Source organism: Lepus europaeus, chromosome 23, assembly GCF_033115175.1.
Source record: "Lepus europaeus isolate LE1 chromosome 23, mLepTim1.pri, whole genome shotgun sequence".
NCBI classification, from domain to species: Eukaryota; Metazoa; Chordata; class Mammalia; order Lagomorpha; family Leporidae; genus Lepus; species Lepus europaeus.
In genome coordinates, this window is record NC_084849.1 from 29,508,313 (window position 1) to 29,574,744 (window position 66,432).

General features: G+C 50.4%; 1 protein-coding gene across 1 annotated transcript; it reads right to left on the minus strand.

Moving 5' to 3' along the window:
• Positions 1-6,801: 6,801 nt before the first annotated feature.
• On the minus strand, positions 6,802-22,070 carry LOC133752066 (lupus La protein homolog). Its single transcript, XM_062182338.1, is given in 10 exon segments — positions 6,802-6,988; positions 7,110-7,273; positions 9,635-9,724; positions 11,049-11,151; positions 12,933-13,015; positions 14,090-14,173; positions 20,473-21,011; positions 21,350-21,431; positions 21,433-21,680; positions 21,683-22,070. Coding segments are annotated over 10 exon segments (1,905 nt in total). The 5' UTR covers positions 22,008-22,070.
• Between the last annotated feature and the right edge of the window lie 44,362 nt (positions 22,071-66,432).

Genomic DNA, 66,432 nt, shown 5'->3' on the forward strand with positions numbered 1-66,432 from the left:
CCTCCTTACTCTCAGATTCACTTTATTCTTGGCTCATAGGAAGGGACACTTCTTATTATTTGTATTTTGCTTATTTATTTTACAGATTATTTATTTGAAAGGCAGAGTGACAGACAGAGACAGAGAGAGAGAGAGCTCTTCCAGGGGCTGGATCAGAAGCAGAGCAGCTGAGACTCGAATTGGCACTCTGACACAGGATGCCAGTGTCGAAGGTGGTGGCTTAGCCCCCTGTGCCTCAGCACCGGCCCTCTAAGGGACATTTCTTAAAAAGTCTGATCCAGCTTCCTGCTGATGCTCCTGGGAGAGGAGCACAAAGATGACTCAAGTACTTGGGCCCCTGCAACCCGTGTGGGAGACCCGGATGGAGTCCCTGCCTCCTGCCTGCAGCCTGACCCAGCCCCTGGAAATCTCTCCCTCCCCCCTCCCTATCAATCTGCCTTTCAAATTAATAGATAAATCTTTTTCTTTTTAAAGGTAATCTCTTGCTTAATAACTACGTCATAGCTACAGAGAGTGCAGCAATAGCCATGTGAGAATACTTTATCTCTTTGGGGATAGGAAAGTTCTGGAACATGGTAATCACCGTATCTAATAAACAGGAGACATAGGTCCGGAGCACTGTGAGTGTGGGTTCAGTAATATCGCAATGATTTGAAATTGTGCCCCCAATAAGGATTCAGAATTGCCATCTGTGGACATCTAAATGCTTGTGGTTTGTTAAGTTGGATTCATTTCTTGGGAGAGTCTCCCCAAATTGTAGCATGCACCAGTACGTGGGTGCTCTGGAGAGCCACCTCCTGGTTGGGGGAGTCCCTTTAGGGGCTTTCTCTTCTTTAGATTCCAGGGAAACGGTTTCTCCAGCCAGCCTTGGAAACACTGTTTCTGATAAGAACGACTCCATTCGATCCCAGTGAAAGCTCATGATGTAAGGAAGCTCAGAGAAGTGACGCACGGTAGCAGCCCGACAAGGTTCCCAGCTGCCGTGAATTTTCATTAACAAGCTCCATTTCTAAGTTGTGAATCTCCACTCTTTCCATTTTAGTCCAGAGTAAAAGCAAATGGGTTTCTGCGCCGAGGCCCCTCCCCCAAGTGAGTTGATTACATTTCAGGATCTTATAGAGAAGAAAAGGAATTTGTCCCATCTCAGGAGAACGACCATGTTAGCTGTGGCAGCATCTCACTGCGAGAAAAGGAAACCTGGGGAGGGGAGAGGGGCGCCTTGCGAGGTGGGGGGGGTGTCCCTGTCAGGTACAAGGCTGCAGGCCCCCAGCAGGTTAACAGGAGGAAAACTTGGGAGCCAGCTTTTATGCTTTCTGGCACCCTTTCCAGCACAGCATACGGCTTTGTCATAGCCTATTTGTAGAGCAGTTTTAGGTTCACTTTGTTTTTTAAGCGAAGAAAAACCACACGTAATTCATTGGCAGGAAAGAGCCCCAGGAAGAAAGCAAAGCAGGAAGATCACTGAGAATCAAGCAAACGTCCAGAGCAGAGTTCACTGACCCAACTTCCTTCCCTCTCCCAGGGGTGGTGCCATGGCCGGAACACTCCTTCCCAGATACACTGTCCTCAAATCTCGCCCTCTCCCCAGGTCCTGATGTCACCGCCCGCGAAGCGTGTGGCAGGGAGGGGTGTGGATGTCTGAGTGCGTGGAATGCTGTCGTGATTGATAGCGCTCTGCAGCCACCATGACACAGGGCATTGTTTGTTCTTTTCAGTCAACAGTTTTCAATCTAGAGGATGCAGGGGTGGCTTAGAAGGAGGTCACCGCAGGGCATGTGGCCGCGCTATGGTCCTGGGCCTGAGGGTTACAACACCAGAGGACGGGCAGAATCAGGCCACGGGAATGAAATGAAGGTTTTCCAAAATGAAGAATCCCAGGGTCGCCTGGTGGGAAGGCTCCCGGTCTTGCAGCGCCCAGAACACCTGTGAGCTACCCGTTTGGGGAGACTGCTGTCCACCCACGTGCCACTTCCATTACATAACTCAGTTCTCGCTTTTTGTGAATCAGAACTCTGAATGATGGTAGAGACTGTCTCTCCAGGGCTCCTGTGGCCTAGCCCCAGGCACACTGTGAGGCAGATGGTATTGTCCTTGTTTCACAGATGAGGGCACCATGTGTCACAGAGATCGAGTTGCTCCCTCGAAGCCCGTTGGCTGGGAAGTGGGCGAGTGCAGGGCTGACCCCGGCTCCGCCTGCTGTCAAAGCCGGGTGATTCATCACCATTCTATCCCAGGCAGCACTTCTGCTATGCAGGAGATGGCCCTCGGAGTAACCACACGGCCTGAGGCAAAGAAAGGAGGCACCTTCAATCCGTGGGTACATGCAACCTGCAGAGCTGTGACAGCATTCCCTGTGGAATACTGGAAATTGTTCCCAGCCCTCCTGTCATCCCCACTAAGCACCCCTAGGAGTCTTGGGTTTGGGGGATGTGGAACCACCCGGCTAGGTCCCATCCCCTCACTTAAGAGATGAGGACACAGAGCACAGGGCTCCCAGATGCCCTTGGGAAAGGAGAAAGAGCAGGTGGGCACAGGCAAGACCTCACCCTCATTTTCCTTCCTTTTCTCCTTTGCAAAGTTACTTTCTCTGGAACGCTATAGCAAAAGTTTCAGCCTTGACTAACACACATCAGAGTGTTTGTTGTTTTTCTTTTGAATTCCTTCAGTTATATGATGTTGTTAGCATGAGATCTCAGTACTTGGACCTAAGTACTTGGGCCATCTGCTGCTTTCCCAGGTGCGCCAGCTGGGAGCAGGATGGCAAGTGGAACAGCCGGGAGAGACTCCAACTGGCGCTCCTATTGGATTGCCAGCATCACAGGCAGTGGCTTAACCCACTGTGCCTAACAACGGCCCCTGGAAACACTGGATCTATGACTCCGAAGCCCAGACTCCCAGCTGTGGCACAGGGAGGAGACTTGCTAGGCGCTGGGCTGGGGTCTGTGCAGCGGGAGGAGCCCCTCTCCATCCAGGAGGGTCTTGCCTTTGCAGCCTTCTGAGGCCTGCCGCTCCCACCTCCACTGTGGCCTCTGTGCGTGGTTGTGCTTCCTCTCACCTCCGTGACTGTCACAGGTGGAGTCAGGAGCCTGCTGAGATGTGATGAGAGGGCCCACAAGGGCAATAGGCAGCCACAAAAGGGAGTAAGTGTGAGCACCTGGCTTTAAAACAGGTTGTGGCTGATCTCAATACTTGTAATTAAGAGGCAAAAGTATGGCCGGCGCCGTGGCTTAACAGGCTAATCCTCCGCCTTGCAGTGCCGGCACACTGGGTTCTAGTCCCATTGGGGTGCCAGATTCTGTCCCGGTTGCCCCTCTTCCAGGCCATCTCTCTGCTATGGCCCGGGAAGGCAGTGGAGGATGGCCCAAGTGCTTGGGCCCTGCACCCGCATGGGAGACCAGGAGAAGCACCTGGCTCCTGGCTTCGGATCAGCGTGATGCGCCAGCCGCAGCGGCCATTGGAGGGTGAACCAATGGCAAAAAGGAAGACCCTTCTCTCTGTCTCTCTCTCTCACTATCCACTCTGCCTGTCAAAAAAAAAAAAAAAAGAAAAAGAGGCAAAAGTAAAGCAGAAATAACTTGTGCTCTAAAGTTCGAAAGACATGATCTCGGACGTGAGATCGGACATGAGGAAGACAGAGCTGCGGTGCAGCCGGTAAAGCTGCTGTCTGCAGCACCGCATCCCATATGGGTGCCGGTTTGATTCCAGGCCGCTCTACTTCCAGTCCAGCTCCCTGGTGATGCACCTGGGGAAGCAGTGGAGGATGGCCCAAGTGTTAGGGCCCCTGCGCCCACCTGGGGGACCTGGAGGAGGCTCCTGACTCCTGGCTTCCATTGCCCCCATTTGGGGGGGGGTGAACCAGCAAATGGGAGATATCTGTCTCTCTCTCTCTCACTCTGATTTTCAAATAAATAAATAAATCTTAAAAAAGAAACCCAGGTTGTGGGAATCATAGCATGGTTCACCCGGGCCTCTGCATGGCATTGAACCTGCTGCCTTGGACCTGGAGTTCTTCCCATCCACTGCCTGAAGACAGTCCTCACAAGTGACTGGAAACTCCTACAAGCATTGCAGTAAAACCTGTGTTTTAATCAAAGAGTTAGGAATATTTCCATAGCCTGAAACAAAGAATAATACGCACACTCAATTCTACTATCTTAACACATCAGAAACCAGTAACACGGGAAGCTGGCATTCGTTTCAAGACTGACCTTAGAACAAAAAGTTTGTGCTGTCCACATCCTTGGGGAGTGCCCCGGGCCCGCAGAGCCACCTTCAGCAAAGCTTCCACCGGCACCCTGGAAAGGACACGGCTGCACCAAAGAGGCTGATGGGCGTGGAGGCTGATGAGACAGCGGCGGCCAACCTCACCCCGCCATCTCCCCGTTTTGGTCAAAACAGCTTCGTAATAAATGTTACAAATTAGAACGCATGAAATAAAGCTATGCCAACTCAGTATCATTCGGATTTATTTTGTATATTGAGTTCCACGTTAGACTCCACTTTCAAACGGTGATGGTGGTGGCAAGGGGCTGGGACGTGCAGCTGCCTTACCAACGCCCCACTCCTGACGCCACCCCAGTGGTGACTGGACTGTGAGGGGACACACATGCCCCTTCCCACCCTGCCTCTCCTTGTGGGGACAGTGAGCCCCAGAGGAGCGACTCCCCCAAGGTCACACCGTGTGCTCTGGGGCCGCCCCTGCAGTCCAGACGAAGAGCTCACCTTCCTTTGAAAGACGTTAGTTAGCTGTGATTTATATTCAAATGTGCCTAATGGGAGAAATAAAATGATAATGAGAAGGCAACACCTGCTGCTCACCAGAGTGCACGGGAAGCCTGATTTGGTCAGAGCCATTAGAGAATTCAGCTGAACATTCCGGGGCTGTTGCTTGGCGTTTGGGTGATGCATGTGCCAGGGTCAGCTGCTGGGGAGAAACCACCAGCACAGGCAGGTCCGGCGAGACAAAGCTGTGTCAATGACAGCAATGAGAGGCTTGGAAATGCCACGCGTACATCAAATAGTGCTGAAACGAAGCAGCTGTTTCTAATTATTATTTTTTTTTATGACGCAGGCAGTTTTACCTCTGTGGGCCAGCTTTGTGAGCCAAAAGGTGTTGGAGGAGGATGGGCTTTATCTGTTAATTTTGCTGTTGGGTTTTGTGAAAGTGCGTGGTACCCATGAGCACGGGAGAGCTTTCGTCTGGAAGATGCCGCAGAGGCTGCCTGTTCCAACGCCTTCATTTGTCACAGGAGGCAGCGATGGTGAGAGACAGGAAGTGACTGTCCCTGGGTCACACAACAAGCAGCACGAAACCTCTTCCAGGCTCGGGTCAAGGCTGGACTTGATGGACAGCCAGCTGGGATCCCCGGGCTGGGGGCTGCAGTCACCAGACCACAGTCCTGAAAACCATGGAGGAGCACAATGCACTTCTTTCATAAATTCCCTGTTAATGATTGGATTGATCCACTCAGATGTGTATAAATAACTCACAGGTAGGGGTGGCACCGGGTGCAGCATGGGAGCTGTCACTCAGAGCGTCTGCATCCTGACACAGGACGCCTGGTGTGAGTCCTGGCTCCTAGGCCTCCCACCCAGCTCCCTGCTCATGCGCACCTGGGAGGCTGCAGGTGACGGCTCAAGGACTTGGGTCCCCGATGCCCAAGTGGGAGGCCCTCATGGAGTTCCAGGCTCCTAGCTTCCACCTGGCTCAGCCTCATCTGTTGCAGGAGTTTGAGGAGTTAACCAGTGCATGGAAGATCTCTCTCTCTCTGCCTTTCAAATAAAAAAGGAAAATATCCATAAACTTTTGGAAAAAGCTGAAAGCAAGACATTTTCAAGATAGGAAGAAAGAAAGAACCATATGAGCATAGGTATGAAGCTTGCACTTCATATGTATGTGTGCAAGAGAAGGAGTGACCAAAGAACTCACAACTTGGGTTAAATCAACACCCCAAGAAAGGTTAAAACTAATTTAGATCTGAGTTCCCTAGGAAGAAAGTTTTTCTTTTTAAATAAAGATCTATGTGTTTCAAAGGCAGAGTGACAGAGAGTGGGACAGACAGAGAGGGGGAGAGGTCTTCCGTCCCCTGGTTCACTCCCCAAATGCTGGCAACAGGCTGTCTGGGAGCCCAGCGCTCTATCCCAGACTCCCACGTAGGCAAGAGGGGCCCTTGTCTCCTGCCTTCCCCAGCAGTCCTGCCAAGCAGCAGCTTAGCCTGCAGCACCATAATGCTTGCCCCTCCTGGCAATAAAATTTTCACTTGCTTATTTCTTTCCACAAACGCCCTTCAGTTGAGATGCAGCTACACTCTTCTTCCTAACCTCTGACGCCACCACATTCCCCATACACCAGCCTGAGGACCTCGGAGCCAAATCGCAGCAGCCTGGACCTGGGAGTCTTTGCAGACAGCACCATATCCCACCTGCCGGTTGGCAGGGAGCCACAGGGGCCCCCGAGAGGGAAGTCATTTCCACAGCACGGTGGAGTCCAAGACAAGGTGAGGGGCAGTGCTGCGAGGACACCGGGACACCTCATGTCTGCTTCAGGGATGTCAGCGTTGCACAATCACCAAGGTTTGTTTCTACAAATATCCCCAGTTGCATAGCAACTGAAAGCACCCCTGGACCCCATTAACCACCTTCCCATAGAACCTCAAGGCTGATGATCATGGAATAGTTGGCTTCCTCAGTGCCTGAACAAAGTCCTGTCATATGCGCGTGTCCCACGGAGACACAGGTTGTCCCTATGAAGCAGGAGAGCAGAGGAGATTGGAGCTCGGAGGGTCAGGGACTCGGCCAAGGTCACCCCGCCAGGCAGCACTGGTGGTGGCTGCTCAGGCTGCCAGCCATGCCCACTCTCCGTGCCTCCCCGGAAGCAGGACAGTGACAGGATGAGTCAAGGCAGCGCACTGTCTGGAAGGAGGTTTGTGGCAGCTGGTAAGGATTCAGCAAGTCGGCCCGCGTGACATCACTTAGCCACACTGAGCATCTAGTTCAAGGGGATTTCGGAGAGGTGGCTGTGTTAAAGCCACATGGTTTTTTGTTTGTTTTTTAAAGGGGAAAGGATTCAAGGGCTTCACGCTGAGGCTCTGCAGAGCCTCCCTGGGTACCTGAACAGGTGACCTGCCACATTGGTGTACCCAGGGGCTTCCGGGCAAGAGACTAACACCACTTGTGATTCCAGGGAATGGAAGGCAACTTCAAAGTGGGAGTCACTGGGTCTGGAGGAGATGAGAACCGCAGGAAAGATCGTACTCGCAGTCCGCTCCCCTCCCTGGGCCCAAGGCATCACGTTGGAAAAAACCATAATAGCAACCTGGCATCGAGTCGATCTCCTTGAAAAACCAGCGTCTACAGGCAGCTGCCCAGTGTGCCAGGTGCTCTTCCCAACAGGCATCAGGGAGATGCAGAGAGAACCCAGCTGGGGCGCAGTCCCAGCCCGCCTCCCACCCCATTTGGGTTTGCGATGCCAGTGGTTAGACAACGTGTCTCCAAGTTGTAAACACAGCAAGTTTGATCTGGAAGTCACTGAGCAAACAAACACCGAGCCTCGTGTGGTCATGTTTCCACTGCTGCAGCCCTGGGGAAAGATGAGCCCGCTGCACAAGGACTGGCTTTTTTCGAAGGCGCTCTTCTCTTAAATAAAGATTCCCAGAAGTAAGAATCCTGAGGAAGACTAGAATCCCCACGGAGAGCCCGCAAGTGTGTGAACAAGTGTTGCCTGAGCAGGTGACAGCCATAAGGACGCATTCGTTCAGTCTGGCTTCTACAATGACAGAAGCTCTGCTTTTGCAAAGTCAGTTGTTTCTCAGGTGGAAATTCACAGGACTGGGACAGCTTCCGAAACTACGATCTTTGCTAAGAATAGGATTTCAAGATTACGTCACATTTCCCAAATCCCTTCTAGATTCGCAGTAACACGGGCCAGGCATTTGGTCCTGGTCCCTTCACTAAAATGAACTGGCGGCCCAGCTGGGAGAAGACTTACTGAAGGTCACAGAACTTGTTAGTGTCAGAGGCAAAAATGGCACAGTGATTTCCTGATTTCTACAGGGTTCTTTCAGGACAGGTCTCTCCCAAGTGTTGCCATTTCCCTAACACTGTCACCTGACGCTATTCATTCAATATTGTGTTGTTTATGGAGTAGCGATCTCATCTGCTATTTCACTCTCCAAATGGCTGCAATGGCTGGGGCCTGGCTGATCTGAAGCCAGGAGCCTGGGATGCCATCCCACACCAACGCAGGAGCCTGAGTACTTGCATCAACTTCTGCTGCTTTCCCAAGCGCATTAGCAGGGAGCTGCATCAGAAGTGGAGCAGCCGGGACTCAAACCTTCACCCTGATGAGATGCTGGCATCGCAGGTGGCGGCTTATCCCGCTGCGCCACAATGCCAGCGATTTTTCTTCCACAAATTTGGCATGAAATAAATGCCACACAATTTTCTAAAACAAACTGATTCTGACCAGGAGTCTTCAGTTCCCAGCGAAGGCAGAGAGTCCCCAATGCCATTGCGAGTGAAGAGGGCTCACCCTGGAAGCAGCATACCCCTCCCCCGGCCGAGCCAGTGCAGGGACCAAGGGGAGGAAATGGGCGGCAGTCAGGGAGGCGTCTGCTGTTCGGACAGCACAGTGGACATCCTTGCTGGCTGGTGGCGCCTCTGTTCCAGGGCTGTGGCCTTGGCACAGATGATGGCCCCTCCCGAGGCTCTGGCTACACCTGTGGCCCTGTGTGTTAGGGAGCCCACACCACTCTCAGTCCGGGAGCACCTCCCCAGTCCACTCTCCCCTTCCTACCCCAATCCCCTGTTGCACCTGCTCTCCAGCCTCCCCAGCTGCCTTATTCCTTCCCCTGACAGCACCATCTTCCCTGAAGCAAAGCCAGAAGGGAGAGACAATGACCTTAAAGGATGCCTGCTTTCCATCCCAGGATCCAGAGAGTCATGAGAAAAGGACCCCACAGGCTGAACCATCTTCCCAGAACGAGAGGGGAAAATATGGTAAGAAAAAAATCCCAGGTTGCTATCTGAAGAAATGCTCCTGCCATTGATGTACGCCACCTTTACTGTGCAGGAATCGCATCCTGTTGTCACCAAAACAGAATGCATTTGCCCAACAGCTGCCGGTCCACGGGGCACTCTGAGACTCACCAAGCACTGCAAAGCTGGTCTTCGTCCTGCCCCTCCCTTACAGAGGCCAAGCAGGAGTGAAGGAGGGGGATGTTTGTAGTTGCTGTTTCCGGTCCTGAGAAGAGCTGGCAAGCCGCGTGTGTCACATGTCCTCCCAAGAAACCAACACTGACCAATCCTACCCCCTGACACCTCACTTCTTTCTCTTCCACACAGCTGCTGAATGGAGGCAGAGCAGCCGAACGCAGCTTCCAACATTTTCCAACATTATTCCAGGTTGAACCTCATTCCTGCGCATTCCGAGGTTAAGGTTTACAAAAAAAAAAAAAAAAAAAAGATCGTAAACAATCTCCCTCCTAGACCTCTTCCTAGACCTCTGAAAGTCTGGGAGAGAAATGCAGTGAAGGGGAGAAAGAATTGCTGAAGTTCCCCGGGGCTATCTGGCTGTGGTCCTTGTGCCCGGGTGCCAGCATTCCTGACCATGTCCTCTAGCTGTGAGCTTCCTCACCTGTTTTCTGCCCTGATCTGCATCTCCAGCGGAGCTGGGGTATTCGAGGCTGTCAACTTCCTTGTCTCCCTGGAGGAACAGGCTGCAGACCTCCAAGCGCAAGCACGGCTCAGTCACGCAGCGACAAAGTGTCAGGTGTGGTTCTGGGTGTGTGATGATGGTGTCACAAAGTCCCGCCCCTTCGTGGGTGGACTCACCTTGTGGTGCCTGCCGTGGGAGTGAGAGATGGGCACCAGAAATAACCCACGATGTTGCTGATGATGGGAGGGTGGAGTGAAGAGGGCGCGACAAGGCAAGGAGAGGTTTCACTTCAGATGGACAGCATCTGCACGGGTGCCTGGGACACGACCCACAAGGGCTCCAACACTCTTCCAATGCTATCTCATCTCCCTTTCCTGATTTTGGGAGCAAGCAGGATGTGTGAAATAAACAGCACAGAGGAATGGCCGAGGCTGTGGCTATAGAGAAAAGCCCTGGGGCATGGAGGTGTGGGGGAAACAGCCCTGAGCTCAGTGTCCCCATGTGCCTCCTGCTGCCATCGGGGACTTCCCATGTCACTTGGCCTCTGTTGATCCAAGCGTTTTCATTTGAAAATGGGTCCAGCAGGTGCAGAGGTTCCTCTTCCCACCCGCCGTTTCTTCCTAGCACAGCTTCACCTTAGACTTAGATATCTCATGCAGTCACCTGACTGTGTTTTTTTTTAATTAATTAATTAACTTACTTTACCCAGCTGAATAACAGAGATGGAAAGAGAGATCTTGGGCCAGCATTGTGGCTCAGCAACTGCCTGTAATGCCAGATCCTACATCAGAGCACCGGGTTGAGTCCCGGCTACTCCACTTCCCATCTAGCTCCCTGCTAATATGCCTGGGAAAGCAGCCGAAGACAGCCCAAGTGTCTGGGCCCCTGCACCCATGTGGGAGACCTGAATGAAGTTCCTGGCTTCTGCCTTCAGCCTAGCCCCAACTCAACTGTTGCGGCCATTTGGGGAGTAAACCAATAGATGAAGAATTTCTTTCTCTCTGTCTCAGCCTCTCTCTGTCACTCTGCCTTTATAATAAATATAATTTATCTTAAAAAAGAAAAGAGAGAAAAAGACATAATTCATCCACTGATTCTTTCCCCAAATGTCTGTAATGGCCAGGGCTAAGACAGTCTCAGGCTAGGAGCTGGGAACTCCAACTCAGATCTCCCATGCAAGTGGCAGGCACCCATGTACTGGAGGTGTCATCTTCTGCCTCCAGGGTGTGCATTAGTAGGGAGCTGGAATTGGAGTTAGAACTGAGACTCAAACCCAGGCCCTCTGATACGGGACATCCCAAGTGGCATCCTTACCACTATGCTAGAGCCTGCCCCTTTATTTGTGGTTTTAACAAGTTAGTTCACAGAACATCCCGAAGGATGGCCAGCAGACCTGGTCACAGATCAGCTTCCAGAAGGGGTGGCGCCTTCTTTCCCAGCAGAGCAGGAAATCAGCCATCCGGAAATCCGAGCCCAGCCTCTTGCACACGCTTGATCTGGAAGAGAAAAAGAAAACAATATAGCCATGAGAGTTTTGAAAAAAGAACAGTACAGAGACGTGGTGTCTCACCCAACATCACGATATCGGTGCAGGAAGAGGCAAATAGGTGAGCACACATGGGCATTTTCATGGCAGCTGGTAAACAGCTACAGACCCGCACCTGCTCACCCAGACACCCTGGCCTCTCCCTGGGGCCCCAACTCCTCACTTTCCAGCTATTCAAAGGTAACACCTGGCCCAGCAGAGGCCCTCCAGGACCCTGCTTGTGCGCAGGCTGGGGCTCACATCTGCTCTCTCAGGCATGTGCACTGTTCCGTACATCGACTGGTTCTCCCATGACGGCTCCTAAACTCTACCAGGGCAGTTTTTCCTTTTTCAGGGGATAATTTGGCATTTTCCATTCAAATAAATGTACATGTAGCCTTCAGCCGAGCAATTCCATGTTCTGTCATTTTTTTCTGCAAACTATTTTACATATGCCAAAAAAAGAGAAAAGCCAGCTACACAGAGATGTTGATTACAGCATTGTTTATAACAGGAGGCAGCAAGGGAGGTCATCTTAAAGCCCGATCACGGAGAGCTGGTTAAACTCTCGTTTCTCCTACTCAGTTGCATTGCTGCTACAGAATGCCCGAGACTAGGCAATGTCTCAAGGGAAGAAGCTTGTTTGGCCATGGTTCAGGAGCCTGGGTGGTCCGAGAGCATAGTGCTGGTGTCCAGGGAGGCATGATAGCATGGTGAACAGTGACAGGGTGCACAGGTGGCCAGGAAAGAGCCTGCATGTGAGGGGCAGCCTAGCTCTTGCGATGAGGACTCTAGCTCCACGAGGGTGAGAGCTCACTCCCAGGAGAAAGGCACTGGTCCCGTCTAATGCCCTGCCACCCATCACCTCCACCACGGTAATCCAAATCTTTTTTTTTTAAATATTTATTTATTTATTTTTTTGACAGGCAGAGTGGATAGTGAGAGAGAGAGACAGAGAGAAAGGTCTTCCTTTTTGCCATTGGTTCACCCTCCAGTGGCCGCTGCGGCCGGCGCATCTCACTGATCCGAAGCCAGGAGCCAGGTGCTTCTCCTGGTCTCCCATGCGGGTGCAGGGCCCAAGGACTTGGGCCATCCTCCACTGCCTTCCCGGGCCATAGCAGAGCTGGCCTGGAAGAGGGGCAACTGGGACAGAATCTGGCCCCCCAACAGGGACTAGAACCCGGTATGCCGGCGCTGCAAGGCGGAGGATTAGCCTGTTAAGCCACGGCACCGGCCAGGTAATCCAAATCTTACCATGGGTTTCAGGGGTGTGGAGTCGTGTTCAGACCACAGCATCATCTATTCATGGACAACTGTGCAGCTGTGTCAGGGAGGAGTCCCACCAACAGCTTCCGGTAGTGCAGCATGGAAACATCTAGAAGCAGGGGGCTCCAGATTCTGCTCCATCAGTCCCCTCTGTTATTCTCTTAGCTCCACTCCCCATCACGTGTCACCTTCATCCTTGGCTGCCTCCTCTCCCAGCAGTCAAACTTCCCTAGCATGTCTGGGCCTGACATCTGCACACTACCCAGCTCAGAGCCAAGGAGAGAGAAGGGGTCTTCTCTCCCTGCAGTCACCCAGGGCCATCCAGCGTCTCACTGCGATCAGAGCCACCCTGAGCATATTGCTGAGGGTCTCACTAACTAGGGGATGAGGCCAACCACACCCAAATGCCAGGGCTGCTCCGCACCAGGGGGCAGAGAAGAAGATGGAAGGCCAACCCGATGTGGCAGCCACATTCTAGAAAGTCACCCTGGAATCACTGGGCAAAGAGAAGAATGGGGGTCCAGAGTGGGTGGAAGCAGGAAGCCAAGTTGGGGGCTTCTGCCTTCATCCTGACCAGAAAGGAGAAGAAGATCCTAGGAGGTCACAAGGAGGAAATGGCAGGACTTAGGACTAGGTCACCAACCACAGGAAATCACATTGGGAGAGTTAGAGGCAAAGCAATACTAACATGCAAAATTGAAGGTGCATCAAAAAAGTCAGTGAGCGAAGTAATAAGCTTTTAATGAAATATTTTGAAAGTAAAAAATAATGCAAAAAATCATGATGTGTGAAAAAAGTTTAATTGCAAGCAGGATCTATAACTCATTCTTTCCTCTTGCCTCATTCTCCAATATGGCTCAGTGTAGCAATGAATGTAGGAGGAGCCCAGGTCACAAAATCGTGATGCTTAAAAAATGAAAGAAGTAGGGCTCAGTGCTGTGGTAAAGTAGACTAAACCACTTCCTGCAGTGCCAGCATTCTATATAGCTGCCAGTTAGAGTCCTGGCTGCTCTTGTTTGGATCTAGCTCCCTATTGATGACCTGGAAAGACAGTCGAAGGTGGCCCAAGTGCTTAGGTCCCTGTACCCATGTAGGAGACCCAGAAGAAGCTCCTGGCTCCTGTTACCTGGTTTTGGATTGGCCCAGCTCTGGTTGTTGTGACCATTTGGGGAGTGAACCAGCAGATGGGAGACCTTCCTCTGTCTCTCCTTTTCTCTCTCTGTAACTCTACCTCTCAAATAAATAAATAAAATCTTTTTAAAAAATGAAATAAGCTACGGTAGGAATTGGTGGGGTTGAAGTTCGTGGGTTTTATTTTGGCTGCTACAGGCATGTTAGAGCCCCTCGGCTGCAGCTGAGGCCTGTCGGGCAGGAATGAGCAACACCCTTGAGGCTGGGTAGTGGCAGATCCAGCCGAGACCACCAGCTCAACACTGAGACCCCCCCAACTCACTCTCTTCTCAGAACGAGCTGTAACCATCGCTAGCTTGGCCACCTCAAATGAATGTGGCAGGAGACACTTCCAGGAAACTGCCCACTGCATAGGCAAGTCAGATGGTGGTTTCACAACCCTGACCTCCTGCCAGGTGCCCAAATCCGAGCTGTGATCATCACATCACTGCACCGTGAATGCCACCACTCACCAGGCCCTCCTCCTCCGGTGTGCCAGCCTCTATGGCAGGAAATGACAATGATGCTGTTGGCGACCAGCAGGAGAAGGAGGGGGACTGAAATGGAGGTGGGGGAAGCAGAGAAAAGAGGATAAAGAAGAAGAGAATCAACAGCCGGAAGTGGGGACCTTGGTTTGCTCAATCATGGACAAGCCATTTCATGTGAGTCCAAAGCTGCTGTTCCCTCCCCGGTAGCTGACTGCACTGGCAGAACTGGAGGGGTGGCAGATGGAGTCCACACTGTTTTCTTTTGTTTGCAAAGAAAGAAGTCATGAATCCAAGATCTGGAGCTGCCCTTGGCTGGTGCTCCGCTGGGGCTCTCGTGACTCCATGCTTAGCTTGAAGGACCCCAAATCTGGGAATCCAACGCGCTTGGGTGGTCGCCCAAAGACCCAAAACTCCAGCCCAGTAGATGCAAGAGCAAGAGGATTTTTACTAGGCGTTTGCACAAACGGGCTCCCCAGCACCACAGGCGGTCGAGAGAGCGAGAGCCCCGAGCAGGGGTTACAGCAGTTTTTAAAGACAATAGCCACCTGATTAACATATGTATGCAGGGCGTTTGGTGATTAGCTATTTTGAAGGGCAAACTCTTGTTGCGATTTTAGCAAAGGAGGGGGTAAGTTTATACAATGGTCACAGAACCTTATTGCAACTCTTTTCCGGACTCCTGCAAGCGTTATCGCATGAGACAGTTACACAGAGCAGTTTCCCAAGGTAGTTTCCCAAGGTTATTCTGCAGGCAGGTGGAGACACAGTTATTTTAAGGGATGTCTACTGCCAGCAGCTAAACTTTTTAACCCTTTACTAAAATATTATTTTAATATTTACTTTTAGCAGGGGTCTTATAAGCTCTGCAGAGGCTCGTGCCTAAGAATGGATTTCTCCTCTTTGAAAAAGAAGGAAGGAAGGAAGGAAGGAAGGAAGGAAGGAAGGAAGGAAGGAAGGAAGGAAGGAAGGAAGGACCATTCCTGAAGCCTGGATGCAGAACCACTGCTGAGATCTGGAACCCTGAAGAGTGGCCTCTGTCATGGGAGAATGCACCACAGCGGCTAGTGGGGTGCGGCACCAGCCCCCCCCCCACCCAGTGGACCCAATAGGGGGCTTTTTAGGCTGCTAGGAGGCTGTGCAGCAGTTGTGGGCCACTAACGTGCTGGACAGCCTTGGCCAGAGCACAAGTTTTCACATCCATGCACTGGGGATATTGGTGGGGGCAGTAGCCCTAGACCATTTGTGATTCCCTGATGCAAATCCACCAACAGGCTCCATCCCAGGCATGGAGTTTTGGGTAAGCCCCCAGATTCTGATTCCGTAGGTCCAGGAAGCTCCAGGCAGGTGCTGACAGCGAGCCATGTGCCTCAAGCCCTGGGCTTAAGTGGTCCCTGAATTCCATTCCAGTCCAGAGAAAACCAGAGACAAACACTTTAAAACAGACTACTGTAAGTTACAGCAAAGTTATATGAGGGAACTTTCTCTATTTTTTCAAAAAATGTGTTTCTTTGAAAGCAGGAGAGAGAGAGCGAGAGAGAGAGAGAGAGGTCCATGCATGGCTGGCTCATCCCCCACCTGCCCTCAACACTGGGGCTGAAGCCAGGAGCAGGAAACTCAGCCCAGGTCTCCCACATGGGTGGCGGGAACCCAATCACCGGAGCTATCGCTGCTGCCGCCGAGGATCTGCCTTAGTAGCAAGCTGGACTCGGGGCTCAGAGCCAGCCAGTGAACCCTGGGCCCTGGGTGTGCCACCGGTGTCTCCCCTGCTAGGTCACACCTTTTAATTTCTTTCTTTTAATTGACAAGGGCAAGCAGAGCCGAGCAGCTCACAGATTGAAGAAATATTTCAAACGATCACGTTCATGATGGGAGATGCAAGTCTCGTAAAGAAACTGGACCGAAGGGACAGGACTTGTCTGTAGTTTTCTCTCTACTCCAAGTCCTTGACTATCTGCAGGAAGGGTAAGAGGAGCAGGCAGTGGGGGCGGCTGTCTCCCGGACAGCTTACTCCAGGGATTCGTCGTGGGGGTCACCATGGCCCCTGGTGCAGTTTGCTAAGCTCCGCTAAGCTTAGGTATTAGGGGACCCTTCCTTGGAACATTTGTGTTGCAGGGAGAAGAAGGGGAGAAGGAAGCCTTTTTATTTTATTTTATTTTTTTAACTGCTGGAGCTGCCAGAAGCCTGGTTTAAATCCTGGGACACAGTTCTGTTTGTCTTCCTTTTCTATTCAAGTTGCTGATGTCCCAGGCCCTGTCTGCCCCATTGCTCTGTTTGTTTATAGCAGCGAAGTGGAAAACTGCAGCGGCTGTAATTGTTGCTGCTTTGCTGATTGTGCGGCCACCTGGTTGGCTGGATTGGGGCAAAGGCAGTAAATCCCTCTTTAAGGCTGAAGCTGTGTACTTTAGAGGAGGAAGTGGAGAAGTGGAGAAGTGTGGGTGTCTTTTGTTTGTGTCTGCCCTGTTGTTTTGTAAAGAACCACGTAAAGCTGAAATTATTTTCACTGAAACAATGAGATCCCATTAGGGTGCTTTTCTTTCTTTTTTATTTATTTATTTATTTTTTTGACAGAGTGGATAGTGAGAGAGAGAGACAGAGAGAAAGGTCTTCCTTTTTGCCGTTGGTTCACCCTCCAATGGCCGCTGCGGCCAGCGCATCTCGCTGATCCGAAGCCAGGAGCCAAGTGCTTCTCCTGGTCTCCCATGGGGTGCAGGGCCCAAGCACTTGGGCCATCCTCCACTGCCTTCCCGGGCCATAGCAGAGAGCTGGCCTGGAAGAGGGGCAACCGGGACAGAATCCGACGCCCCAACTGGGACTAGAACCCGGTGTGCCGGTGCCGCAAGGCGGAGGATTAGCCTGTTAAGCCACGGCGCCGGCCTAGGGTGCTTTTCATAGCACAAGTTTGCACTAGAAGACTGTCTCTTTTTTTTTTGCCGCGAAATGCCCTGAAACTGAGGTATTCCTCCATAAACAGCTTCATCCTTGACTTGCCACGCATGGCGTCGGGTGTGCCGGCTCCAGACGTTGTCCAAAAGGCCCTGGGCTCGGAGGTGCTCAGATCACCTCAAGATGTCCTCTGGTCTGCAGAGCCCCCACAGCGGCTTTTGCAGAAAATTATTTTCTTTTAATTTTATAAAATGCCACATTCAACATGCACCTTCAGCCAGAGGCCCTAAGAGGTTCAAAGGATTCTGAATTACCCACCCACCCCCTCCTCTTTGGAATCACATGCAGAATATATTTAACATCTGTCCTGCTACACCACCCAAAAGTTCTAAATTGAAGGAAGATGTGCTTCTGGCACTAAATTACCACAGGGATTTTCGGAGGACAGCTCAGTTACCTAGGTTGGCCAGGACATGGCTGCAGGGAAACGCTGCTGTTTTTCAAAGCATGGCGGGGGTGGGGTGGGGGCCGTGAATCATCAGCCAGGCAGCACTTCACCTTGCACCTTGGCCTGGATGTGACAACCCAGGCGATCGCTGTTCCTGGCACTCCACTAGCTCCGGTATGGTCGCTGCAAGGATGGCAATACTGACTAAATACTATACATGAAGCCTGGGGTCCGTGCTTAACAAACACGACTGTATGTAATCCTCGTAGTCAGTGTCTTAGTATTGTTACTATCCTTGTTTAGGAGAAGAAATAATAATAATAATAATAAATACACAAGGCTGCAAGAGTTTAGGTGTTGAGTCAAAGATCGCGAAGGTACTAAGTTAGAATTTGAAGCCGGGCTGTCTGGCTTGGCGCCCACACTGTGTGTGGCTCTGCACGGCACTAATGCATCTGGCCCTGATTCAGGGTGTCCTGCAAGAACCTGTCACGTGCAGGGCTCCGGGTTAGGATCAGGAGCGGGCAGTAGACATGAATGACCAGTGCTGACCTTGCTGAATGCGCTGTCGGGTGACCAGCCATTGCAATCAGCCAGGGACTTCCAGCTTTAGCACCGAATGTTCTGCATGCCAACTGTGGGAGGAAGAATTCTAGGGTAAATCCTGAAATTCCTGGCCCCTGTTGTACCTGTGTCTTTCCTGGTTATTCAAGTAAGCTTTAAATCTAGACGTCATTGTGAAGGAATTTTGCAGACATAACTAGATTGATTTTAATACAGGGAGATTACGGGCAAGTTTTTGACACAGAGGTTAAGCTTGTGGCACAGCGGGTTAAGCCACCACCTGCAGCGCTGGCATCCCATATGGGCAACCAGTTTGGGCCCTAGCAGATCTACTTGTGATCCAGCTTCCTGCTAAAGGTCGGGGAAAACAGCAGAAGATGATCCAAGTGCCTGGGTCCCTGCAGCCATGTGGGAGATCTGGATGGAGTTCCAGGCTCCCGATTTTGACCTGGCCCAGCCAGGCCATGACAGCCATTTGGGGAGTGAGCCTGTGGACGGACAATCTCTCTCTCTCTCTCTCTCTCTCTCTCTCTCTCTCTCTCTCTCTCTCTCTCTCTCTCTCCATAACTCTGCCTTTCAAATGCATACATAATGTCTTTAAAAAAGAAAAAATCTCTATTGGAACACCCCCACTCCATATTGGAGTGAGTGCCTGGGTTTGTTTCCACCTCTACTTCTGATTCCACCTTCCTGCTACCGTACACCCTGGGAGGCAGCAGGTGAAAGCTCACATGCTTGGGTCCCTGTCACCCCCGTGGGAGATCTGCACTGATTTCCAGGCACTTGGCTTTGGCCCAAACCAGCTCCAGTCATTATGGGCATTTGGGAGAGTGAACCAGCAGGTGGGAAATCTCTCTCTCTCCCTCCCCTCAGTCTCCCTCCACTTTTCAAGTACATAAAGAATTTTTTAAACATTTGAAGATAGAGAGATGAGCCGGGTAGCCTTGATTTTCTTGGCTGAGCCTTCAAATGTGAGTCTTGAGCTCAGAGTCGGAGAACTGAGGGTGACTCGGAGCTGGATCTAAGAGGCTCTGAAGATGGGGGGGGGGAGCGTACGGTGAGGAAGGCAGTGGCTTCCGGGGGCTGAGGATGCTTCCACTCGCAGCTGGTAAGGAAATGGGACCTCAGCCCCCTGGGAGCAATGCCTTCTGCCATCAGCCTGAGTGAGCTTGGAACCAGACTGACTCAGCCTTTGAGACCCTGAGCCGCTTCACGCCTGTGCGTCTTGTGGGTGTATAAGCTTAACAGACATTTGTGATCATCTGTGCTTGCAGCAAGAGGGATGTAATGGGCTAGGAAGCTACCCCAGGGAAACCGGGGCTGCTGGTCACCCTAGGTGAGTTCAGACACATGTGGCCTGTGCTGTGAGATGCTCCACGAGAGTGTGTGATAGGGGACTTCACTGGGCGCCATGGGCAGCCTTCTGGGAGAAAATGGCCATGCATTCAGGCATTTAGGATAGGATTCAGATAAGGGGGAGAGGTAGAAAGGCACTGTAGAGGACGGGCAGATTAAGCAAAGACACACAGAGAGAGGAATACGCCAGGGATGTTAGTGCCATGTTCCCAGCCTCCTGTGGAGAGAGCGAAGTGCTGGGGACAGCGGCTGTAGAATGGGTTCATTTGAAACCCATCTGCCCTGGGATGATGAAAATGGTCACGTCCTAGATCGCTTGCTGACAATAGCAATATCACATGAATACTTAGCAAACAGTTTCAACCATTAGATAACAATTTAAGAAAACATTTACCAGAAGGTCCAATGCCTTCTATAAATTTTAAGAATCATGTATTTGAAAACACCTCTTAAATATCTAACATGGTGTAGTTTGTTTAGCCAGTAAACTTAAGCATTCATGTAATATTGCTATTGTCAGCAAGCGATCTAGGACTTGCTCCCTCATTTCTCTATTCTAAGCCCAACTTGTTCTTTCATTTCTCTATTCTCCTCAAGGTAGGAAACTAATTCTATTATAAAGGAATCTGTAGGACGCACAATTTAATCTTTAGACCTTATAAAAGAGATGGCTAACATTTTTCTGTAATAGCATAGCCAAAATAAGAGCTTAAATAATAATCTCATAGCTAGATTCACTTCACCATCAGTGAAGTAAACAGTAAGTAGAAAAAAACCTCCTTTTCAGACCAAAGGGAAAGAAAGTTTTTTTTTTTGCTTTTTTTATATAGTATATATTTTATTAATTTCACATAATACAAAGGCAATTTTCTGGAAGAATCTTCCCTTTGATATTTGAATCATCTGGAATAACAAAGAGAACTACACATAAAAAAATACACCCTCATTTGAGTAACAAAAAAAGACCAGTTAAACACAAATTTTTTCCTTTCTCACAGGTGGATATTGAAGTGGACCTCGTTCGGTTTTCTTTTTAAAAGCTTCCAGAGAGAAAGCAGCTTAAAAGCTAATTAAGAAGAATAAAAATTTTTGTTTGCTGAGCTGTTGGTCTCGGCACCATTTTCCGTTGTTTTGATGCAGGTTCTTTGTCTGCTTCTTCTCTTGCTCTTTTCACTGGACCAGCTGCACCATTTCCATTGCGTTCATCATCACGATCAAATTTTGTTTTCTTCCCTTGAAACTCCACTTTTCCTTTAGCAGGCGCAGGTGGAGCAGCTTTATTTGCCTTTCCTTTCCCTTTAAATCTGCGACCTTTTGACTTCCATTTGTTTAATGATTCTTGTTGATCTTCTATGATTTTTTTCAATGCTGTTTTTTCCACCTCTCCTTCTAGTATTTCCCAAGTCACTTCTTTGTTCCTTAATTGTAGGTTACCATTATGTGCTTCTTTGGCTTTATCTAGTGCTTCCTTGGCCTTTTCTTTAAGTAGAATTATTCCCTCTTTTGCTCCTCTGACAAAGTCTATCCATTTTATTTCACCACGGTTTGAGAAAAGGATGTGCAAATCTTCTCTACAGGTCTGATCATCTAAGTCACCCGAAAATGTCAGCAAGCATCCAATCTTTTCTTCTAGAGATTTCATTTCAGCATCTTCTGCTAACTTTTTTTTTTGTTTTTGAGAGGCAGAGTGGATAGTGAGAAAGAGAGACAGAGAGGAAGGTCTTCCTTTTTTGCCGTTGGTTCACCCTCCAATGGCCGCTGCGGCTGGCGCATCTTGCTGATCCGAAGCCAGGAGCCAGGTGCTTCTCCTGGTCTCCCATGCGGGTGCAGGGCCCAAGCACTTGGGCCATCCTCCACTGCACTCCCGGGCCATAGCAGAGAGCTGGCCTGGAAGAGGGGCAACTGGGACAGAATCCAGCGCCCCAATCGGGACTAGAACCTGGTGTGCTGACGCCGCAAGGCGGAGGATTAGCCTGTTAAGCCACAGCGCCGGCCTAACTTTTGTTTTTCTTCTTGTTCTTGTTTAGCTCTTAATTTAGCTTCCACTTTATTTTGCTTTCTTTCTTCTTTTTTTTTTTTTTTTTGCAAAATAATCTTCCTTGAAAAGTGTCAGCAGGTCTGTGTATTTGTACTTCTGGCCAGGGGTCTCTACAAACTTCTTAGCAGATTCAATACTATCAAACACAACAAATGTTGATCCCTTAAATGCTTTGTGCAGTGTTCTTCTCATCTGAATATTTAGCACTTGGCCTTTATCGTCTAACCACTCTTTTATGTCATCAAGGGTTGCATCAGTTGGGAAGACTTTAATATAAACAGATCTGATTTCACATCATTTTTATACTCATCAGTCACTTCAGGAAGGGGTTTGCTTGGAGATCTTCTGATTTTAGTTTTATCTTCACTAATTTCCATGAGTTCTGCCTTGGATTTGCTCAATGCTTCAACTATTACATTAAAATCTGTTGTGAGGCGGTTTAACCTGTTAAATTTTATCATTATCTCCAAAGGTACCCAACCTTCATCCAGTTTGATTTGTTCCTTTAAAAATTTGTCCCGTGGCAAATTGAAGTCTCCAAAATAATACTCAATTTGATGACAGATTTTGGCCTCCAGGGCAGCCATCTTTTCACTGTCGCCATTTTCAGCCATTGCGGCTACCTTTAAGGTCTCAGTCCCGCGGAGGCGCGCCACGGGCTCACGGCGACAGCGACTCGAGTTCCGGGAAAGAAAGTTTTTAAGTGAGAATATAATTTTCCTCATGGGCATTGTCTACCTTAGAAAAACTACTACAGAACATGCCTGTGACTATAGACTTGTAGTTCAGGCCACCGAAGATTAGAGATGGGACTTGGGCACTCCCTTGACTTGCATCCTCTGGTCTGCTTTAACACAAACCAGGAGGAAAAGAAAGCGAGGCATCAGAAGCAATGGGTGACAGGCCTATTAGGGGCTGATCTGTACAGTGATCTGCCCTCAAGGAGACCCAACAGGCCAGTCTACTGCAGTGGCTTTCCATGTGGTAAGCCTGGGCTTCAGCAGAAGTCAGCTTGTGAAGAGCCCTGGCAGCTCTGCCAAGAGTTGGATCACTGGAAATGGACCTGCCCTGGAGTCGAAGGATGCCCAGGTCTGAGCCACAGATCTTATTGGCTCTAAGCTGAAAAGCCCTTCACTCAGCCCAACTTCCAAAGTGACCACTGCAGCTGAGGGTATGGCCAAGTAGGGTCAGCAACATTGCAGGCAGAACTGTAAATTTCTTGTTAGAGATGCCACCTGCCTTTACCTGGCCAGCTCTCCTCCTAGGCCAGCTAAATAATGAAAGTCAACAGAGTGCCTTCCCCTAGAAGGTTCACACCTCCCTTAGGATGTACCCCATGTGAAGAGATAGATAGGTCTGGGCCTCTTAACTTACAAGTACTAAAGCCCAACAGATTATTATCAAGCCCCATCTGTCAGGTTCTATTTGCCTCTCAATCAGAAAACTTAATTGTAGCTTAGACAGCACCTTTCTTAGCTCCTCTACTAATGACTCTGTCCTTTGTTCTAGACCCTGTCTAGCGTACTTGAGCCTCATTCCTTTGTAATCATAACCTCTACTCTACCACCAATGGCTCTACTCCCAACCTGTGTGTACTGATGGTCCTCTTCCCCACTTAATGCTGTATAATTGTTCAAACCTGGTAAATGCCACTCTTAGGATCATTGGTTACTATCCTCACTCTGTCTTTTATGACCTTGTCTAAATATGATCAGAGTAGGCAAACTTGGAAGGCTTCCATAGCCTTGGCAACTCATGACGACAGCCTAGGGTGGTTACTGGCGCCATAAACTAGAGTGTCAATTTGTTGGGTCAACAACAGGAGTCACTGTGCACTTGCTCCTCATGTGGGATCTCTGTCCTTAATGTGCTGTTCATTGTGACTTAATGCTATAACTAGTACTCAAACAGTATGTTTCACTTTGTGTTTCTATGTGGGTGCAAACTGTTGAAATCTTTACTTAATGTATACTAAATTGATCTTCTGTATATAAAGAGAATTGAAAATGAATCTTGATGTGAATGGAAGGGAGAGGGAGCGGGAGAGGGGAGGGTTGCGGGTGGGAGGGAAGTTATGGGGGGGAAGCCATTGTAATCCATAAGCTGTACATTGGAAATTTATATTCATTAAATAAAAGTTAAAAAAAAGGTTAAAAAAAAAGGTCACGTGATTTTGTTTCTGTCATTTGGGCCCAGAGACGGTGCCACATCTTCCAGGAAGCTCTGAGCTCCCAGAAGGCAAGGGGGTGGGGCACCCAGCCATATGACCACGGGGCTTAGCATAGAGTCTGGTGTCACCACAAATTAGTAAATGCTCAAGAAAGACATGGGTCACGGTTTAATGGGGGGAAAGATAATACCCCTTTAGGACGAACACGTACCCATGCTGTCCTGGGAAACACAAGCAGGCTGGCGAGGCTGTCTGGGACCTGGCCCTCTAGTTCTGTGGCCCCCTCCCCCTCGGGCCCCAGGGCCTCTGGGTGGATAGCAATCTCAGTGCTGTTCCATCCAGCTGGAAGCCCTGGGGCCAGCACCCTCACTTGTCTGAGAAAGGCGCAGTGGGACCAGTGGATTTGTAAGGGCTGGGTGACTCAGCGACATGCCTCGCCCCTGCAGCGCAGCCTGCCGAGTGTCTATTACAGCAAGCTTGTTATTATTGTTTATTTCTATTTCAGATAGTGACAAAGGCTCCCTCCCTGGAGCCAAACAAGGGAGGCTGCTCTGAGTGCTCTGCTCGACTCTGGGCTTCCCTCTCTGTCCTTGTAAAACCCAGGTCCAGCAAGAACCTGCTGAGTGAGGTGGGTGAGAAGCTCCCGCTCTTGGTATCTTACCACTTTGGCCACCTTCAGCAATGTGCCTACCAAGTCTGTCTTCCCAGAAGCCTTTACCCCTGAGGCTCTTGGTCATTCTGCATCCGCTGACCACCCGCACTTGCCTTTGTTCCTGTACCTGTCACCATGTCCGCCTCCTACCCCTTTGAATAAAGCCTGTTTATCATCTGTAACAAGTGTTTAGATAATTTTTTCTTTAACAACAGCAACGAGTACATTCAGGTGGAGAACCTTCTTATACCACAACCCCAACTGCAGGATATTTTCATTTGAAAGAAAAAAAAAAAACCAACCACTTTTGAGACCCACTGGGAAGACAGCCCAATGCAGGTGCGTCAGGCATGAGCAGGTGAGACGGGGACTTTCCCCAGGATGAGTCACCCAGGCCCTCTGGAAGAATGCTCCCCAAATGCAGGCAACAGGAGCGTCAGCCTCACCTGCAGAGGCTCAGCCTCTCCCAGACGGCCTGAGCCAGAGTCCCCGGGTTTGTGAATCGCCCGGCAAAGGCCCTGGTCCAGATGCACTCGAGTCAGCCTGCATCTGGGCAACGCAGCATCTCTCTGACCTTTACTTACAATTTGTTTGAAAAGTTCAGTGTTCAAGCACATTGGCAAGCCAGACCACAAAATTTGCGGTTGGCAGGAGATAAGCTCATTTCTAAGGACAGCTGGCTCTCTGCATGTTTGAACAAACTGGCATTATCCAAGAGTTCTAATGGTCTCAAGTCAGGCTTCAAACTCAGCAAAAATAAACTTTCTAAGAAATTTCTGGCATACTCAGTTTCCTAACCCATCATCTCAGAAAAGTTATCCAAGCAGTGGCCTCTTTCCCCGCATCTAACTCCATTTCCCAGGTCGAGACAGTTCTTTTTCTGGCCTTGAACTGACAAAACACACAGGCACAAATCAGAGAGAGCAAGGAGACCACACTTCATGTGGGGCTTTCGATACGTTTTGGGCACAAGTCCAGGATCTCATTTTGGCACAACTGGAGTTTAGCTCCTCAATGCAAAAATCATCCTAAAAGAATATCTTCATTCCGAGGGACATCTGGTCTTGCTCACTGGGGTCCAAAGAGTCACACTTGTAAGTGGAAGAAGCAGAATCTGCAGTCTGTCTTTCACGTGGCCAATGATGCGATCTTCTCTATTTTTTTTTAATTTCTCAGGAGATCAGAACATCCAAATCTTATTTGGGGACCAAACCTCAAATTAGCCATGTCCTTTGGATGCATTCACAAGTACTTGGGAAGGGGCTCTTGTGTGATAACCACCCTAGAGACTCCAATTCCGGGTGTGTCTCCAGCTTGCTGTGACCTTGAGTGCTCCTGGCCCTTCTCTCTGCCGCAGCTTCCCTCAGGTCCCTCAACACTCAGTTTCATTTCCTCACTTTCAGGCTGGTAAAAGTATTCCTTCTCTTTCTGTTTATCTGCATTTGAATTTTACTTTTCTTTAGCCTTCTTCTCCTATTTACTTATTTTTTCTTCTCATTCTGTCTGCTCAGCCAAGCAGGGCATAGCACTTACTTGTCTGGTCATTTTCTGGATTCTTGGGTTTACAGAGTACGTTCTGCCCACTGCGTCGGGCCCCAGGACTGGAGGCTGCAAGACCAAGATCAGGTCGTCGGTGGGGCCGGGCTCCCCCTCTGGGCACCAGGGGCTTCAGGAACAGGGTGGGGGGTCCCTTCTTTGCCTTTGTCATCCTTTGCTGTCTGCCGGCAGGCTCTGGCATTCCTTAGCTTGTACAGGCAAGGCTCCAGCCCTCCGTCTTCACTTCTGTTGTGTGTCAGCCCTCTGTGCCTGTCTGTCTGTGTGTACGTGGAGCTCCCCCTTTTTTTATTTTTTATTTTTAAATTTTTTTCTTATTTTTTATTTATTTTACTTTTTGACAGGCAGAGTGGACAGTGAGAGAGACAGAGAGAAAGGTCTTCCTTTGCCGTTGGTTCACCCTCCAATGGCCGCTGCGGCCAGCGCATCGCGCTGATCCGAAGCCAGGAGCCAGGTGCTTCTCCTGGTCTCCCATGGGGTGCAGGGCCCAAGCACTTGGGCCATCCTCCACTGCACTCCCTGGCCACAGCAGAGAGCTGGACTGGAAGAGGGGCAACCGGGACAGAATCCGGCGCCCTGACCGGGACTAGAACCCGGTATGCCGGCGCTGCCAGGCGGAGGATTAGCCTGTTGAGCCACGGCGCCGGCGGGAGTTCCCCTTTTATAAGGACACTGATCACACTGAATTAGGAGCAGTAGTAACCCTCATCTTCATGGCAAAGACCCTCCTTCTGCACACAGCCACATGCTGAGAGACCGTGGGTTAGGATCTCCATGTCTCTTTTTGAGAAGGAGTTCGGGGACACAATCCCAGCCACAGCAGGCAGGATATGGCAGTTCACCCTCCACCAAAGTAGGATCCACGCATGCCGATCTTACGAGGAAGGAAAGCAGAAAGATGCCTTCATGCTGGGTAGCCCACGACGATCACGCAGCCATTCGCATTTTCTGACATGATGAGAGTGGAGCAGAGAGACCAGCATTTCCCAAACATAGGGGCGATGGGGTGCAGGAGGTCTGGGGTTGGTTTAGTATGCTCTGTGGGACGACCCTGAGGAGACTCACAGGGCTGGAGCACAGCCATGCAATCGGGGAGTCTTACCCTCTATTTACTGCATCTGTGGCCTCGGGGAATTTATCTTCCCGAGTCTCAGTCTCCTTGTCTGTCAAATGGGAGTGAAAATTCCTAGTTAATTCCTTAGGGTAAACTCTCTTTTTTTTTATTTTTTAAAGATTTATTGGTCGGCACCGTGGCTTAACAGGCTAATCCTCTGCCTTGCAGCACTGGCATACCGGGTTCTAGTCCCGGTTGGGGCACCGGCTTCTATCCCGGTTGCCCCTCTTCCAGGCCAGCTCTCTGCTATGGCCCGGGAAGGCAGTGGAGGATGGCCCAAGTCCTTGGGCCCTGCACCCGCATGGGAGACCAGGAGAAGCACCTGGCTCCTGGCTTCGGATCAGCGAGATGCGCTGGCCGCAGCGGCCATTGGAGGGTGAACCAACGGCAAAAAGGAAGACCTTTCTCTCTGTCTCTCTCTCTCTCTCTCTCTCTCTCACTATCCACTCTGTCAAAAAAAAAAAAAAAGATTTATTTACTGGGGCCAGCACTATCCTTCTCTATTTTTTAAGATGTTTTAAAAATTGGAAATAGATGTTGAACCTTGAAATAAACGATAAATTTTAAGATATTGTCCAGGGTTGGCGCTGTGGCGCAGCGGGTTAAAGCCCTGGCTTGAAGCGTCGGCATTCCAAATGGGCACCAGTTCTAGTTCTGGCTGCTCCTCTTCCAATCCACTCTCTGCTATGGCCTGGGAAAGCAGTGGAAGATGGCTCAAGTCCTTGGGCCCCTGCACCCATGTGGGAGACCTGGAAGAAGCTCCTGGCTCCTGGTTTCAGATTGGCTTAGCTCTGGCCGTTGCGGCCAATTGGAGAGCAAACCAGTGGATGGAAGAACTCTTTCTCTCTCTCTGGCTTTACCTCTCGCTGTAACTCTGTCTTTCAAATAAATAAAATAAATCTAAAAAAAAAAGAATATTTTGCAAGGGAACCGGTGCTGTGGTGAAGCAGGTAAAGCCGCCACCGGCACTGCCGGTACCCTATATGAGTGCTGGTGCTCCACTTCTGATCTAGCTCTCTGCTATGGCCTGGGAAAGAAGTAGAAGATGGCCCAAGTCCTTGGGTCCCCGCACTCATGTAGGAGACCTGAAGGAGCTCCTGGCTCCTGGCTTTGGATTGGCATAGCTCCGGCCATTGCGCCATCTGGGGAGTGAACCAGTGGATGTAAGACCTCTCTCTCTGCCTCTGCCTCTCTGTAACTCTGCCTTTCAATATTATTATATTTATTACATATATATATTATTACTTATTTATTATTATTATTTGAAAGACAGAGTTACAGAGATAGAGAGAGAGACAGAAGAAGACAGGGAGATCCTCCATCTGCCGGCTCACTCCCCAAATAGCTGCAACATCAAGAGCTGGGCCAGGCTGAAGCCAGGAGCCAGAGGCTTCTTCTGGGTCTTCCCATGTGGGTGCAGGGGTCCAAGCAGTTGAACCGTCTTCCACTGCTTTCCCAGGCGCATTAGCAGGGAGTTGTATCGGAAGTGGAGCAGCTGGGACTTGAACTGGCGCCCACATGGGATGCCAGCACTGCAGAGGGCAGCTTGACCTTCTGCTCCACAGCACCGGCTCCTGGTAAACTCTCTTATAACAAACGAACTCCCAGAAAACATAACGGCTTAGAAACAACAGGATATAAGTTCATTTCTTTTTTTCCCAAAAGAAACCTTTTATTTAAGGAATACAAACCTCATGCATTTCATAAGTTCAACTTTAGGAGCACAGTGATTCTTCCCCCATACCCACCCTTCCACCCACATTCCCATTCCTCCTCCTCCTCCCTCTCCCATTCCCAGTCTCATTCTCCACTAAGATCCATTTTCAATTAACCTTAAATGCAGAAGACCAACCCAATACTAAGTAAAGAGTTCAACAATTTGCATGGGAAAAAAAAAACTGTTTAGCAGTCAGGACAAGGGCAGTTCATTTCTTTTTTTTTTTTTTTTAGTTTGTTTATTGATTTTCACCTACTTGAAAGGCAGAAAGAAAGAGAGAGAGAGAACTTCCATCCATTGGTTCACTGACCAAATGCCTACAGTAGCCAGAGCTGGGCCAGGCCGAAGCCAGTAGTCCAGAGCTCAATCCGGGTCTCCCACATGGGGATTAGGGGCCTAAGCACTGGAGCCATCATTCACTGCCTTAGCAGGCAGCTGGATTGGAAGCACAGTGGCCAGGGTTCAAAGCAGCACCCTGACACAGGATGTGGGCTTAACCCACTTTGCCACAACATCCAGCCTGGCACTTATGTCCATCTCTTGGGCAGAGAACACGCTGTCTGAGCAGCCTTCTCCCCAGGGGCATTCAGACACCCTTGGTGGCTAAAATCTATGGCTTCCAAAGTCGAGCGGAAGCCATCCTAGGGCTGGAGCAAATGGCAAAGAGGGGCTTGGAAACACGGTCCGTAGACAAGCAGAAGGTCGCCCTGAAGACCGGGCAGCCGGCGCAGGGAGTGAGAGCCAGTCTTCTCTGCACACACAGCCTGCAAGTGTGCTGGGGGAGTAAAGGAGATTTCGACACGCGCAGGGCCCTCAGCATCACATACACCTTCAAGGACGGCAACACAGGAAATGCCCTGGGCGAGAAACAGGAGACAGGCCCCAGGCACCCCAGGCACCGCCTTCTTCCCAGCCGTGCTGCGGTGAGGTAGGCATGGGGGAGTCGAGTCCTCAGGCGTGGGTCAGCCCAGAGCAGCTTCGTCTGGGCTGCCTTTGCAGCCTGCTGAAAAAGTGTCAGCTGTCAGCTCCAGCGTCTTGATGGCCTCCCAGGTGGCCCCCAGGGCTGCAGCAGCCCCTCCTTCCTGCAGGCACAGAGCAGCTGAGGGTGGGCAGCGCGCCAGGTCCCCTCAGCAGTCCCTGGAGCACACACCAGTTGCAGAGGCTCCCGATGCTGGGGCGCTGGGGTAGGGGAGAGCACGGGGACTCTTGGCCTCTCTGCCCAGCCCCCAGGCACTGTGTAAAGGTGCGGCTTTGCCCTCTGGGCTCCTGCAGCCACCGGCCACAAACACGGGGAGATCCATCTCCGGACTTCTGACCCCGGGGCTCCCTCACCCAGACTCATTCATCCACAAGGAACAGCAGCAAGACAGAGCAAGACCTCTGCCTTCAGAAAATGAGCGCACTGTTTTAAAGTCTGCATTAATTATCAGCATTATGTTCTTTTTTTTTTCTTTTAAGATTTACTTGTTTATTCGAGAGGCGGAGTTACACAGAAAGGGGGAGAGACATAAAGAGAGGTCTTCCATCTGCTGATTCACTCCCCAAATGGCCAAAACGGCTGGAGCTGAGCCAGTCTGAAGTCAGGGACCAGAAGCTTCTTCTGGGTCTCCCACATGGGTGGCAGGGGCCCAAGGACTTGAGCCATCTTCCATTGCTTTTTCCCAGGTCATTAGTAGGGAGCTGGATCGAAAGTGGAGCAGCCGGGACTTGAACAGGCGTCCACATGGGATGCCGGTGCCTTGGGCAGAGGCTTAACCTACTATGCTACAGTGCCAGGCCCACATTGTGTCTTAAGTCACAACCCCAGGTCCCCCACAGGAGTAAGCCCCAGCAAATCTCCAGGAAACCCCTGGAGATAAAGAAGCTGTGCAGCACCGCCAGCAGTCCGTGCACACAGCTCCGCCTCCAGCCCCTCGCCCTGTCTTTCCCACAGACGGGGTCACCCTGGCCTTGCAGATGTACAGCACTGCACACACCAGAGAAGACATGTTTTGCTTTACGAGTGTCCCGCCCAGAACATCTGGGTAATCCGGAGACCACGAGAGCGATTCTTGCTGACGCTGCACCCTCCACTCCGCATCTTCCTGCAGAGAGAGTGTGCGGCCTTCAGCATCTGGACAGAAGCACGTGGATTTCCTCAAGCACAGTGCACCCCGGGCCGTGACAGTTACCGGCGGGGGCCGCCAGTGCAGGCTGAATTCTTTATTGCTTTTGACTCCTGCGCCGTTCCTGGCGTAAATTAAAATGTGACATTATTACACCCCACAAGAGCCCACGGCGACCGTTAGCACGCTTGTCCCTCCATAGCTGTTATTCAGCATAACTTGACTGGCTCGAGGCAAGCTGAGAGAGAGGGAAGGGGTGGGTGGGGGCAGGGGGAGGCCAAGTCCAAATTGGAAACAGATTTAAAGAGCATTCACAGGAATTAGGCCGTGGGCCAGGAGCGCTCGCTGGCAGCAAGCATAGCCCCTCTTTAGGGACCGTCAGCTCCTCCTAGGTTTCCACAGTGGATGCTTCCCGGCCAGAGCGCAGCTGGGCTTCAGTTGTCAAAGCCACAGCCAAGACGTCTGAGAAGGAGGCGGAGCACTGTGTGCACGTGCCTGTGCCCGCCCAGGCCGCATGTGCACACCGCTTGGCGCTGGGTCCCTCCCTCCCCCCGTGGTTCCACACCCAGGGCACAGACAGATTCAGGAGCACCAGAGCTGGGACAGACAGGCTTACACGGACGCACACACAGGCCTGTGTGACCTTGGGTCACCCTTTGACCTCCCTGAACCTCTGAGTCCTTAGCTGTACAGTATAAATGCTGGCAGCTGTGTGGTCAAAACGAGATAATAAAGGTGAATATTGGGCAAACTGCAATGTCTTTTTTTAATTCAAAATGCAGAGATAGAAAGAGATAGATAGATAGATAGATAGATAGCGTTCTTCCATCTGCTGGTTGACTCCCCAAATGCCCACAGCAGCCAGGATTGGGCCAGGCCAAAGCCAGGTACCCAGAACTCCATCTGGGTCTCTCACATGGGTGGCAGGAACCTAAGTTCTTTAGCCATCACCTGCTGCTGCCCAGAGAGCGCATGAGCAGGAAGCTGGATCAGAAGTAGCAGCCAGGACTTGAGCTCAGCTCCCGGATACGGGATGCAGGAGGCAGGTGGTGGTGAGTTAAGCCACTACACCATCTGCCCCCACACTGTACCGCCTTGTAGAAGGCAAGCCGGGGATGGGGAGCAGCACTGTGGCGTAGCAAGTAAAGCCACCGTCTGCAGGGCTGGCAGCCTATATGGGTGTTGGTTTGAGTCCCAACTACTCCACTGCCCATCTTCTGCTATGGCCTGGGAAAGCAATAGAAGATGGCCCCTGGGCCATCCTGCACCCACGTGGGAGACCCAGAAGAAGCTTCTGGCTCCTGCGTTCAGATTGGCACAGCTCCGGCCTTTTCAGTCATCTGGAGAGTGAACTAGTAGATGGAAGACCTCGTGCTCTCTCTGCCTCTGCCTCTCTGTAACTCTCAAATAAATAAATAAATGTTTTGTTTTTTTTAAAGGCAAGCAGGAAGGTGGTGGTGATACAGATGAAGATGTGCACCCTTGGGCTGCCATCCTTTCTGGAAAGGAACAAAGCACTTCGCTGACTGATCCCTGATAAAAAAAGGCGGGGGGGGGGGGGGGGGAGGAGAGAGGTACACACAGAGCAGGGCTGAGCAGAGGAGTGAGGCAGTCTTTCCCCAGAGCCCCTGCGGCCAGGAGGGGCCCATGCACCCAGTCCCCACTGTGCAAAGCTCTGAGCAATTTGCTGCCCAAGAGCCCGGAGACTGAGACCTCACCAGCTGGCTGCCCAGGAGGCCTTGCGCTTGTCCCCAGAGCACTGAAGCAGCAGCTCCGCCCTCCCAGCTGCCTCCTTGCCTGCACCCTTCGTTGCCTGCTTGTCCTGCACAGACCCTCACCACCCACTTGTGGTGATAAATAGCTGCCCCTTCCTCCTCTCCCTCACCTCTGGGGCTTCCCTCAAGCCATCCTCATTCCCGCGCCATGGGCTACCCCAGCCTCCAGATCACCCAACACAACCCCAACCCCAGTGCCCACAGCCAGGAACCTACTCTACGAAGACAAGACCTGGGCACTGTGGGGGATAGGAGCAGAAGGATCAGACACAACTTGGATGCTGCCCTCGCCCCAGGGGGCTTCACTGGCCAGTAAGGGCATCCCCATGGGCCACCACTGGACACCAGTCTCAGCCTGCCAGGTGAGGGCAAGAGCACGGACTAGACCCTGGAAGTTCCAGGGACAACAAGCTGTGCCCTGCTGTATGTACCATGATGCTGTGTGTCAGGTGGCCTCGAGCAGGCCAGCATGGAACAGTGACACCTGTGCCCAGCACCAAACTGCCCTAAGGAGCAGGTCCCGAAGCCTGGGGACAGCAGCGCACCTCACAGCTACTGGAGACGGAATCCAGGGATCAAGGGGGAGTGACACAGGGAAGGGAAGGGCTAGGCACAGAAACAGAAGTTTCCTGATCTTTACTTAGTCAACATACATCTAAGGTCACCTACTGCCTGCTAAGTGCTAGGAAGGCAACGATTCACAGACCTTTCTCCATGGGCTTAGTGTCGGGGAGAACAGATGATACGCACATGGGCTGTGCCAACCCCGTGGGGTATATGCTCCCTAGGAATGGCTGGGCTCAGGAGCTCAGGGACAGAGGAGCCATGGAGTGCACACAGGAGAAGAGGAAGCTTCCAGAAGAGGCGGGTAAGAACCCAGGACAGACAGCGAGCTGCTAGGAGCTCTGGATGGTTGTTGGGTAAAGAAGTGGGAGAGGAGGGAGAGGCGGGGCTGAGGCGTGAGCATGGGTCAGATGGATGGAGAGTCTCCCCTGGCTCACACACTCTTGTTCCTCAGTGTCTCAAACACACGGGCAACACTTGGCTGGGTCCCGTGCTGGTGCTGACACTGTGCTGGTTGACCTGGCAGACCTGAGAGGGCCCTAAGGTGATTCTGTGGCTTCCAGCTGGGTGCCTGGGTGGAGGAGGCACCTTTCCCTAAGTAGTCAGACAGAAACAGGAGCAGGCTGAGGAGGAGCCTGCCTTGGTCTGCACGGCCAATGGGACAGAGTAGGGGGAGGTTGGTGGCCACCCAGGCTGGAGCAGAACCGCAGATGAAGACACAGAGTGCTTTCTAGAAGGGGCAAGGCAGCAGGCAGCTGCCCGGCCTCGGCTCAGGGTGCAGGACAGAGTTCCAGGCCTCCAGCTCATTCCAGGTGCTTTAGACACTGGGCTCGTGCCAGCAAGACCAACGCCAGGCCCTCCCTGGCCACAACAACCCTCCGGATGAAGCCTTCACAGCTGGAAGAGCCAATGACATCGACATGGAACAGTGTACAGTGTGTTGTGCTTGTCCCTCGGTTACATCCCTCCTAGCACCTAGCACCGAGCTGATCCGACGGTTCGTGCTCAGTGCACACTCTCCTAGGAGCCTAAGGTGGAAGACCCCAGTCATGAAGGCAGCTCTGGCCCCGACTGGGCCCTCTTCAAGTTCTTTTTGGATCGCAGTGGAGCTGGCCTCCTTGGACAGCTGTCGGAGAAAGTCATGGGCATGCTAGTGCCCCTCCCTGCAGCCTGCCGCCTACAGGGCCCGGCTCCGGTTTACTTTTTTGCAGGTGCAGTTACCTGCAGTCAGCCATGTTTGAAAATATGAAACGGGAAATTCCCAAAGTAAACAGCTCGTAAAGTTTAAACTGTGCAGAGCTCGGAGTAGCCTGATGAAATCTCATACCAACCCAGCCAAACCGCATACCGCTGCACGGTGTACTTTGTATCCGGATCGGTTATGGGAAGGACTCTGGCAGTATCACAGTGCTTGTGTTCAGATAACCCTTATTTTACCTAAATAGTGGCCCCGAAGTGCAAGAAGGGCGGTGCTGGCAATTCGGATGCGTCAGACAGCAGCTGTGGAGTGCTTCCTTTAAGTCCTTTCTCCTTCATCACAGGCGGCTGAGTACAGAGAGAGACCACACTCAACCTTTCATTACAGTATACTGTGACAACCGCTCTATTTTATTAATAATTATTCTCACTAACCTCTTGCTGTGTCTAATTTGCAAATTAAGCTTTATATAGGTATGCATGGGAAAAATACAGTCGATATAGAGTTTGGCAACATTTACAGCTTTGGATAGCCACTGGGGTCTTGAAATATATCCACCCATGGATAAGAGGGGACTAGGGCTAACTGTGCTTACTATAGCCCCCCCCCCACCCCAAAAGGATGGCAGCTTCCAGGGCCAACATTCACCCTCTGGACCTGAGGTCAGAGACTTGAGCTTAGGCCATTTGAAACTTGCCTACAATCGGATTAGGTAAAATACTGCCATTTTGATGAAGTCCAGGCTGACTGCTTAAAATAAATACCCAGACATCACAAATCAGGCTGAAATTTAAAGCATGGGTCAATGAAGACAGGAACCCAAGATGGAATGGAAGAATTCTCCAGACGTTGGCCTGCGTCACCCCCATCCCGGCTGTTGCAGGCACCCGAGGAGGAGTGAACCAGCAGATGCAAGATCTGTGTGTGTGTGTGCCTTTCAAATAAATAATTTTTAAATTTAAAAATAAATCAATAAAGTGGGAAAAAGTAAGGAAAAAATATCATCAACTGTCTCCTTATCTCTTCCCAGAGCCCCATGGAACCTGAGGTGACTAAGGCTGTCACAGTGACAGAAAATAGGAGGAAAGCAGGGACTAACAGGCCCAGGCCATCGCTAGAAGTGAAGGGAGCACAGGGGGCCTCAGAGCCGCGCATGAAGGCCTCACACTGAAGCCCCTGCCGCCCGCGGGGTGCTCGTGGCCAGGGCCGGCTTCCTGCCTCCCTGAACCATGAAGGCTTAGGAAGCAGTGGCGGGGTGGGGGAGAGAGCAAAGCAGCTACAGGTGTCACCCGTGGCGGCCGTCCAGCCCCTGATCTGCAATGGGATGCCACGGGCTCTGCGTCCCTAACGGCTTTGATAGCCCACAAGCCCGAAACTCAAACGTGAGAGCAGCGAAACCCCGGCCTCCAGTTGCAGTGCTCCGCTCCCGGTGCTGTGGTGGAGCACACCCTGAGCGCGCCCGCAGCAGCAGACGGTGCAGCAGCTGGTCTGTGTTGTGCGCCCAGCCCGTGCTCAGCAGGGCCACGTGTCTCTATAGGCGTGGCCACATTTCCTGCCCACACGGCCCTCATCAGCACCAGAGAGAAGATGGGGCTTAGGCTGAGTAACATGCCCAAGCATCAGGCGGCACAGGCTCCTCAAACCGCAGGCTCCCTGCGTCTCACCACGCCCTACACGGAGCCACTTCTGAAGTCTATGACAAGCACACCCAACCCTTTACTCGTCTCCCCTTGCACTGGCAGCCTTAGGAGAACGCTCCCGCCCTCTTTCTCCCTGGGAGGGCAGGAGGCTTTGTCTGACAGGTGAGCGCAGGAAAGGACCTGCGCTGGCAGGTCTCACTTCCCCACTTCTTCCTCTGGCTCTCACAGCAAGAGGCTGCTCTCCAGGCGGGGCTTGTCTGTGATAGGAGGCTGCAGCAGTCTGTCTGTGCTGGGCACTGGCAGACAAGAAAGTGGACCCATTCCAGGGCTGAGGTGCTAGCAAGCCGGCCAGACCACACATCTGCAGCCACGTTTTTACCCAAGCCCACCATACAGGTGATCCAGCTGGGACTTTTTGGGCTCCTTAGAGTAGGACACCTGGTGCAGTCTCAAAGGAGGGACATCAGAAAGACCGAGAAGCAGGCGGCTGGATTACATTGAAAGCTCTCCCAGCCAGAAAAGACCTCCTAGCAGCTCTCAGAAATACCACGTAAGCCACAGGTGTGACTTTAAATTCTATTGTGGGGGCTGGCTCTGTGGTGAAGCAGATAAAGCCACCGTGGGCAGTGCCAGCATCCCATATGGGCATTGGTTCGAGTCCCAGCTGCTCCACTTCTGATCCTGCTCTCTGCTATGGCCTGGGAAAGCAGTAGAAGATAGCCCATGTCCTTGGGCCCCTGCACCTGCATGGGAGACCTGGAAGAAGCTCCTGGCTCTTGGCTCCTGGCTTCAGATCAGTGCAGCTCTGGCTGTTGCGGCCAATTGGGGAGTGAACCAGTGGATGGAGGACTCTCTCTCTCTCTCCCCCTCTCCCTTTCCTTCTGTCTCTGTGTAACTCTTTCAAATAAATAATTTTTAAAAATTCTATAGTAGCCACACTAGAAGTACAAAGAAACAGGTAAAATGAATTAAAGTACTTTGCTTATTTCAATGCATAATTTTTGGTTGTGGTTATCATCCCAACGCGTGCTCGGGTGTCACATGTGGCTTCTGCAGTGGGCAGCACAGCCTCCGAGGCTCACGCCCGATTTCTGTGCCTGGAAGTTCCGTTCCTCTGGGCAGCGGCCCAGGATGCTGCTCCCGGCGTGGAGCACTCCCTGCCTTGTGTCTCCTTCTGTTCACCTGGTGTGCGTTTCTGGGTGCTGGGAACATGTCATCCTCCAGCAGCCCCAGTTCCTAACCAGAATGGAACACATCCCCTAGGAGAGAGATCCTCAGCTTTTTTTTTTAAATTAAACTTTTATTTAATGAATATAAATTTCCAAAGTACAGCTTATGGGTTACAATGGCTTCCCCCTCCCAAAACTTCCCTCCCACCCGCAACCCTCCCCTTTCCCACTCCCTCTCCCCTTCCAATCACATCAAGATTCATTTTCAATTCTCTTTATATACAGAAGATCAGTTTAGTATATATTAGGTAATGATTTCAACAGTTTGCCGCCATATAGCAACACATAGTGAAAAAAAAATACTGTTGGAGTACTAGTTATAGCATTAAATAAGAGTGTACATCACATTAAAGACAGAGATCCTCCATAATATTTTTTTTAAATTAATTAATTTTCTATGCCATTTCCAATTTAACACCAGAGGTTTTTTTTTTTCATTTCCAATTATCTTTATATACAGAAGATCGATTCAGTATATAATTAGTAAAGATCACATCAGTTTGTACACACACAGAAACACAAAGTGTAAAAATACTGTTTCAGTACTAGTTATAGCATCACTGCACATTAGATAACACATTAAGGACAGATCCCACATGAGATGTAAGTACACAGTGACTCCTGTTGCTGACTTAACAATTTGACACGCCTGTTCATGGCGTCAGTAATCTCCCTAGGCTCTAGTCATGAGTTGCCAGGGCTATGGAAACCTTTAGAGTTCACTGACTTTGATCTTATTCCGATAGGGTCATAGTCAAAGTGGAAGTTCTCTCCTCCCTTCAGAGAAAGGTACCTCCTTCTTTGATGGCCCCGTTCTTTCCACTGGGATCTCACTCACAGAGATCTTTCATTTAGGTCTTCTCCTTTTTTTTCTTTTCCATGGTGTCTTGGCTTTCCATGCCTACAATACTCTCATGGGCTCTTCAGCCAGATCCGAATGCCTTAAGGGCTGATTCTGAGGCCAGAGTGTTGTTTAGGACATCTGCCATTCTATGAGTCTGCTGTGTATCCCATTTCCCATGTTGGATCTATCAGTTAGTATTAGCAGACACTTGTCTTGTTTGTGTGATCCCTTTGATTATTAGACCTATCAGAGCCATCGGTTGTGAACTGAAATTAATCACTTGGACTAGTGAGATGGCATTGGTACATGCCACCTTGATGGGATTGTATTGGAATCCCCTGGCACATTTCTAACTCCTTCATTTGCGGCAAGTCAGATTGTGCATGTCCCAAATTGTACATCTCCTCCCTCTCTTTTTCCCCTCTTAAATTTAACAGGGATCACTTTTCAGTTAAAATTTAAACACCTAAGAATAATTGTGTGTTAATTACAGAGTTCAACCACTAGTACTAGAACAACAAAAACAACAACAACAACAAATACTAAAAAGGATAAAGTAGTACATTGTACATCTAGAGCCAGGACAAGAGCTGATCAGGTCATAGTTTCTTATAGTGTCCATTTCACTTCCACAGGTTTCCCCTTTGGTGCTCAGTTGTCGCCGATCAGGGAAAACAAATGATATTTGTCTCTTTGGGACTGGCTTAATTCACTCAGCATGATGTTTTCCAGATTCCTCCATCTTGTTGCAAATGCCTGGGTTTCATTGTTTCTTACTGCTGTATAGTATTCTATGGAGTACATGTCCCATAATTTCTTTATCCAGTCTACTGTTGATGGGCATTTGGGTTGGTTCCAGGTCTTAGCTATTGTGAATTGAGCTGCAATAAACATTAATGTGCAGATGGCTTTTTTATTAGCCAAATTAATTTCCTTTGGGTAAATTCCAAGGAGTGGGATGGCTGGGTTGTATGGTAGGGTTATGTTCAGGTTTCTGAGGAATCTCCAGACTGACTTCCATAGTGGCTTAACCAGTTTGCATTCCCTCCAACAGTGAGTTAGTGTCCCTTTTTCCCCACATCCTCTCCAGCATCTGTTGTTGGTAGATTTCTGAATGTGAGCCATTCTCACCGGTGGAGAACTTAGCGGTCGAATTGCGCGGAGAACTTAGCGGTCGAATGCCAATGTCAGCCCTGGATGCCAAACTGCAAGCGCACTCTATTCTGCGTGAATTCACTCACACTGCCGCGTGAGAATCCCCCCCCCGAAAGGCGTCATTCTTCAGGCTGGGACCATTGCAGACATGCCGCCCCAGGAGACCACAGTGTGCTCCCCACCGTGGAGGCAGCCTCGGAGTCGGGAAATCAGGGTGTGTGCTGGAGGACCGGACCCAGAAACTCATCCTCTGGAGGGGTCCTGGCCTGCCCTCGCCTGTCGGCCCAGCCCTGTGCTGTGCTCCCTGCCCTGCCCCCGCCAGGAAGCACCTCCTTCCGCCCCAGCCTGGATGATGCTTTTCCGCTCACACTTGTGGTCCCACAGCCCCAGCCCCAGGGGGAGGCAGCGGACCTGTCAGTGCAGTCCGCAGCACCTGGCTCGCCTTCCTCTACGCTGGGCCAAACCCTCAGACGCAGGAGAAACCAGAGCTGGCTCAGCTGGCCAGCACGCCGGCTTCCTGTCCAAGTGTTTGCAGCTGGGCTTCCTGCTGACGGAAGGGCGGCCTGCAGCTCTGCTCTGACAGCCCTGCGAGGTGGCTCCCAGGCCCTGGCCGCACTCCATGCAGCTGTCAGCCGGCGTTCACGGGGAGGCTGGGGGCAGCTTGCGAGAGCTATAAAGGGGATTCCTTTGGGAAGAGAGGAAGCTGTGAATCAGACCAGAAACCCCAGAGCTCAGGCTTGTCCTGGGCAGGCGGCCAGAGCGTACCTCACATCCACCCCACACCCAGACAGCGGGGCCTGTGCTGCACGAAGCCCACCTCCCTGGCCACCTGCAACGCTTTGCCTGTGTCCATGTGAGGCTCTGGTGCACAGCTCCCCTCTGTGCCAGGTGCACCCGGAACAGAGCCCAGGGGCCCAGATTGTAGCCCACCCCGGCTCTTACCTTTCTGAGAACCAGCTTCCCTTTTGCAAGTAGAAACTGGAGAGGGAGAGCAATTGGCTGGGCAGAACATGTTTATTTTCCCATGTTTCACGGGTGGAAACACAGGAAATGGGGTTAGACTTATTCTACGGAGCTCCAGGGGTCAGAACTCGCAGGGTCGGGAGGCGGGAGGTGGTTTCAATAAGAAAAAACTGACCCACAAAACGGATCACCCAGAAGGAAGTGAGCACCCTGTCAACAGAGGCATTCAATGGGGTTGTTGGCAAAGACTTCTTCGTACTGGACTGTAACGGGGAGGCCCGTGTCTCTCTCCATCACCCTGCAGGACCAGCAGGCAGCCCAGAGCCTGGCAAAGAGTAAGTGCTCTGAAATACCCACATTTGTGAAAGGAAGAGAGAGGGGGAGGGAAGGGACAGTAAAGAGGGAGACAGTCTGCCTTGCGAAGGAACTCCTGCTCCTGGGAGAGTGTAGACGAGCCAGCTCCTGACTCCAATAGCTCTCTGCTTCTGCGCTTATGCACTGAGTCACAGGTGCCCATCCCAAAGGGAGCTGTGATAGTGGAGGAGCAACTCGCTGCAGGTTCCCAGGCCCATGCCTTCTCCCTGAGCATCTGCAGGGACAGCCTCCCTGACATCCCCTTGTCACCTTTACAGAACCTACCCACAAAATGCAGAGTCCCCTTTTGACAGATAAGGAGCTTCAGTCTCCAAGATCAGTTCAGAGTGGGAGCTGAGATGACCCTCCAGGCCCCCTCTGGAGACGCGTGCCTGTGAGTCTCCAGGTCCTGGAGCCCTGAGATTGTCTTCTAACCTAGAACCTGGCCCTGGATTCCTCTAGCTTCTGACAAATGTACAGGAAAGACACGATCACAGGCCGCCGCCTTCCAGGCAGGGACAAGGTTGGGGCATCACCAGGAATTGCAGCAACCAGCAGAAGATTTGCAATTTTTTCTGGAGCCAAGTTTACTCTCCGAGGGCTGGGCCCCTAGATGGTCCCACTGGAGGGAGGCCAGTCTTCTCCCAAGGGCTGACTGGCTGGAGATTAGCCTGGCATTTGCTTGTTTGCCCTGGGATCCGTGCTCCACCCTTCCTCTGCTCTCTCCTTATCACCAGGGAGCTACTCCTGCAAGCTGCACACGCCAGCTTCCCAGTCCCCCACTGCCAGGAGATGTAGGAAGGAGGAGGGGAGAAACCAGCACCTCCATCCCCCCCTTCCCTGACCTGGTGGCATCCCTGCCCAGACCTTCCCTGTGGCTCCAGGTCTCATGGGGGTGGGGGGCTGGAAACAGCACCCCCTGCCTTTGACCTGCAGCCTAGGAATGGGAGCATCTCCCTGCACTGCCACAATCTGGGTGACTCCCCCGCTGGTGGCACATCCACCTGTCCCGGCTTTCCCAGCACTGCCCCTCCACCCTCACCCCCCACCCTCCACCACCGAGGCTTCTGGAATGGGTGTTTCCTGGCTGGGCTCCCACTGGCTGTGTGAGCTTGCTGAAACCTAGCCCAGAGAGGGTAACCTGATGCAAATATGAACAGCTCTGTCTCACCTACCTTACGGAGGGAGGGACGAGGAGGCAGGCCAAGCCATGGGGCTCCAGGAGGGATACAGGGTCTGCGTTTGGGAACAAGGAGAAAACCGTGGCTCTCTGTGAGAGCCAAGGGACCCTGACCAGCCCCAGCTGTTGTCCCCTCCCCCACTCAGCTGTGCAGGCCCTGCCAGCTCAGGCATCCTTCCAGGCCGATTTAGAATCAGTGCTTCCTGCGTCCACGGGTCAGACCCTGTGACTCAGCCTCTCAGGGCTCTGAGCAGGACAGGAGAGGAGGGCTCCCTTGGTGACGTCAGCGAGGGAAGCCGATGCCTTTCGTCCGGCTCCCAAACCTGGTGCAGCTGCAACGTGTGGAGGGGGAGGGTTGCAGACTCTGTCCTGACTCCCGCACCACTGCGGGGACCCACGGGGCGATCCGTCTGTGAACCCGCACCGCTGCGGGGACCCACGCGGCGATCCGTCTGTGAACCCGCACAGCTGCGGGGACCCACGCAGCGATCCGTCTGTGAACCCGCACCGCTGCGGGGACCCACGCGGCGATCCGTCTGTGAACCCGCACCGCTGCGGGGACCCACGCGGCGATCCGTCTGTGAACCCGCACCACTGCGGGGACCCACGCGGCGATCCGTCTGTGAACCCGCACCACTGCGGGAACCCACGCGGCAATCCGTCTCGTCTGTGAACCCGCACCGCTGCGGGGACCCACGGGGCGATCCGTCTGTGAGCCCGCACCACTGCGGGGACCCACGGGGCGGTCCGTCTGTGAGCCCGCAGCACTGCGGGGACCCACGCGGCGATCCGTCTCGTCTGTGAACCTGATTCACAAGCACGGACACAGCACGTGGGAGAGAGCCAAGACACACCTCGGCTCTCGGGCTCATGCGGCCCCACTACGTGCTCTCCACAGAGCTCAGCACTGTCACGGATTTCATCCATCTGCAATGGGAGAGAAAGCCCCAAAATGCAGCAGGCCCCACTCAACAGCTCCATGTTGGAGAGCTGCCAGGCGCCAGGCCAGCTGCAGAGGTGAGTGAGCGTTGGGCCCCGCCTCCCAGCAAAGGGAGAAGCTTAACGGTGCAGCAGCCGCCAGATCTGCCTGGGTTTGAATCCAGACTTCAACAAGGGAGAATTTATGTGATCCTGCCCCCCTTCCCCGAGCCGCAGCAGTGAAATGGGCACTGTAGGGTGTTAAAAACGTGCCCCCGAAAATTCCTCAAGTCGTCGTGGGCGTTGATGTGAGACGCCTTTGAACAGCCGCGTGCTGGCAGAGCCTGGCCTGAGTGCCGGGAGTCGGGCAACCGCTTGGGACCCGCCGGGATCCGTCCCTGCTAGGTGGAGCGCTTGGCACCTCCAGAGGCGCGCTCCGCCGGCCGGAGCCTGCTCCCCGCCTCCCGCCCTCCCTACCCAGCGGGGCCCTGCTGCTGCTCTCCCTCCGGGGGCGCTGGCAGGCTCTCAGAGGCCGAGGAGGAGGCCTGGTTGCCAGGAAGGGTGGGGCTGCCAGCCGCAGTGTGACCCGGCCAGTCCCGGAAGCTCTCCAAGCCCCGGAGCCGGGCCGCACAGCTGGCGGGGGCTGTCCGGGCACCCAGGCCACCGAGGCCGTGTGGGATACCTTTGAGGTGAGGATGCTGGAGATTTCCAATGGGAATGGCTGTGGGGTCCGAGGCTTTGGGACGGACTCCTGCGTGGACTAAAGGAGTGCGCAGCTTTCAGAACTGCTCCCAACCCACAGCGTGCCCGCGGGGAGCCCTGGGTTTTCTATTTTAAAAAGTAAGCAGGTGCCCAAGAGTCTTCTCCATGTGCGGAGCACCTGTGCTAGGCTTGTTCCCCGCAGGGATTCTTCAACAACTCAACGAGATGAGAGACTTCTTAAGTTCCCGATGAACAGATTGCAGAGTGAAGCAATGCAGCCTGAGCAGGCCGTGTGTGCAGGGGCGCTCAGTGTAGGGAGTCAGAGCAGGAAAAATGAAAAAGCTCTGGCGCTTTTCTTTAGTGGGACGTGTAGAGGATGAGAAGGGGCCCGGCCCAGGACTGCGAGGCGGGGAGCGGGGCACGGCCATGGAGGGCGGCAGGGGAGCAGGGCCCAGTCCCTGGAGGGTTAGGATGGGAGCAGGACCCAGGCCCTGGAGGGCTAGGATGGGAGCCGGGTGTGGCCCTGGAGGGCAGTGAGGGAAGCCGGGCCTAGGCCCTGGAGAGTGGTGGGGGTCCAACCCTGGAGGGCAAGGAAAGGGGAGCGGGGCCCAGGCCCTGGAGGGTAGGGTGGGGAGTGGAGTGCAGCCCTGGAAGGCTTCGAGTGGAGCGGGTCCTAGGCCTGGAGGGCAAGGAGGCCTACACTTTAGGAGAGCAGTGCCTGGCCTTGGCGGGGAGGAGGGGAAGAGGGCCTGGCCCTGGAGGGTGGCTAGGGGAGCAGGGCCCAGGCCCCGGAGGGCAGGGAGGGGAGCGGGATCCAGCCAGGAGGGCAATGAGGTGAGCGTGGTAAGGTCCTGGAGGTCATGGAGACCTGCACCTTAGGAGAGCATTCCCAGCCCTGGGGGGCAAAGAGGGGGCAGGCCCTGGCCCTGGAGGGCAGCGAGGGGAGCGGGAGGGGAGCGGGGCCCAGGCCCTGGAGGGCAAGGAGAGGAGTGGGGTCCAGCCCTAGAGGGCTAGTAGGAGAGCAGGGTCCAGCCCTGGAGGGTGACGGAGGGAGCAGGGCCCAGGCCCCGGAGGTCATGGAGACCTGCACCTTAGGAGAGCATTGCCCAGCCCTGGGGGGTGAAGAGGGGGCAGGGATTGGCCCTGGAGGGCAGTGGGGTTTAGCCCTGGAGAGCGAGGAGGGGAGTGGGGCCTAGGTCCTGGAAGGCGAGGAGGGGAGCGGAATTTGGCACTGGAGGATGGTGAGGGGAGCAGGGCCCAGGCACTGGAGGGCGAGGAGGGGAGTGGGGTACAGCCCTGGAAGGCAGCGAGGGTAGCGGATCCAGCCCTGGAGTGCAAGAAGGGGAGCAAGGTCTGGCCCTGTGTGGTGGCGAGGGGAGAGGGGCCCAGGGCCTTGATGGCTAGGAGGGGAGTTGGGCCCAGCCCTGGAGGGCAAGGAAGGGAGCCAGGGCCAGGCCCTCGAGGTGAGGAGGAGAGTGGGGCCTGGCCCTAGAGGACAAGGAAGGGAGAGGGGTCCGGCCCTGGAGGGTGGCAAGGGGAGCAGGGTCTAGTCCATGGAGGGCAAGGAGAGGAGCAGGGCCCAGACCCTGGAGGGCAAGGACTGGAACAAGGTTTCACCCTGGAGGGCGGTGAGGGGAACAGAGCCCAGGCCCTGGAGGGCAAGGAGGGGAGTGGGACCTAGACCCTGGAGGGAGAGCAGTGGAGCTTTCCAGCCCTGGAGGGCAAGGAGGGGAGCAGGGCCCAGGCCCTGCAGGGTGAAAAGGGGAGCAGGTCCCAGGCACTGGAGGGTGAGGAGGGGAGAGGGGTTTGGCCCTGGAGGGCTGTGAGGGGAGTGGGGCCAAGTCCCTGGAGGGCAAAAAGGGGAGCAAGGCCCAGGTCATGGAGGGTGAGGAGGGGAGTGGGGCCCAGGCCCTGGAGGGTGAGGCGAGGAGCGGGGTTTAGACCTGGAGGGCTGTGAAGGGAGCGGGGCCCAGGACCTGGAGGGCAGCTATGGGAGCCTGGGCCAGTCTGTGGAGGGTGAGAAGGGGAGTGGGCCCAAGCCCTGGAAGGCAAGGAGGGGAGCAGGGTTTGGCCCTGGAGGGTGGCTATGGGAGTGGGGCCCAGGCCCTAGAGGACAAGGAGGCCTGTACCTTATGAGAGCAGTGCCTGGCCCTGGAGGGCGGCAAAGGGATTCTGGTACAGCCCTGGAGGGTGGCTAGGGGAGCAGGGCCAGGGCCTTGAGGGCGAGGAGCGGAGCATGTCTGGGCCCTGGAGGGCGAGGAGGGCAGCAGGGCAGGTCCCTGGAGGGCGAGGAGGGGAGTGGGGCCCAGGCCCTGGAGGGCGAGAAGGTCAGCTGGGCTGGCTCTGGGCTGAGAGACCTGAGCCTGGATCAAGGTGCAGCTATTTTAGACTAGGCCTCCATCTTGTTATTCGGGCCTGACCGGGCCCTGAACCCTAAGCCAAAAGCTCCTAAAAAAGAAAATAAAACTCCCCTTACGATAAACTCTCCTAGCAACAGCTGATTAACAGACAGCAGAGAAATATGCAAAGTTCCAGGTGTCTTTCAGACAGTTAAGGTGATTGATAACATCCCGAAACCCTGCAGCTTGGCATGTACACCATAGCAGCTCGGATCCTAAACTTTAGCCAATTATAAAACGACAAGTATAAATTTAAAATATAAGCCTAACAGATGCTGTACACCGAATTTGTTCAACTGTATAAAAACACTAACGACCTTGCTGTAGGGGCCACCGATCCAGCCCAGCTGTGCCTGGTGCGGACTTCAGTCCAAACTCGAGTTTGAAATAAAACTCTTGTGCTTGCATCAGCCTCGGCTCCTGGTGGTCTTCACTGGTGGGAATCAGACACTTCGGGTACAACAGCTCTGCTCCCCTCCTTGCCCTCCATGGCCAGGGCCCCGCTCCCCTCCTCGCCCCCCAGTGCCCTGCTCCCCTCCTCGCCCTCCAGTGCCGGCCCATGCTCCCCTCCTCACCCTCCAGGGCCAGGGCCCTGCTCCACTCCTTGCCCTCCATGGCTGAGCTCCGCTCCACTCCTCACGCTCCAGGCCGGGCTCTGCTCCCCACCTCACCCTCCAGGGCTGGGCACTGCTCTCCTAAGGTTCAGGCCGCCTTGCCCTCCAGGGTCTGGGCCCCACTCCCCTAGCTGCCCTCCAGGGCCATACCCCGCTCTCCTTGCTGCCCCCCAGGGCTGGACCCCGCTCCCCACCTCGCTCTCTAGGGCCTAGGCCCTGCTCTTCTCCTAGCACTCCAGGGCCAGACCTCGCTCCCCTCCTCACTCTACAGGGCCTGTGCACTGCTCCCCTCCTCACCCTCCAAGGCCAGGTGCTGCTCTCCTAAGTTGCAGGCCTCCTTGCCCTCCAGTGTCTGGGCCCTGCTCCGATAGCCACCATCCAGGGCCAAACCCATTCCCCTCCTTGCCCTCTAGGGCCTAGGCACCCCTCCTCTGCTCGCCTCCAGGGACTGGGCCCCGCTCCCCTCGCTGCCTTCCAGGGCCGGACCCCACTCCCCTCCTCGCCCTCCAGGGCTGGACCCTGCTTCCCACCTCGCCCTCCAGGGCCTGGGCCTTGCTCCCCTCCTAGCCCCTCAAGGCCAGACCTCACTCCCCTCCTCACTCTCCAGGGCCTGTGGCCCGCTCCCCTCAGCACCCTCCAGGGCCAAACCCTGCTCCCCTCCTTGCCCTCTAGGACCTGGGCCCAGCTCCTCTTCTCGCCCTCCAGGGACTAGGCCCTATCCATTCGCAGCCCTCCAGGGTCCACCCCGCACCCCTCCTCACCCTCTAGGGCCTGGGCCCTGATCCACACCTCGCAATCCAGGGCTGGGCGCCTCTCCCCTCCTAGCCCTGCAGGGCTGCACCCTGCTCCTTTCCTCACTCTCCAGGACCTGGGCCCTGCTCCCCTCCTCGCCCTCTGGGGCCAGACACTGCTCTACACCTGACCCTCCAGGGCCAGAACCTGCTCCCTCCTCGCCCTGAAAGGCCTGTGTCCACTTCCATCTTGCCCTCATGGGCAGGGCCCTGCTCCCCTCCTTGCCCTCCAGGGCTGGACACTGCTCTCCTAAGGTACAGCCTCCTCGCCCTCCAGGGTCCGGGCCCTGCTCCGATAGCCACCCTCCAGGGCAAGACACTGCTCCCCTCCTTACTCTCAATGGCCTGGGCCCCGCTCCCCTCAGTGCCCTCCAGGGCCAAACCCTGCTTCCCTCCTTGCCCTAAAGGGCCTGGACCCCATTCCTCTGCTCACCCTCCAGGGCTGGGCCCCACTGCCCTCCTCGCCCTCCATGGCCTAGGACCTGTTCCATCCTTGCACTCCAGGGCCAGTCTGAGCTCAACAACTCGCCCTCGAGGGCCTGGGCCCCACTCTCTTTGCTGTCCTCCAGGGCCAGGCCCCGCTACCCTTCTAGCACACCATGGCCCTGCCCCTGCTCCCCTCCTTGCCCTCCAGGGCCAGGCCCTGCCCCCCTCCTCTCCCAGGCCCCACTCACCTCAGGAATGCCCATTGCTGCGCTCCAGGGCATGGGTCCCACTCCCCTCCTCACTCTCCAGGGTCTGGCCCTGCTCCTCTCTTCGCCCACCAGGGCTGGACCCCACTCCCGTCCTTGCCCTCCAGGGCCAGGCCCTGCTCCCTCCTTGCCCTCCAGGGCCTGACTCTACTCCCCTCCTCACACTCCAGGGCCAGGCCCCACTCCCCTTGCTGCCCTCCAGGGAATGGGCCCTGCTCTCCTCATTGCGTTCCAGGTCCTGGCCCCATTCCACTCACTACCCTCCAGGGCCTGACCCTGCTCCCCTCCTCACCCTCCAGGGCCTGGCCCTGCTCACCTCCACATCCTCCATGGCCTGAGCCCAGTTCCCTCCTTGTTCTCCAGGGCCTGGCCCTGCTCACCTTCACACCCTCCATGGCCTGGGCCCCGTTCCCTCCTCGTCCTCCAGGGCCAGGCCCCGCTCCTGTTAGACAAGGCCAATGCTGCCCTCTAGGGCATGGGCCCTGCTTCCCCTTTTTGCCCTCCAGGGAATGAGCACCGCTCCCCTCACTGCTTCCAGGGCCTGGCCCCATTCCCGTTGCCACCCTCCATGGCCTGGGTCCCGTTCCCTCCTTGCCCTCCAGGGCCTGGCCCTGCTCACCTCCACACCCTCCAGGGCCAGGCCCCACTCACCTCAGGAACGGCCATCACTGCCCTCAGGGCATGGGCCCCGCTCCCCTCCTTGCCATCCAGGAACAGGCCCAGCTCCTCTTGCTGCCCTCCAGGGCTGGGCCCTGCTCCCCCTGCTCCCTCCAGTGCAGGACCCCACTCCCCTCCTTGCCCTATAGGGCCTGGGCTCCCCTTGCCGCCCAACAGGGTCAGATCTGGCTCCCCTCCTTGCCTTCCAGGTCCTGACCACACTCCCCTCTCGCCCTCCAGGGCCGGGCCCTGCTCTTCCATGCCTTCCAGGGCCTGGGCCCTGTTCCCCTTGCTGCCCTCCATGGCTGGACCACGCTCACCTACTCGCCCACCAGGGCCCGGCCCTGTTCCCCCCTCACCCTCTTTGTCCCTGCCCCGCTCCATGTCCTCCAGACCTAGCTGCCCTCCAGGTCCTGAGCTTGCTCCACTCCTCACCATCCAGGGCCAGGCCCTGCTTCCCTCCTCACCCTCCAGGGTCCAGTCCTGCTCCCATCCTCGCCCTCCAGAGCCAGACCCAGCTCCCGGAGCCTCCCTCCAGTGCGGGACCCTGCTTCTCTTCACGCCCTCCAGGGCCTGGCTCTGCTCCCTCTAATATTTCTAAAACCTAAAATGAAGTTGATTTCTGAACTCTGGAAAACTGAAATTGTGTTAAGTGAAATGCAGATCATGCATGGTGGAGATCATGTGCATTGGTCATAAAGTTTATAATCACCGTCTAGTTATAGTGGAGAGTGAACACGATGCATACAACTATGGTAAAGTCCAAAAGTCCAAATGCCTGAATCTAACACCAAACTGTACATGTAGTGTTATGATCATGCTAAATCTTTTTTTTTTTTGACAGGCAGAGTGGAGAGTGAGAGAGACAGAGAAAGGTCTTCCTTTTGCCGTTGGTTCACCCTCCAATGGCCGTTGCGGCCGACATAGTGCGGCTGGCGCACCACGCTGATCTGAAGCCAGGAGCCAGGTGCTTCTCCTGGTCTCCCATGGGGTGCAGGGCCCAAGGACTTGGGCCATCCTCCACTGCCTTCCCGGGCCATAGCAGAGAGCTGGCCTGGAAGAGGGGAAACAGGGATAGAATCCGGCGCCCCAACCGGGACTAGAACCCGGTGTGCCGGCGCCGCAAAGTGGAGGATTAGCCTGTTAAGCCATGGTGCTGGCCCCATGCTAAATTCTAACAGAATTTGAATCACTAGAAAATATTGAAAAGCTGCCCAAATATTTATAAACCTCGCATCTGTATCCATAGTAATGATGCTAAAAGTACAATGTGTAACATTTCCCAGTATGCAGTTGTATGCATTTCCCTTTCATAAACACACATGAATGTACACATGTACAAATCATAGATGCTTAGGGGTTTAGAAAAAAATATTTATGGACTTTAGGCCTCCATTATAGTTTATTGACAATTGAAAATAACCAAGTTTAATATTTTTTATATGTGTTAACATTTTTGTAACTTTGAACCCGCTATGCTTTTCAGCATGGTTAGCAAGCCAACATCTGCTATGTCTTCAAAGGGACTCTTAAAAATCAAAAGTTTACAATGGTGCTTAAAACAATCAATACAAAGCAGGTGGTTCTGAGCAATGTCTATAAATAGTGTCAATTGCTTGGCTTCAATTACATTTGATTGTTCGCCAAGCAGTGTGGGGACAGGATATAAACTGCCCACTTTCAGGTAAAATAACTAAAATTGATTAATCGGTATAATGCTAGTTTTTTTGTGGGGGATATACAATATGTATTGTAAGTATGTTCTTTCAAATTAGTGGATATAAATATATATTTCCTAAAAATCAGAACTTAATCCAAAACAGGACATGATTTGGGGACATGAATTTTATTAGATGTTGCATTATATTAGATTTTTGTAAAATGGCAAATATTTTATTTATAGCTACCAACTCATAAAACATTTGTTGTGGAACAGTGTATATCTATATGCTTGGCATTGTAGAATGACAGGTGCACAGTGCACTTAATAAACTGGAAGTTAAACCCAAAGTTACACCTTACTCAGACTAATTGTGCATCATGTTGTAATTTTTCCTAGATATTCCATCATTGTGTTTTACTATTCATTTCTGTCTTACTGAGTTGTGTCTTTTTAGTATTTGCTTTAGAGTAGAAAAAAATACTCTGTTGGATCTCACAGATTAAGGAGAATGTTGAACAGTTTAAAAGTCTCAAAACTATAGAATGCACCAGTTTCACTGTTTTTCTTGGAGTAGATTAATTTTGGGGTAAGAACTCTTCGAAGTGAAGATGCTTTATTGTTGAAAGTCATCAATGAATGAAAGGAAGAATGTAAATAAAAATGAGAATATTTTTCACTTCTGTGTAAGTCTCTAAAATATTTGAAAAGGATAACCATTAAGTGCAAGATATGACAATGTATAAGCTTTGATTAGAAATTTGATGCTAAATATTTAACATTTAATCTTTATTTAATAGTAACTATGAATGGAGGGCATTATGTTGACTCCCTGTAAGCTGATTTCTACTCGCAAACTGAAAAAAACAGGTGTTGTTCATTACCCCTCTCCCCTCTGTGCTTGAAAACATTGGCCTTTATCATAACGCCGGAAGTCACATCTGAAGCCAGGAGCCAGGAGCCTCCTCCAGGTCTCCCTCATGGGTGCAGGGGCCCAAGGACTTGAGCCATCTTCTACTGCTTTCCTAGGCCATAGCAGAGAGCTGGATCAGAAGTGGAGCAGCCAGGACTCAAACCAATACCCATATTGAAACCTTAAGTTTTTAGCCTTCCCAATAAAAATAAATCTCAGCATCGTTTGAAATGTTGGCTACTGCCATTGAGTGAACACAATGCAATTTGACAAAACACTTTACTTGGGTGTAAAATACCATTGTCTGAATCAGATTTTATGATTACCAAAGTCATTTTTGATCCTCGTTTTATGAATATAAACACTGATACATTTTCTTAGCTTCAGATTTTGAACATTCCTGTGATGTAGCTCCTGCTAACAAAGTGCCTGAATATTTTTGATACCTCATAGCCTTTTAATGTGTCATATCTGGTCATATACACATGGGATCTATTATAAATTAGAGATACTTTCCATAAATAGAATAATATTTTGGATAACCATTGATGAATTGAATCTATTTCATTATCAAAATTTTTTTATTTTAAGGCAATTTTGTGAAATTGAATTTTACCTATAGTTTTATTTGTCTTTGTGTCCAGATAAAGTGATAAATAAAATAACTCCAATTATACCAAGGAACCCTTCCTTGTCTCTAGTACTTAGCTTTCTCTCCTCATTCTTAGATAACTGCTGGTTTCTTAAATTGAACAGTCATCTTGTCCAGCAGCTGCTCAAGCACATTTGTGATTGGCCATTTTGTTTGCACTAAGCAGACATGCTTTCCTTGTTTCTCTCCCTCTCTGGTCCACATCATCTTCCCATCACCTGTGCACCCCAGACTCATCTGTTCCTTCCTCCTCCAATAAATCACTGAACTCTACAAAGACCCTAACTCTGACCTCTCATGGTTATTCCAGATCCTTGTTTTTTCAAGACTCTCAGAACAAAATCAAGTATGGAAAATAGGGTTGATTATTCCACTTTTTTTTTGTCAATCATGACTCTAATCCCCAACACATACATACAAATCCCTGCTTTACATAACTAATTTTAATTTGCTTTCCAAATGTCTTCACATTAATGATTTCCATTGGTGACTTCTCATCTTCACTTACATTCAGTCCTCAGTGCATGGCTTTACTCTACTCAGCGTGGACCAAATGCACTCTGCTTGACATCATCCTTTATTTTATTCCTATTGCCACTTTGTGTCTCTGGAATTTAATGTATTCCCCTCCTCACAGAACTCCTAAGTTAACTGTCCTCTGAGCATTTTTATCTGTTTTTATTGTTCCCTAGTGGGTTCTTGTAGGATTTGTTTGCTATAACACTCAGTAATATGTTAACTCGATCATTTCTCTTCTTAGAATTCTGCATTAACCTGAAGCTATTCCACACTTGCAATACAAATGCTTACTCATAAAGTTTGATGCATATGACACACAAAGTGCCTGATATCCATTGCTGACACTACACAACTTTGCTTGGACTGGCTCTTGGATGTAGTCTTGTTTTATTGAGTGCAGTGTTTTTCTGGAGAAATTAGTCTTTGGAGCATGAATATACATCTTTAGCATTCAAGACAGTGTTCTGTTACTTCACGATGTGAGCACCTAGAACTCCCTGTGAAAGATTCATTCAGGAAATTTTCAGAAGATTTTCTGCATCCATCATTTAGCTAAGAACCCCTAGTGACATGCAGTACCATATTCACTACCTGATTTCCTTTGATAAGAACTTTGGAGTATATATTCATAGGCTTTCATCTAGAATTTCTTAACCCAATCATTAAAGCCTTTATTGAATAGTTGATTACATTTGCACTGATAATTGATTTCATTTGGTTTTAACACGTCTTTTTCCAATAGACTTGCTTCTGCTTAGCACTTCACTACAAAAACTCTTTATTTTGAGCAAGTGTAAATTCACATGCAGTATTTAAAGAAATGATGCAGAGGTATCCTATAAATCCTTTACCTAGCTTCCCTCAACAGCAGTAGCTTGAATAATTGCAATATAATAGCACAACAAGAAAATTCATTTTGATACAATCCAGCAACATTACCCAGATTTCACTAGTTTTACATGCTCTGTGTGTGTGTGTTTAGCTCTTGTTGCCTATCAGATTCATTTATTTTTAACCCACAGACTGCTGTATCTTTTTGACAATCTGCATGCATTGTTTTTATTAAAATCTGCATGACACCTTGTCAGATGCATACCTCCATAATTAATCATTACATTATTCACTGGCAGTAAAGACTATTACTTGCATAGAGCCAGGTAAATCCTACTTGTTTGGTAAATCTTACTTCTGGTATAGAAAATGCTGCTCTGAAGAAGAATGGATCCTCCATGGTTGAGATTTTTATGAGGCTCCTAGATCCACGTTTTTAGTAGTAGGGTGAATTTGGAAAATGTTTGGTCAACCCACAGGAAAAGTAGATGGACATTCACTAAAGTCTCACTGTTTGTGTTTGTGTGTGGTTGATATCAATGGATGCTTTCTAACATCAAATACCTTTGGTTTTATGTTATACATTTACCATTTTTTATTAAGTCTGGACAAAAATAAGTGCACACTTATTAAAAAGTTTACCACAACCAAGCTAAAAAATGTGTATTTTATAATATAAAGTGTCTATACTTTTAATAATCTGGTAACTATGCAATCCAATTTCCTATCAACCAATATGTATGAATATCTTGTGACATTACTTTTAGATGAGACATGAGATGCAATAGTGATCTCTGCAGTTATGCATTGTTGAACTTTATATGTAGTCAATTCATCATTTTTTAAAATGTCAAGTACTAAATAAAACTTGAAATTATTGGACATTTGGGAAACATAAGGACTACTAAGCAAGCTGCATTGTACTACTTTATAGTGGCACACACATTGGTGAGTTAAAGAAAAATAGACTGCTTTCAAATTTTTTAAATTCACTGGCTTTAAAAAATAGATTAAAAATCCCTTTTATGAGGATTTTGATACAATGATGCTGCTTCAGTCCAGGATGTCTGCGTATGTATGATCCACTTTGTAGAGGATCATAGTTAACCACTGTCAAACAGTGCTACAGGATTAGGGAACATGGATCTGAGACACTGACTGATGACCACATGGGTGGCCTGGCCAGTGAATAAAGTACAAGAAAAGGGAAGGTGGGCAGACCAACAGTACTCTTCCCATGGGGTCTTCTGAGATAGGTTCCATAAACCACCTGGAAAGGAAAGTTGGTGGTAAATCTACTTGTGCAACACTGTTAGCATTATTTTCTGTAAGAGAGTTAAGATAATGCACATGGCAATTCATTTTGGTCAGTCTTTTTATTTATTTCTTTTTATAAAATGATTATTTATCTACTAATTTGAAAGGCAGAGTGATAGAGAGGGAAAAGAAAGACAGAGAGAGGTTTTCCATATACTGGATCACTTCCCAAATACCCAAGGCAGCCAGGGCTGGGCTATGCAGAAGCCAGCCACCAGGAACCAGGAATTCCTTTCTAGTCTGCCACATGGGTAGCAGGAGCCCAGGTACTTGAACCATCAGGTGCATTAACAGGAAGCTGGATTAGAAGCAGAGCAGTTGAGACTCAAACCTGCACTCTGATATGGGATGCCAATGTCAACAGCAGTGGCTTAAACAGCCTGCTCCTTGATGAGTGTTTTTTTTTTTTTAAATAAATATTGTTTTCTATTACTTTGCTATTGATTCCTTTTTCCTGATCCCTTCGGATCTTAAGAAAAGATAGTTCATATTCTCTGTGCATCAAGACTTCTTCTAAACCAGTGATTCTCAAAATTTGTGAGCACTGGAGTAATACAAGCCCTTTCCAAAGACACAGAAGCCTGTTAGATTACAATTAAGTTCATCTAGAGTGGAGCTGCCTTTTGTTAATTTTTTTTAAATATTTTTTTTGACAGGCAGAGTGGATAGTGAGAGAGAGACAGAGAGAAAGGTCTTCCTTTTTGCCGTTGGTTCACCCTCCAATGGCCGCTGTGGCCAGTGCACTGTGGCCAGTGCACTGCACTGATCTGAAGGCAGGAGCCAGGTGCTTCTCCTGGTCTCCCATGCAGGTGCAGGGCCCAAGCACTTGGGCCATCCTCCACTGCCTTCCCGGGCCACAGCAGAAAGCTGGCCTGGAAGAGGGGCAACGGGGATAGAATCCGGCGACCCGACCGGGACTAGAACCCGGTGTGCTGGCATCGCAAGGCAGAGGATTAGCCTGTTAAGCCACGGCGCTGGCCGCCTTTTGTTAAATTTGACAATACATGGAAATCATAGCATGAAATGGGAGAATGGAGTATGGGACGTGTGCAAGTCCTGTTCAGTGTTTCTCAGCACGTGACAAATTCCGGCTTACTCTGCCATCCTGTCTCTGTTCCCATTTCCCCCTGTATTTTGGTGCAAGTCGCAGGTGTCTCATCATTTCATCAGGACACTGCCAGTCTACAAAAAGTCCCCAGGTGATTCTTACACACCGTCAGAGTCAATTATTCCAAGACAAGAAGAGTCTTGTTTCTCAATGAGAAGTCCTAAGACACAAGCACTTGTCCTCTGGATGTCATTCTTTTCAACATGACTGTCCAACAAAGCATTACAGATTTACTACAAGGCAGGCTTGTCTCTGTGGTTATCAGCAATAATTGTAATATTCCCTTTTATAAAAATATTTAATTTTATGTATTTGAAAGGCAGAGGAACAGAGAGACAGACACAGGCAGAAAGTGGTCTCTTATTTGCTGATTCATTCTGCAAATTGCTGCCGCAGCTGTGTTTGGGCCAGGGCAAAGCCAGGAGCCTGGAACTCCATCCAGGTCCCCTGTGTGGGTGGCCTTCAGTTAAGTTTTTTAACCATTACCTGCTGCCTCCCAAGGTGTACATTAGCAGGAAGCTGGAATTGGAAGTGAAGCCAGGACTCCAAACCAGGCATGCAATCCACATGGGACACAAACATTCCTGCCTGTCCCATTATAATACTCTTTCATGCTGTGTGGTAAGGGAACCACTAGCCATTTATGGCTTTTTAAATTTTAATTAAGTAAACTTGAAAATGCAATCCCTTGATTCAATGAACCACATTCCATGCACACCATAGCTGTGTGTGGCTATTGGCTAATGTATGGGATAATGCAAATATAGGACCCTTTCTGCCACTGAAGTGTCCAGTTGGTCTACATGTAAGGACCTACCTTTTTAATCTTCAGCTGCTGAAAGAAGGCCTTTCTCAGCAAGAGATTATGAAAACTCCAACACGGAAAGAAACTAAATATGATAAAAAAAGGAAGCATCTTTAAAAGAGAAACATAAAGAGCATGTTTTAAAAATAAATGCTTGAATCAACCAGCTCTTTGGTAGAAGAAAATGCAAGCATGGATTTGAGGACAAATATGCATCCTAAAGTCATTCTTCATTGAGGACAATGTATAAGCATCAACTTTGAGCAGTTATCAAGAGACAAATGGACTCAGAGATACTGAGATGTTATATCAGTAAGTTGTAGATATGCAATTAAAATGCAGTCAAATTAACCATAACAATGGATTTGAGTGTCAGAAAATGGAATTTTGGAAGCAGAAAGGCAAACAATAAAACATATTTAAAAAAGTAAGGTCAACTAGGGAGAGTTCCAGGCCCCTAGATGAACATGGAGGAGAACATTTTTCTGGGAAGGGTGGGGAGCATGCAAGGAACTAGGCTAGATTTTTCCAGGGGAAAAGTATGAAAACTTAATAGATTCAGACAGTGGTAATTGCCAACATGGAATCATTAACTTTATTTATTTATTTATTTATTTTTGACAGGCAGAGTGGATAGTGAGAGAGAGACAGAGAGAAAGGTCTTCCTTTTGCCGTTGGTTCACCCTACAATGGCCGCTGTGGCCGGCGCATCGCGCTGATCCGAAGGCAGGAGCCAGGTGCTTCTCCTGGTCTCCCATGTGGGTGCAGGGCCCAAGCACTTGGGCCATCCTCCACTGCCTTCCGGGGCCATATCAGAGAGCTGGCCTGGAAGAGGGGCAACCGGAAAAGAATCCAGCGCCCCAACCGGGACTAGAATCTGGTGTGCCGGTGCTGCAAGGCAGAGGATTAGCCTGTTAAGCCATGGCGCCGGCCAAATCACTAACTTTTAAAGCCTCACAAAAGATTCAGTGTTTTTGAATCCCTAGACTGAATTCTAGAACTGCCAGTTTGATAGATGACAAGCAGAAGGAGTTCCTAAAGGAGATTTGAAGCACTTTTAGCAGGACAGTGGGGATAAAGCGTTCATCTTGGATTTGCGGAGAGTCAATGTAGAGAAGTGTGAGGAGTACAGCATCTGTCCCATGAAACATCTGGGCCTGCTGGGTTTTCAGCCATACATTGCGCAATGAAGCTGCCCCAACACAGGGCATGAGGATATGGGAAGCAGGAGGGCTATTCCCTGGTGAATTCTTTTTTTAAATAGAGATTAATTGAGAATTAATTGAGGATTGCTCTGTAAGTCTTGTGTGGTGGAAAAGGCATTATTACTACTGAACATTAACAAAGATATCCCTGGGTGCAATTATGTTAGAATTTATGGGTTGAGATTGTGCATTAAAAGAATGGAAATGTAGAAAAATGTTAATGATTAGATTCAGGATATATTAGGAACCCAGGAAAGAAATATGTATATATAGTACAGCACTGAACCAAACAAATAAGCATCTAGGCAACTCTCATTTTTTGTTAGGGGCTTTGGAACAGAAAAAATATCTATACCAAATATAATTTGCAGTAAAGTTTTATTGGCAGTGTAGGAAAAAAAGGGTGGGAAAACATTTTAGTCATTTTAAGTTGAGTGAAATTTATGAGTTTACTCTTATATTGAAACTTTGTCATATATTATTGGTGGCCATCAGTGCACATGTGTGTGGATGTGGTAATCAATGTTCTTAATGCCAGTTGTTTTTACTTTATATTAGTGCTTCTGATTTTTCCTCAATCAAAAAAGTTATTGCTTTTTCTATGATTATAGTAACTAGAGATAAGAGTTTATTTCTGTAGTAGAAACCACTGAAAAGAAGTTCTACGTTTGTAAAACATCTCTATTAGAGAACCATTAGAACCATGTTAGATCCATGCAATGAAGTAGTTTGATGCATCACAAAAAATAGGTGGGTTTCCACATTGAATGGCTTCACTTAAAAACTCAAGATTCAAAGGAGATGAAATGAAACGGGTCCAGCACTTGCTCAAGAAGGTGATGTACTAGGGAGTGGCCTCCTAAGCTGAGTCACAAGCAGATTGTTATTCACAGATTTCCTTGTGATGGTGCTATGTTAGGCTCAGCATGCACACAAAGCCTCCCTCATGGTTTCTCAACATTTCTCCAAATATTTTTAAAATTTCTTCCTTTTCCCTGCTCTCATGGAAATACTTCATTTTTCATCTCCCACCAACCTTACAAAGAAGCCCTGGGTTTTTAGATCAAGCTGAAGTACTTTAAAATGTTGCTCAGGACCACGTCACTGAATGGTGATTAGTGTTAAGTTGTAACCCATCTCTTCCAAGCTTGCAGTATACATGCCAGTGCCATAGAGACTTGAGGAGCATAGTAATTCATACATAATCCCTTCAATGCCCCTGATGTGCCTGGGACTTGACTCTGTCTTGTGGGTGCTCCAAGATGAATAGAACATTTTGAGGTTCCTGGAAGGGTCCAGGAAAGAGCAAGAAAGATAAGCATGGGAATGAATCCTTTCAACTGTCTGATAGAGGATGACACTGACAAATAGTCTAGGGAGATTTCAGAAGAAAAAAAAAAGGTGACGCCTTCCTCAGTCCCTCTCACCTCTTACAGCTGAAGTAATGGCTTATGGAAATCTATTAGACTTGGTATAGATCTAGTCACCCTGTGAGGAACATACAGGATGCTTGTCAAATAATGAGAACATTAAAGGTAGAATGTGTTTGGGGTTCCTGGAATCATGCACACAATCTGTTTCTAGACTATTCTTATTTATATCCTTAATTTTTACAACTTAAAAATTCCTTTGTCTCATGTGCCATGATTAATGAGATAGTAACTTATCTGAGGCGAGTGAACTTTTTAATTTAAAAAATATTATTCTCAGGACATCATTTGATGAAATCACCATTAAAGATGAGGTTTTTCTAGCTGGTTAAATACGTAAGCTGTATCATTTTTGCCATGAAATCAATGTCATCCTCACGAGGCAGAGTCAGGTAAATGAAGATGATTTGGAGCAATTTACAGCCACAAGTGGGACATGATTGGTGTTCCCATATTTGAAGGACAGACTTTAGAGGAAAATGCTGAAGCAAGTGAAATGACTTTGAACTCTACCTAGGTTTCCCTTCATTGACTTTCTTTTTTTCCTTTTTTTTTTCTTTTTTGACAGGCAGAGTCAGACAGTGAGAGAGAGAGAGACAGAGAGAAAGGACTTCCTTTTTCCATTGGTTCACCCCCCAAATGGCCGCCATGGCTGGTGCATTGCAGCCAGCATGTTGCGCTGATCTAAAGCCAGGAGCCAGGTGCTTCCTCCTGGTCTCCCATGCGGGTGCAGGGCCCAAGCACTTGGGCCATCCTCCACTGCCCTCCCGGGCCACAGCAGAGAGCTGGACTGGAAGAGGAGCAACCAGGACAGAATCCGGCACCCCAACCGGGACTAGAACCTGGGGTGCCAGCACCGCAGGCAAAGGATTAGCCTAATGAGCTGTGGCGCCGGCCCCCTTCATTGACTTTCTTCTCATCTCTTCTTCTATTTCTATGTTGATCTTGAAAGTTGGTGAGACTTTCCTGCAGTCTCTATTAGCAGAACATTAGGACTGGAAGGGCTTCTACAATCTTAAAGATGAGCTGATTGAGACTGAGAAGGTTTTACCTCTCTTATTACATTGCACTAGCAATACCACCAAAGTCCTTAAAGCCAGAAACTGTGGAAAAATAAAAAAGCCAACCCATGCCTTCCTTTTTGAAAATTACCAGCAAAACAAAAGAAAAAGAGAAAGAAAAAAATCTTGCTTGCCTTTTGAGTGAGCAAGCTGCTCTTCTCCCTTAGGACGGGGTGGCTCTGGCCACATGGTCAACTACTGCACTAGGCTCCTCTCCTCTCAGCTTGCTTTGAGCATGTTATGGCTGCTGCCTTTACACTCCAGCGGGGTGGGGGTGGGGGTAGCTTGAGATGTGGGTGGAAGTGCAGCTCCTGTGGGTTGCCCTCCGGTGGACCTGAAACTGGGAGGCCAGATCCAGGGCACCCGCGGCACCCAGATCTTAGGCCACTTTGTACTTCAAGTCTGGCCATCCTATCCCTGCCTTGCAGCCAGCACCAGGGCCAAAGAAAAAGTCCGTGAGTGCAATCCCACAGGTCGGGCACTTTGGAGCCCTGGGTTCCCATGGCTGGGTACACAAGGAAAGCACCAACCCAGATGGAGGAGAGAGATGGTGCAGGCAGAGAGATAGGGTCAGAAGCCCCAGGAAGTCCACTCTCACCATGCTGCCTAGTTTTAAAATTTCTTAACAATCAATCCCTTCTTAAAAATTATAAATCCCGGCCGGCGCTGTGGCACACCGGGTTCTAGTCCCGGTTGGGGCGCTGGATTCTATCCCAGTTGCCCCTCTTCCAGGCCAGCTCTCTACTATGGCCCAGGAAGGCAGTGGAGGATGGCCCAAGTGCTTGGGCCCTGCACCCCATGGGAGACCAGGAGAAGCACCTGGCTCCTGCCTTCGGATCAGCAAGATGCGCCGGCCACAGTGGCCATTGGAGGGTGAACCAACGGCAAAAGGAAGACCTTTCTCTCTGTCTCTCTCTCTCTTTCCACTCTGCCTGTCAAAAAAAAATTATAAATCCCTTCATAAAAATTGTAAATACCTTCAGAAAAATTTTGAAATTTTATGTCCCTTATGGTCACCATATGAAATCAGACATGCCCCCCTAAAATCTATACTGAAATGTGGCCCCTTAAAGTTCCCCAGAAATGCTATCTGGGGTGCCACATGTGCTACCAGAATTTGGGGTGCCATACGATTTCACTATATGCATATTAATAAATCCCCAATGTTAATAAGCCTGAGAGGGTTCTTGCCTAATATTTAGAGAAGAATTCTAAATGCCAGCACAGATCAACGAGGCAGCATGGTACATTTTAAGCCTTTTTTTAGTGAGAAAGATGCATAGGAGAGTGAGAGCTTTATTTTTTTTTATTTTTGACAGGCAGAGTGGACAGTGAGAGAGAGAGACAGAGAGAAAGGTCTTCCTTTGCCATTGGTTCACCCTCCAATGGCCGCCGCGGTAGGCGTGCTGCAGCCGGCGCAGCGCGCTGATCCGAAGGCAGGAGCCAGGTGCTTCTCCTGGTCTCCCATGGGGTGCAGGGCCCAAGGACTTGGGCCATCCTCCACTGCACTCCCTGGCCACAGCAGAGAGCTGGCCTGGAAGAGGGGCAACCAGGACAGGATCGGTGCCCCGACCGGGACTAGAACCTGGTGTGCCGGCGCCGCAAGGCGGAGGATTAGCCTAGTGAGCCGCGGCGCCGGCCAGTGAGAGCTTTATTTAAGAGAGAGAGGTAAATATGGGTTCATACCGAGCACCAGGAACTGGCCACATGGAGGAGTATCTAGGCCAGGGAGCCTAGGGCATGTGGCCCAAAGGCCATGTGCCCTGGAGTCACAGGGCTACAGCAAAACCCCTCCTGGCAAGAGGCCAGGCAAAAGAAAAGGGGCAGGGCATATCGTGTCCCAATCTTTTAGCCCACTTCCAAAAGGGAGAGGTTAATTAACCTGATTGGCTGGTGGGCACCCAGGTGTGACCAGGTAGGGACATGATGTCACACAGGAGCGTGGCGAAGGTATCAGGTAGGGTGTGAGGTCACACAAGAGTGTGACAAAGGCGTGATCTTCCAGCTCACAAACCTAATCAATTTTAACCTATATGCTTGCCTACTTCACCTGCACCCATGTGGGAGACCTAGAAGAAGCTCCTGGCTCCTGGCTTTGGATCAGCAAAGCTTCAGCAGTTGCAGCCAACTGGGAGGTGAACCAGCAGATGAAAGACCTCTCTCTCTCCTCTCTCTGTGTAACTTTGACTTTGAAGCAAATAATAAATCTTAAAAAAAAAAAAGAAATGTGGCTTGAAAAATATGACTGCCTTATTTTCAGTGTGATGTTTTCACATGAATAACCTGTTTTATTTATACAGTAAAAAGTGTCTGGAAAGGGCTTGGAGGTCTGAACTAAAGCTGGGTTGCTGAGACAGAGGGAGAGTTTGGGATTTAACGTAACATTGTGAGCTGAGAACCCTTCAGGCTGAAGCTGTACTCTGAGGCTGACAGCAGAGGTCTTCGGATAGTGCTGTGTCCAATAGTAGAGGCAGGGCAGGGCTTGGAGAGGTAGGGTGGGGCTATATTAGCATGGCAGAGAAACAGGAGTTTGCTTCTTGTTATGTAGGTGAGGGGTCAACATGGATCTAAGGCTTTTTGTCCTTGCTCCATCATTGTGTATGATAATATCAGAATAAAGCAGACTTTGATGAAGGTAATTTCTGGTAGAAACCTTATAATGAAAATTTGGCCAATCAGACTCTATTGCAGTTCAGATAGATTTAACTCTTTAGCTGACAGGATTCATGTTTGGTGCCTTTCAACTGGGAACCTGAGGAAATGTCTAACAAAGGTGAATGCCCTGGGAGTGGCCAGACACTCTGGTAGAGACAATGATGTGCACCAACAGTGGCAAAAGCCAGCCCTAATGACAGAACTCCAAATCCCCAATGAGGGGCCACATAGATAGCATCTTTCAAGTCAGAAAGGACTACTTAAATTTTATAAGAACTCTCAGTCAAGCCTCAAGCTATGTGTATTCCTATTTTTGTCTTAAGGAAATATCATTTGCTGGACCTTTTGGTGGAAAGACAAGCAGAAAGTTAGCCACATTAGGTACTTCATTCACAACTTCCAATATCACTACTATCACCAACTCAGGTTTAAGAAGAGGTCAGCTGATAACCTTTGGTGTGCATCCTAATGAAGGGGCAAAGGAGATGTACTGTCTGCTATCTTTTTGCTCCATTTCTAGCCTGTACTCTTCTCCTCCCCTTCACTTGTAGTCCCAGGTACAAAGAAGTCTGCTTCACTTGCTCTCCAGTCTGTCTTGCAAATCCCATGCCCCACTCTCCCTCTGTCCGACCCTCAGAGTAGCTGTGTGGGTGAGCACATGGGTCAGCACCCAACATTGCGTATACTGTTGACACTATGACCCATAACCTGCGTACATTAACCAGAATGTCATCTGGTGGCTTCTCAGCATCACTCACACAGGTTGTTATGCTCAAACCAGGCTCATCTAAGTTCAGAGGTGTATAAGGGAAAGGACATGGGGTAAGGAGGCCAGTCCCCTTCCCAGAGCTGTCCCTGCTACTTCACCTCATGAAAATGCTGTCTCTATGGTGACCCTCCAGCCTTGAGGCCAGTGCATCAGACTTCTTCGGACTGTAGGTCCCTATAAATCCCTTGGCCACTGCAGTGCTGGACAGAGGCAGGGCTAGCTCAAACCACGGCGTACCACCCCTTCCTAGTGTGTCAACAGCTGCAGCCAGCACGGTGAGCCCAACCTCACAACACACCTTCACAGCCTCTGTGCCTGGCCTACCCTGTGGGCAAGTGTGTGATGAGTCCGGCCTCTGAGGCTTCCGCTGGATCTTTTGACCAGTGGATTCTAGTGGGGCAGGGCTTTTTCTACAATGTTAAGAGAGTGACTGCCAGACTCTGGTCTTAGGGGATTTGTCATTTTCCAGGAGCATGTACTCAGAAGCTGAGTGGATGAGTATTTCTGAGCTGTGAAAGGGATTTTCTTTTTTTTTTTTTTTTGCTTTTACAGAAGGACTCTAAGTTTGAGTGTGACCAATTCTGCCTCAGTTTCCTCACCTTGCGTTACACCCATATGGTATATCATAAGATGAGTCTTCTTTTAAATGACACTTCAAGATTCTGTTCATTCAACAAGTCATTATCACCTGCCCTGTGGGAGATAATTAAAATTATCTGTGGGCCCGTGGGAGATCTGGTGGCAGGAGAGGTTTACACTAAGAAGAAAATGCTTGAAAGAGCCTTCTATGTAAGAGGAAACCTCAGGGTAAAGAGATTCTGGCCTCAAATGTGGGGAGCTCCCACAGTCCTTCCAGGCAGCTAAAGCCAGATATGAGTTTCTTTTTCTTGGTTATGACTGCAAAGACATTGGTACCAGGACAGAAGCTGGGAGAGTTCAGCCTTGTCCAGGTTAATAATCAGTTTGACAGCTTCTCAGGATCCATGTTCCAGTTCCAGCTTCAGTTAGCAAGCTTCTGCCTACCATCAGCCTATTTTCATTTCAGACAGTGGTGTCATTTCTGAGTTCTTCTACCTCTGAGATCTGACCTTATGTGATGATTCCTGCCTGACATGGGCATGACATCCACAAATGATGTAGGTGATTCTATTGTGCACCTACAGTTTTTGTCACGTAGTTTTGTAATTGTGTATGTCCTTGCCATCTGTCTTCCATGCCTGTAAGTGCCTGTAGGGTAGCTTTAGATTCACATCATTCGTGTTGTATCAGTTATATCCAGGGGAGTACCAGGCATAGTTCAGACAAGTCACCCTTAACTTCCTCCATCATCTGTTCCTCACTCCTACCGTGCTAGGGCTCTTGCTCTTCTCCTCCTCCTCCACCCATGCACCTGCACAGCTATAACCAGCACGAGACCCTACACACCATGCTCTTCTAGCCACCCTGAGCTCATGTGCTCTGCAGTTCTAGTGTCTCCATAAACAGAATGATGTAGCAAATGAGTGAGGTTTAACAGCATCCATGAGTCCAAGCTTCTGCGCTCCACTATCACTAAGTAAAATTTGTGTGCTGTCTTTGAATGCTCTGACTGTGCTCAGTGCTTATGGTCCCATGACAACTGAGAGCATGGCAATCTACCAGAAGTCAAGAAGATGCCTGGCTACAGGCACAGTGTGCTGGCCATGGCAGCCATTTTGGGGGGGATGAACCAATGGAAGAAGAGCTTTCTCTCTGTCTCTCTCACAGCCTAACTTTGCCTGTAAAAAAAAAAAAAAGAATATTCCTGCCTGCATATTGCGTTCAGTTAGGGGCCACAGAGCTCTGCAGCATTGTTGCTGGTTTTTCCAGTTGTTCACTGTTCACAGCTACTACTTTCTTCTCTTTGAGTGAGTCCACTCCCATCAGAGGAGCCAAGACAGAGTGAGTTTATTTTAGCGCCAAGATGCTGAGCCAGTGTCAGGATACCTCACTTGGACTTAATAACATGTATTTGGGTATTCTGGGAAATTTTTACTTATTTTCTTCTTCATTGTGCTTTGAGTACTTGAGGTTGGTGGACACATATACCATGAATTAATGAAGTATTACAAATTCAGCTTTGAGTTATGGGTTTTTTTAAAATTAAACTTTTCATTTAAATTGTTCTTATAGCCTCTGATTATGTCTTCTAATTTCTAAGTCACTTTGTCGTAATGAGGACTATTTTATTTGGTCACAGTGAAAAATGCTTGGCTGGATGATTGGCATAGGGCTTATAGACAGCATCTACCCATAAGATCGTGTCCTGGATTTATGGGGATTTTATGAGTTTACTGGAAGTAGCTTTTTATTTTTTATTCTATTTTGTGAAGATTTGTTTGTTTATTTGAAAGAGTTACAGAGAGACAGGCATACAGACACACACACACCGAGTGAGAGAGAGAGAGTGAGAGCGAGCGTGAGAGCAAGAGCGAGGTCTTCCACCCACTGGCTCACTCTCCAAATAGCTGCAATGGCCAGATCAGAGCTAGGGCAATCTGAAATCAGGAGCCTGGAGCTTCTTCCAGGTCTCCCATGTGGGTGCAGGGGCACCAGGGCTTTAACCCATTGTGCCACAGTGCCAGTCCCTAAAGCTTTTATTTAATAAATACAATTTTCATAGGTACAACTTTGGAATGGGACTATAGTGGCTTTTCTCCCTGTACCCACCCTCCCTCCCCCATTACCTCCCACCTCCTACTCCCTCTCTTGTCCCATTCTTCTTTAATATTCATTTTTAATTAACTTTATATTCAGAAGGCAAACTCTATACTAAGTAAAGATTTCAACAGTTTGCACATATACCCACACATGATGTAACAAGTATTGTTTGAGAACAGGTTTTGCAGTTAATTCTCATAGTACAACTCATTGAGGACAGAGGTCCTACATGGGGAGTAAGTGCACAGTGACTTCTGTTAACATAGACTTTTAACGATATTTTCATGGGCAAATACTAAACTTTCTCTACCTCAGTTTTGTCTTTGTGAACTCCTGATAATACTGTCTCCGGGATTAATCTAAGGTATAAAGATTACAATGTAAGGAATTCTCAGAAGGTACTCAGTAATGTTAGTTCTGTATCCAATCCCCCTGTTTATTTCTGTAT